The 72089-nt window shown below is 31.8% G+C and overlaps 5 protein-coding genes and 1 long non-coding RNA gene across 7 annotated transcripts; 3 read left to right on the top strand and 3 right to left on the bottom strand.

The window, feature by feature from the left end:
- Positions 1-15415: 15415 nt before the first annotated feature.
- On the bottom strand, positions 15416-20877 carry LOC121228226 (serine carboxypeptidase-like 35). The gene is made up of 8 exons (XM_041111549.1): positions 20134-20877; positions 17304-17411; positions 17030-17218; positions 16855-16943; positions 16481-16768; positions 16271-16407; positions 15855-15947; positions 15416-15777 (listed from the first exon to the last, which is right to left on the bottom strand). Exons 1-8 carry the CDS (start codon positions 20396-20398, stop codon positions 15519-15521), a joined length of 1428 nt encoding a protein of 475 aa, XP_040967483.1. The 5' UTR covers positions 20399-20877; the 3' UTR covers positions 15416-15518.
- A 9370-nt stretch (positions 20878-30247) lies between these two features.
- LOC107898863 (cytochrome P450 86B1) lies at positions 30248-32745 on the top strand. The gene is made up of 2 exons (XM_041111548.1): positions 30248-31795; positions 32100-32745. Exons 1-2 carry the CDS (start codon positions 30557-30559, stop codon positions 32502-32504), a joined length of 1644 nt encoding a protein of 547 aa, XP_040967482.1. The 5' UTR covers positions 30248-30556; the 3' UTR covers positions 32505-32745.
- Positions 32746-33257: 512 nt separating this feature from the next.
- On the top strand, positions 33258-37985 carry LOC121203636 (60S ribosomal protein L44). The gene is made up of 4 exons (XM_041111547.1): positions 33258-33451; positions 33740-33919; positions 37630-37704; positions 37795-37985. The coding sequence occupies exons 1-4, from the start codon at positions 33449-33451 to the stop codon at positions 37852-37854; spliced, it is 318 nt and encodes a 105-aa protein (XP_040967481.1). The 5' UTR covers positions 33258-33448; the 3' UTR covers positions 37855-37985.
- A 3788-nt stretch (positions 37986-41773) lies between these two features.
- On the bottom strand, positions 41774-48631 carry LOC107898860 (uncharacterized). 2 transcript variants are annotated; one of them, XM_016824425.2, is made up of 14 exons: positions 48352-48631; positions 47620-47992; positions 47055-47132; positions 46391-46548; positions 45651-45726; positions 44870-44937; positions 44528-44786; positions 44191-44310; positions 43958-44064; positions 43811-43864; positions 43618-43701; positions 42754-42917; positions 42223-42372; positions 41774-42119 (listed from the first exon to the last, which is right to left on the bottom strand). In XM_016824425.2, the coding sequence occupies exons 2-13, from the start codon at positions 47933-47935 to the stop codon at positions 42225-42227; spliced, it is 1632 nt and encodes a 543-aa protein (XP_016679914.2). In that variant the 5' UTR covers positions 47936-47992; positions 48352-48631; the 3' UTR covers positions 41774-42119; positions 42223-42224. The 2 variants fall into 2 exon arrangements, with proteins under 2 accessions (XP_016679914.2, XP_040967480.1); XM_041111546.1 differs by having other exon boundaries at positions 42754-42911.
- Positions 48632-50380: 1749 nt separating this feature from the next.
- LOC121228225 (uncharacterized) lies at positions 50381-51394 on the bottom strand. Its single transcript, XR_005925776.1, has 2 exons — positions 51089-51394; positions 50381-50765 (listed from the first exon to the last, which is right to left on the bottom strand). It is a non-coding gene; the product is annotated as an uncharacterized lncRNA (long non-coding RNA).
- A 15563-nt stretch (positions 51395-66957) lies between these two features.
- LOC121228224 (glutamine synthetase nodule isozyme) lies at positions 66958-71122 on the top strand. Its single transcript, XM_041111544.1, has 13 exons — positions 66958-67260; positions 67363-67402; positions 67497-67600; positions 67761-67809; positions 67952-68058; positions 69468-69555; positions 69663-69791; positions 69900-69974; positions 70068-70121; positions 70223-70260; positions 70346-70505; positions 70587-70647; positions 70780-71122. Exons 1-13 carry the CDS (start codon positions 67187-67189, stop codon positions 70869-70871), a joined length of 1071 nt encoding a protein of 356 aa, XP_040967478.1. The 5' UTR covers positions 66958-67186; the 3' UTR covers positions 70872-71122.
- The last annotated feature ends 967 nt before the right edge of the window (positions 71123-72089 follow it).

Genomic DNA, 72089 nt, shown 5'->3' with positions numbered 1-72089 from the left:
AAGCACAATGTTTAAATCCGGGCTAAACTGAAATGCCGCGCAAATTCTAAGGAGAAATTTAAAACAAATAAAATGTGAATAAGGACTAATTAAAAAGTCAGTGCGAAAGAAAAGGACTATATGTGCAAATTAACCATCTGAAGCTCCAAAGCGTGGATCCAGCTTATGGCACCGTTTTGAATTCTGCATACAATCAATTCTAAAAAACTAAAATCCAATATGCAGCCATTTAAATGCCAATTAAAATAATAATAAAAAAGAAAAACCGTAAAACCTATTCCCTATTTACTTGGCCGAACCTAAGAGACCTTTCCACTGCTGTTTTGCCTCCATATTCGGCCAACGGCCATGAAGCAAGGGCCAAGTTTAGTCCCGTTCGACCACAAATCTGAAAGCCTTGCTCATAGGCTTCAAAATCTTCGCCTTGATTTCAGTTTCGACGAAGCAAACAAGGAGTTCAACGCCTCCTCCAACAACAAATAAGTCTTCTTTCTTTCTTTTCTTTCTTATAAATTTATTTTCATGCAATAGATAAGGAATGACGAAACAGAAATGAAAATCCAAGAAGAATACAATCTAAAATCACCTTAAAGCTAATTTCGAATGGATTTTTAGTATCTCTGCTATTCTCTTTGTGACTAGAAGAAAAAAGAAAAAAACCCCATTTATATCGTTTTTCTTCGGTTTTATAGCCGAAAAACAAAAATAAATAAATAAAATAAAAAATATAAATTTCATCATTGTCATTTGCTGTCTACTGCTTGTGGTTATTTTCAGTTGCAGGTGTGTATGGCGTGGAGGAGTCGTTCGTGGAGCATGGCACGAGTGGAAGAATCGACTAGAGGCTGCAGTGGCTGAAACTTCTAGGGTTTCTGCCGAAAAAATCCTTAGTGTTTTGGGCTTGGGGTAATGGGTTATTTGGGCTAATTGGGTTATATATTTTTATTGGGTTTGAGGATTTATTTGGGTTAATTGAGTTATTTTATTATTTGTAAAAAAAAAACTTGGACTTTGACTAATTTTGGGCCATTTATTATTTTTGGTTTATAATGGGCCGGGTGAATTGGGTCTATTACAGCTGCCCCTCTTTACTCATTGTCGTGTAACGAAATGAAGCAAAGACCTAAAATAGGGCCAAGTTTGCCCAGTTTTGCTGAAAGTTTGCCCAGTTTTGCTGAATCTTGATTGTAACTCTAGGAAAATAGGACTGGTGACTTAAATCTGCTCCATTGCCATTACATGGAGATAAGATTCACCGTCCTCAATCTGCTCTGCAACTATTTTAGGGAAATAGATCTTCAATCTTCGGTTTGCTTCCTTGCTACTTTAAGAAGATAAGACTATCATCTTTAACCTACTCTCTTGCTACCTCAGAGAAATAAGGCCAGTAGTTAAAATCTGCTCCATTGCTGATACATGGATATAAGATTCGCCATCTTTTGATCTGCTCCATTACTGCTTTGGGAGATAAGATCTTCAATCTTTGTTCTGCTTCCGTGCTACCTTAGGAAGATAAGACAACAATCACCAACCGGCTCTCCTACTACCTCAGAGAGATAAGGCTGGTGGATTAAATCTGCTATATTGCCGATACATGGAGATAAGATTCACAATCTTCGATCTGCTCTGCTACTGCTTTGGGAGATAAGATCTTTAATCTTTAGTCTGCTTCCTTGCTACCTCAGGAAGATAAGACTATCATCTTCAACCTGCTCTTTTGCTACCTCAGAGAGATAAGGTCAGTGACTATAATCTACTCTATTGCCGATACATGGAGATAAAATTCACCATCTTCGATCTGCTCCACTACTGTCTAGGGAGATAAGATCTTAAATCTTCAGTCTACTTTCTTGCTACCTTAGAAAGATAAGACTCAATCATCAGCATGCTCTCTTGTTACTACATAGAGATAAGGCTGATGGTTTAAATCTGCTCCATTGCTGATACATGGAGATAAGATTCACCATCTACAATTTGTTCTGCTTCAACTTCAAGAAAATAAATCTAGGGCTTAAATTTGCTCCATTGCCGATACATGGAGATAAGATTCGCCTCTTTCAATCTACTCCGCTTATATTTAGAGAAATAAGATCTTCAATCTTTAGTCTGCTTCCTTGCTACCTCAGGAAGATAAGACTACAGTCACCAACCTGCTCTCTTGCTACCTCAGAGAGATAAGGTCAATAGCTAAAATCAACCCCATTGCCGATACATGGAGATAATATTCGCCATCCTCGATCTGCTCCACTACTGCTTAGGAAGATAATATCTTCAATCTTCAGTCTGCTTCCTTGCTACCTTAGGAAGATAAGACTATCATCTTCAACCTGCTCTCTTGCTACCTTAGAGAGATAAGGCTTGGGGCTTAAATCCGCTCCATTACCGATACATGGAGATAAGATTTGCCTCTTCCTATCTTCAATCTTCAGTCTGCTCCACTGCAACCTTAGGGAGATAAGACCTGTATATTGAGCCTGCCCCACTGCAACCTCAGGAAGATAAGGCTCGTGGCTTAAATCCGCTCCATTGCCGATACATGGAGATAAGATTCACCATCTGTGGTCTGCTCCACTGTAACTTCAGGGATATAGGACCCGTTACTTCCACCTGCTCCACTGCAACCTCAGGGAGGTAAGGTTTATAGTCTTCGATCTTTTCTGCTGCAACTTCAGGAAGGCAAGATCTGACTTCACCAATGTCGCTACACTATCCTCTAGGGAACATGTCCTGTAGACTTGATGTTATATGCGCGTGTTTGTGCCAAATAATTAGGATGCTATGATTGAAATGAATCCAACGCTCCTAACTAAATGAGATATGTGTGATGTCAAATAATTAGGATGCTACGATCAAAATGAATCGAATGCTCCTAACTAGATGTGATGCTGATGTCAAATAATTAGGATGTTATGATCGAAATGAATCAAATGCTCCTAACTAGATGTGTTATGAATGAATGCAAAAATGAGAATGGTCTTTTTAAATGATTTTTTTTAAAAAGATCATCGCTCGTTATTCACCAGGGTACTATCACTGATTTGTTATGCTGTCATATTGTTCGACTGGTATTCTTGACAGAAAACTCAAAGAAACAAGCACATTCTGCTCAACAAGTTTGCCCCGCTGTAATTTCAAAGTCCCTTACATTGTAACTCCTAGGACATAAGGTTTGAACTTCCCACTACAACCTCAGGGGAATAATCATTTGATTTCCTCAATCTATCCCGTAACAACTCAGAAGTATATGATTTTCAATCAATTTGATCTGTTATACCATTCCCTGGGTATAGTGAACAGATGTATATGCATGATATCTGCATGAATACAGAATACCATTTTTCTTTTCTCAAGAATAACCCCATTACTTGTTCTTTTCCAGGATTATAACACCAATTAATATCTTTGACAGAAAATCCAAAGAGATAATCTCAATTTGGGTTTAAACATTTCAAATCCTTAAGCTTGGTAAGTTTTAAACAATAGTCCTGTTTCAGGTTCCTGTATTATTTAAAAACTTCCCAAAGTAATATGCGAAACCCCCCTTTATGAAAGTATTATTAGCCCAAAAATCATTCTTTTAATCAAAATGCTTGAAAGAGATCATAACCGTGGACAAGAAAGGAATTAATTGAGAACATAGCTCAAAACAAACAAGTAAATGCAACCAAGAAAGAAATCTATTAGGACGTGACCTGAAAATAACAAGGTAATCAAAGATAACAAACAAAAAATGGGTAAAAATGGAAAACTAGGTGCCCCAAATATCGCAGCTTGAGCTTCTCTGTACCAACTTATTGAGGACCATTCTGAGCTCAATCTGTGTTTAGGGGATCCGAAGTACTTTGTCAATGCCCCAAGACGTAACATACTTCTTTCATTGTTAATTCAGGCATGGCAAGACTATTGTACGTCCAACTTTGTTCAAAATTTGAGCTGCCCTTTTCGGGTTTTCAACTCAAATCCCCTTTGGTCTCAAAGCGCCCTTTGTGGGTTTTCGCCCTGGCCTATTCTTTTCTTTCTTATTTTTTTATTTTTATTTATTTTATTTTTATTTTTAAATTTTTATTTTTTTATTTCTGTTTTTTTATTTTTATTTTTTTAAGGTCTCAAGGCGCCCTTTGCGGGTTTTTACCTTGGCCTCTCCCATTTTAGGTAAAATACTCTTTGACTGTATTTTGAATTTTCTGGACTGGGCAAATCCTTCCGGTCAATATCAATGTTCCTCCAGAATAGGCCTTCTTTACTACCTAAGGTCCCTCCTGGTTCGGCATATTTCTTCCTTTGAAGTCCTTTTGTATAAGAAGGATATTCTTCAATTTCAAGCTCCCCTCATGGAATTCGAGGATAGACCTTTCTGTCATAAGCTCGCATCATCTGACTGCGATGGATATCTTTTAAATTTTATTAATCATATCAGGATTTGACCCATTCTGATTCATCCAACTTTAGTTCTGCCAAGACTCGAAGAAAAAGAACAAAACATCTCGTTCCCAAAAACTGTTTCAGTCCTATAAATCAATGTGTTGCCCCGGTGAAGATCCAGGCCCATGTTCGACAAATATAGAGGGTAAATGATAACTTCTTTATGCCAATCCTTACAAGACTCGGTCATTTTTCACTATGACCCTTGTTCTGTTGTTTGTTTTTCCTTTTCTTTTTTCTATTTTTGTACTTTTGTTTTTCTTTTTGAATGCCTTTGCTGCACTGTGATATAGTGTTTGATCTTTGAATAGACTGCAAACTTTTGACATTGTGTAGTTGTATTTGAAAGTGATCCTTTCTAACATTATTTCATCAACCTTTTTTTTCTTTTTTTTTTAGAATTTGATGACTATCGATCTTGTAATATTGACATATGAAGCGACCTTCACCCCCTTCGTGAAGTAATCAATGATTGCTAAGATGAATCGATGAGAATTGCCTGATAACATCCTTATCCCACATGGAGAAAATCTGTAAAGAAATGAATGTGGCTTTAACCAATGCAATCCCCTTCTATGATGGATCAACAATACCCAAACCTCATGATTAGCGTAGCTACCATGAAACCTTTAACATGTGTCCTTCTGGCACTGTATTGGCATTTTGTATCATCCACAGATCTTAATATCTCAAATATATCTCGACATGATCATGTGAAAACATCTTTGAATTTCATGAAGTAACTCAAAGACAATTCATTTTGTTCTTGTAGTGACTCAGGTTTCAATCTTTGCCCCTTGATCACAATGTCCATTGACCCTTCATAAAGTAGGATCTGTTTTTCATCTTGTTCTAACGTCCTTGACAAATCAGGAAATAAGTCACAATCTCTGTCATCTTCAAAGTCCTGAGATCCACTTAAACACCTATCTCACCCCAAAAGGGAGTCAGTTACAGCGTTGCTCATGTCATTGATATCTGGGGACCTATAGTAGGTACAAAGGCAAATTCCAAAGATAGTTATTTGTATGGTATGATCGTGAATGAAGAATGAAAGCATATTTTTTTATAAAAAAAAGTCCAAAGAACAAAAGAATATATAAAGAATGAAAGAATATTTATTCAAAAAGAATGCATTTTATTGAAATAAAAATTTTTGGACACAAGCCTATTTCACAAAAGAATTCTTATTGCCCCTAGGCTTAAGACAACAAGCGTGTTTTGAATATTACTGTAAATCAGCTCTAAAAATACAAGGATTTCTTCCACAATCCCATTGCTTAAAACACCCCAAGTACATAAGGGTTTGGAAACTTTTATTCCCTGGACCTCTCTTTGGATATGTCATTCAAATTCTCTTTGATAATTAGTGGTTATAACCCTTAGCTGGCCTATGTTGACAAATTTGAAAGGCATGCTCACGATGTTCGCTTCATTTGCCTTGTTTCCCGAGGTTGACCTTTTGGCACTTTCTCCCATATCTATTTTCCCATTTTTTATCGCATCTTCAATCATCTCACCAGACATTACTATATCTGAAAAGCTCAGAGTAGCGCTTTCCAACATATGATTAATGAACTGGGCTTTTAGATTATTGATGAAAAGCATCGCAGTCTCCTTCTCTAAAAGAGGCGGTTGGACTTGTGTTGCTACCTCTCTACATCTTTGGGCATATTGCCTGAAGCTCTTATTTTGTTTTTTTCCATACTTTGCAAGGTAATTCTGTCAGATGCCATGTCGTTACATGGCTATACTGCTTCATGAAAGCCTATGCTAAGTCCTTCCACGAATGGATTTTAACACGACTCAATTGATTGTACCATTTAGCTGCTGACCTGATCAGACTGTCCAGAAAGCAATGAATTAATAATTGGTCGTTGTTAACATACCCTATCATCCTTCGACAGGACATTGTGATGTGAGCTTCAAGACAACTAGTCCCATTCTATTTTTCAAATTCTGGAATCTTAAATTTTGGCGGGAGTACTAGATCGGGGTACAAACTTAGATCCTTTGCGTCAATCCCAGAGTAGAAATCAACACTCTCCATATCTTTCAATTTTTCCTTCAACCACCTATACCGATCCTCAAGTTGTCTTGGTAATTCCCTCTTTGCTTTTTCCATTTCATCTAGATCAGGAACTTCAAGATTTGTTGGGTTGCCCCCCGGCTTAGAGCCTGAGCCTGTCGGGTAATCTACCGGTGCAGAGGTACCGGCCTGATATTGCTGAATTCTCACAATAGGTACACCTTGTGGCTGAGCATTTGTTGGGGTGAAACCCGGAGGGTAGAGAGGCTCCTCATTCTCCTTCCAAGTATTGATCATGAAACTTTTCTTTTCTTCAAGCCCCTTTGTCAACAATTGAGACAACTGGTTCAACATATTCCTTTGAGAATCTAGCACCAGATCCCTCATATCTTGCCTAATCTTCGCCAGTTGCTCTTGCATCTATATTTGTAACTGGTCTTGCATCTCTCTTTGAAGTTGTTCAAGTCTTTCCAATCTTTGATCCATATCTTTTGTCTTAACACGGGTACCGTAACGACGTTTAGTTGGTAAGTTTTTATTGGTTCCCAGATTAACTGAAATGATTTCAACTAATTAGGGACCCCTTTTATGAAAATTTAATGCAAATGATGAAATGATGCAATGCAATGCAAATGCATGGGATGAATGCAAAAGAAAGAGAGGTTTTGATTTTGAATTTACTTCCATTAGAACAACTTTTCTAGAAAACAAATTCCTTTACATAAAACGGATTACATATACGGCCTTGCTTTCATATTCCAGGCGAAAACACCAATCCCTTTTCTTCGTGAAATCCAGATCTCGCAAGCCTCCAATAAATGCCTCCACTAGCCCATTCTTTACTTGATCCAAGCCATGACTCATTATCTTCACGACATTAATTAGCTCTGTTAAGAAAATCGAGACGCGACGGTTCTCAAACAATCTTTATCGGCTTAAATCTTCAAGTAAAGACTTGTTTTTCTCCACGAACTGTCAGCCTTCTTCCGTCAATTCAGACAACCGTATTATAATCCACTTCATCAGGAAATTCTTTTTCTTATGACAAACTGTTCTATTTAGTAATCAAATATGAATCAACACCTCCTTTCTATGATGATGTAATGCAATGTAATTATAAACAAAACAAAAACAAAACACGTTAGTACAAGTGAAATAAATATCAAATAAAGTACCTATTCAGGTGACCATTACATTTGGGCAAGGTTCTACGTAAGGTGGCTTCTCAAGATTCACTATATGTGGTTCGGCTCTAAAGAAAGGGTACCTGAACCAACAGATTCATCAATCCTCACCCATTATAGGCTCATATGAATCGAGTTCAGTTCAGGGGAATACGTTTCCCTATGACCATGCGAAGATGAAAATCTCCCGAAAATCATAGGTACAGATGTATCCCGGAAGCAATCCACTAGCCCATACGGAGGTGAAAACCTCACGAAAGCATAGTTTCTTACTCCCACTTAACAGGTATAACCACAGCGGTCATGCAATGCAATGCCATATTATTCTACAATACTCGAACCACAACAATCATGCAAACAAATGCAATTAAAAGAATCATGATTTTCAAAACAAATTTTCAATTCTTTGACAAAATGATAGCAAATAATCAATTTTATGACCTGACTCTCTTTATTCAATCCCCAATGGAGTCGCCAAGCTGTCGAAACCCTTTTTATTTGGAAAACAATGGGGATCGACTTTTGAAAACGAAAATGTGGAGTCGCCACCAATCTATTGATTTAGGTGTGATTGGACCACCTATTAAAACGTTTTTATTCAATGACAAATAAATTTAGTTCTCGTAAAATAAAAAACGGGTTCGGGAGTCAATTACGCATGAGGAAGGATTAGCATCCTCACTACGCCCAAAAATTGGTACCAAATTGATTTGATTCTATCCTTATGTCAAAAGACCTTTTTTAAATAAAAGATTTTTCAAAGTATGACCCTTTTTAAAATGTTTGAATAGTTTAAATTAGTAGTCAAAATTCTCTCGTTTCAAAGATATGCAGTTTCATACCCAGTACGATTGAATATGATCCCTTATACCTTTAAAATGCGATTGATTTTCGACTTTTGAAAACTCGTAAAAAGGTTATCCAAATATTTAGTTCACCGGAAAAATCATACCCAATACGATTGAGCACGATTTTTCGAACTCCCCAAATATTGGATATGGCCTTATTTTAGAATTTTTGAATGATAAAGAAAATTAAGAATTTGCTCAAAACGCTTTTATTCGACTTGAAAATAAAAAACGATTATTATCAATCAAAACATTGAAACTTGAACCACAGTGCGATAATATAAAAAAAAATCAAAGTTACAAACATGAATCAGTATACATATATGAAATATTATACAAGTGGACAAAAAAGAACAAATTAAAATACACACAATAGCAATGAGCTCACATTCAAAAAATAAATTAGAATAAAATATAACAAGTTTTGAACATAGATGAATAGAAATTGAAGTAATAGTACAAAAGACTGATTGACAATATACAATAATAATATATAAAATAACATGAAAAGTAAAACACAACACATAATATACAGAGCAATATGGACACTAAGAGCCAATATAATACACAACAATTTAAAAACTATATGAAAAACTTACAAATAAATAATGCATGCTAGGGTTTGACAATGGTTTACATATATAAAAATAAACTTAAAAATATGTAAATGGGTATTAAAATAAAAAATTGTGAAAGAAGAAATTCGGAGCAAATATCATACAAAAATATTTCAAAAACAATACATATCTATTTAAAGGTGATAATATACATACAATAATAAAAAAAAATCGATGTAAACAATATATAATGAAGATACAATAAAAATAAGGAATGAACAATATACATGAAAGATGAACAGACCAATATATAATAAAATTATATGTACATGAAAAAATCTTAACTAACAGAGAAATATTAATATATATATATTTAAAGACTAAATTATGCATATAATAAATTTGGAAAGAAATACAAGTAGAAATTATATAAAATATCATGGAATTAAAATATAAACTATAAGATTGAATTAACTTTATCATAAGCTATATACGTAATATATTTTAACAACATTATTACATATACAAATGGATTTCCTTTTTTAAAAAATATATATATATTTAAAATAATATGATCAAATATATGCACCAATTATGTGAATAATAATCATTTAAATGATACATAAAATATGTGGATTTTTCCTTGAAATAATAAAAGAAATATATATAACAAAATATAAGGGTAAGTTTAAAAGAAATCACATGTATAAAGTAATATAAAATTAATAATATACATAGCATTCTATCATGAATCATATATATATATAATAATACAAAAAAAATTAAGAAAAAATATTATACAAAATGTTAAGTGATATGATATAAAAATTTTACAATAAAAATTTTAAAAAATAAAATAAAATTATCAAAGTAGCTAAAAAAATAAATAAATAAGAATTAAAAAATGAATACTAAGTGATTTTTTTTAAAAAAAATAATGATGAATTACATAGAAATAAAGAAACTCAATTAAAATAAAGTTAAAATGGAAGGGATAATTAATAAATTAAACTATTGAAATAAAAAAGAACTAAAATGCAATGTGCGAGAATGTGCAAGGATCGAAACTGGAAATATACCGAGTCTCAAAGCACAATGTTTAAATCCGGGCTGAACTGAAATATCGCGCAAATTCTAACGAGAAATTTAAAACAAATAAAATGTGAATAAGGACTAATTAAAAAGTCAGTGCGAAAGAAAAGGACTATATGCGCAAATTAACCATCTGAAGCGCCAAAGCGTGGATCCAGCTTATGGCACCGTTTTGAATTCTGCATACAATCAATTCTAAAAAACTAAAATCCAATATGCAACCATTTAAATGCCAATTAAAAAAAAAGAAAAACCCTAAAACCTATTCCCTATTTACTTGGCCGAACCTAAGAGACCTTTCCATTGTTGCTTTGCCTCCATATTCGGCCAACGGCCATGAAGCAAGGGCCAAGTTTAGTCCCGTTCGACCACAAATCTGAAAGCCTTGCTCATAGGCTTCAAAATCTTCGCCTTGATTTCAGTTTCGACGAAGCAAACAAGGAGTTCAACGCCTCCTCCAACAACAAATAAGTCTTCTTTCTTTCTTTTCTTTCTTATAAATTTATTTTCATGCAATAGATAAGGAATGACGAAACAGAAATGAAAATCCAAGAAGAATACAATCTAAAATCACCTTAAAGCTAATTTCGAATGGATTTTTAGTATCTCTGCTATTCTCTTTGTGACTAGAAGAAAAAAGAAAAAAAACCCCCCATTTATATCGTTTTTCTTCGGTTTTGTAGCCGAAAAACAAAAATAAATAAATAAAATAAAAAATATAAATTTCATCATTGTCATTTGCTGTCTACTGCTTGTGGTTATTTTCAGTTGCAGGTGTGTATGGCGTGGAGGAGTCGTTCGTGGAGCATGGCACGAGTGGAAGAATCGACTAGAGGCTGCAGTGGCTGAAATTTCTAGGGTTTCTGCCGAAAAAATCCTTAGTGTTTTGGGCTTGGGGTAATGGGTTATTTGGGCTAATTGGGTTATATATTTTTATTGGGTTTGAGGATTTATTTGGGTTAATTGAGTTATTTTATTATTTGTAAAAAAAAAAAAACTTGGACTTTGACTAATTTTGGGCCATTTATTATTTTTGGTTTATAATGGGCCGGGCGAATTGGGCCTATTACATTCATTAATAAATTTTTCAACTCTAGGAGTTAGTTTCTTTGTGCAAGATTTCTTTCTTATGATTTTTAGAAGTAGTTTTTTTCTCGATTTTCTTTAAAGAGCCGTGGGAATTTGTTCTTCATCCTTCAATTTGCCAATGATTATTTTTTGGAAGGTTAATTAGAATCATTAATTGATTTTGTTGGGATTTATATCTCAAAGGGTTCATTTGACACTTATCAATCTATTAACCATGTCCATCAGTTTACTCGTTCCATCTTCTCCGTACATATCGTCTCACCCCATGCAATGCAATATGTAATGCTTTGTAATAGAACAATTCAACACTAAAAATAGACATATTTAACATGTACTCAATTCATCACTAGTAATAAACATATTTTACATACACTCAATTCATCACTAGCAATAGACATGTTTAACATGTAATCATTAAATAGTAGTAGTAGGCATGCTGAACATGTAATCAGTAATAAAGTGGTATGAATAACATTATTAGTTTATTATTCACATATCGTGCATATAACAGTAATAAAGCAATCAATTAGATCAAGAATTCCAAAATACTCATATTATCAAGGACCCAATTGAGTGAACTAAAACCCTAAAAATAATTCAGGGAATATACAAGGACTAAATTGCACATAACATAAATTTTAGGGCAAAAATGTAAGACAGGGAACACACAATCATGTGTCCAGGCCGTGTAGAAGGGTTACACGGCCACGTCGCCAAGCCATGTAACAGATTGTGGTCATGTGGCAAATGCAAAAATTAACCTACAGGAGAGATATGGTCGTGTAGAAGGGTTGTGGTCGTGTGGTTCACAAACTAGCCTAAGGCTTTCAAGGCACATGATCGTGTGGAAGGCCATGTGGTCCACTTGTGTGGTCCACATGCCCGTGTGAAAGACTGTGTGGCCCTAATCCTACACATAATCACCACTGATTGCTTAGGAAAGACACACACCTTTCATCGAGGGTCCGATCGATGTTTCTTATGCTCGGTTCTGGTTTGATTCACCTAAATTAGGTCCTTCAAACGATATTTACACACGAGATAATGATTGATTTCAAGATTTATCAAGATTATCTATATATTTGGCAAGAATTGAAAAAGGATTGTTTAATCAAATGTAGGACTAGTGCCAGATAAAAAAATTATAGAAATTTAGGATCTAAACTTTGGAATGAGGTGTACTTACCATTACTTGGAAAAGATCGAGATACTATTTATGGCAATTACGAAATCAATTGTAAAATGATTGATTGAAGGATGTTTTAATCTGGGAAAGCAAAATATTCAACAGCAAAAAGATGTAAAATTTGATACAAAGAAGAAGAAAGAGAAGTAAAAGGGAAGAAATAGAGAGATGAAAGAAAATTTCTAATAAGGATTGAAAATAAAACAAGAAGTCAAGTTTAATTAGGAAAAGTTGGGTTAAATACCTAGGGTTTGAGGAACCCTAGGGGCGGCATAGTAATTTTCGCATTGCTGTCGAAAAAATAAAATGGATGTGGGGATAGAGTGGCTCGAACCTAAGTCACTTAAGGGAATAAAATAACGTTTAACCATTAGGTTATCATCCATTTCTTATTAAGTTTTATCTCTGACTAAGTATATTTTAGAGTGGTTTTTATTTTAGGTTGCTGAAAATAAAATGAAAAGAAATGTGAGAAAGGAAGCTCAAACCTAGGACCTCTAGGATAGCATAGTAGCACTTAACCATCAAGCCTAGCTATTCAAATTTTGGTTTATCCATTACAATTAACCCCCTATATTTTGGGGCATGACAAGCTCTATTAAATCATTCCACTTGCGATAAAGATTCTTTCTTGTTCCACCAAAGACAAGATTCGAGGACGAATTTTTTCAAGGAAATGGGGAATAATACATACACGGATAAGGTAAAACTTATTAAATTGCTTTCATCGAAGCTGCCAATTTTCAAGTTTAGAAAATCAATCAACTTACGACAACATTTTGGATGGGATCTAGGCATTTGAATAGCTATCTCTTAGCTTCGAAACGCACTTTGAATCACTTAATTATGAGTTCAAGAGCTCAAGTTATGATCGCTTTAGTGAAAATTGCATAAGCAGAATTTCTTGACAGGACTATTATAGAAATTATGAGTTTCAGGCTTTTAATTCGAGTTTAAATCATATTGGGTTCGATTTTTATGGCTTAATTTTTATTATATAGGAGCTCAATATTGTATTTATTAGGTTTTCTTATTTATTTATTCTGAATCTTGGATTTTTTTTAAGTATTTAATGTTGTCTAGGAGATTTATGTTTTTTAGTCAAATAAGGAAGTTTAGTTTTAAACTACTTTTTATTTAGATAAATTAGAGTTTCATTTAGATGTACTTAGCTAGCCTATATAAAGGTTTCTTCATTGCTAATTAAGCAAACAACTGTTTTCATTAATAAAGTTTTCAACTTTGGGAGTTAATTTCTTTGTGCAAGATTTCTTTCTTGTGATTTATCTAAATAAGAGTAGTTTTAAACTAAATTTCCTTATTTGACTAAGAAACATAAAAATCCTAACGACTTAAAATACTTTTAAAAAAATGCAAAATTCGAAATAAATAAATAATAAACACAATATTGAGATTATATATAATAAAAATTAAGCCTAAAAATCTAGCCCAATATGATTTAAATTCGAATTAAAAGCTCAAAATTCGTAATTTTCGTAATAATCATCTCCAGAAATCCTGCTCGCGCAATTTTAACTAAAGCGATCATAACTTGAGCTCCTGAACTCGAAATCGAGTGATTCAAAGTACATTTCGAAGCTAAGAGATATGTCTTTGAACCCTATGAGAGATATCAACCTAAAGATCATCATAGATTAACTGATTTTCCAAGCTTCAAAATTAGCAGCTTCGATAATACAATTTAATAAACTATCAGTAAATAATCGGGATACAAAAGAAGAAATTATTTTCTTATTTGATAAAGAAAAAATATATATACAAATAGTTTATTGTTGTTGGACTTTAGTTTCATAAAACTTTTGTCCGTAATAAATGCATAAAAGTTAAAAAAGAAGACAAAAGAACTATTAACTCAACCCTACCCGATGGCCAATAGCTAACGTGGTCGACGGTTGCAGCCGAGTAACGTAACTGTCTTCGGTGATTTTTCCCAATACATATAACATAAGGTATATAAGTGCGTTGCTTTGGAATTGATAACGATTAGAAACAGATTGATGTATGCGCAGGCATAGGAGGCATGATGACAATATTATACATCCATTTGTGTCATAAAAGTTAGGCTTTTGAGGAAGCATTCTCGTTATGTGGTGGATAAGGTTACACATTTCTCAATTTTAATCATTGCTTCACTACTACTTGCTAAACCCATCCTTTATGGCAAATTAAAGTAAATAGTTTATACTTCCAAAAATATTTATTTTTTAATTTTATTGGTCCAATCAAAATGGTCGGGTGAATTAGGTCAGCTCGAATCGTATTTCGATTCTACAAAGAATTTGGATAAATTATATAGTTATTTAATTATTAATATTTTTTATTATTTAATTATAAAAGTTACAAAATAATTATTTAATTATCGAATTTTTTATCATTAATTGTTAAAAGATTATTTAGAAACTTTTAAAATAGATATAATAGTAACTTTAACATTCAATATTTATACATTGTGTTAATTTAGTTTTAATTTTTTTAAAAAAAAATTAACACTCAACATTTACTCATTGTGTAAATTAATTTTTTTTGTGACATTGAGAGTTAATTTTAAAAGAATAAAAAAATATAAAATCTATTATCTTAAATCTTTTGTACATTTTCTATCAAATTTAGTTGATAATTTTTTTTTAGCTTTTTAAATGAAAAATCACAAAGAAATTGCAAAAATGACTAAATTATACAACGTGTAAATGTTGAGTATTAATTTTTTTTTAAAAAGTAAGATTAAATTAATACAATATATAAATGTTGAAAATTAAAGTTACTGTAATACTAATTTTAAAAAGTTAAAAATCTATCCATTGTGAAATTTGAATATAATTGAATTTTATATAAATTTTTAATAAATATATTTTGGAGTATATAACTTCAATAATCAATTATTTCAAAAATCATAAACGAAAAATGATTATAGCAACAATGCAATAATGACAAACACAAGCGTATCAAAATCACGAGGTAAAAAAATTCAATGAGGAACTTGGAGGTGATTGGTAGCTAAAAAGACTAAAATAGCAAAATGTAATGAAGGAAACGTCCAAATTCTAGTTGGTGAAACATAATGGATAGCATTAGCAAGTAGCTAGCTAGCGGCTAGAAACGTGAAGAAGGCAAGGTGTTGGCAGAGAGAAAATGGGTGAAGAGAGAAAGGGACTGGCGAGGAGCAAAGACGGGGACTTGATGGCCAGCACCACGCACGGTGGCAAACGTCAGTCCCCCTTCATACACCTCTACCCATCCACCCACTTGGCCCTGGTGGAACCATGCCCTCCATTCTTCTTTTACTTTTAGTCCCATTTTCTTTATGCTGTACCTCGTTGATGTCACTGGCACCCTCCCATCTGTATCCCCACTGCCATAACAACAACATTCATTCAATTAAATCAAAATGTTTTGTAAATGTATGTATGTATGTATGTATGTATGTACCTGTAAATCCAAATACGTAGGCCAGCATTGAGGAGTTTTTGAATGATGGGCAAAACAGAGTCGGGCGAGTCATTCCAACCTTGGATTTCACCACTGCCAATATTTATGTTGACGAGTAAGTCAATAACATTCAAATCAAGAGATAAACAGAAAGAAAAGCTTGAACGATAGCTTGTTTCTATAGTTGTTGGGTATTTAACAGTTTGGATGCCATAGTGAAGTGAAAAGGAAAGGTCAAATAAAGTGGCACTTCTTGTCTCATTCATTCATTAAATTTTATGTGTTAGTGTAAACAGAAAGAAAGCTCTACTTCGATGATTAAACACATGCTGTCATTAAATACTCGAAAGCTCCAGGATGCCCTCTGCCTACGTACCATAATCATAGCATAGATTAATTAGAAAGCTTTTTTATACCTGCATGTAGTGTAGGGATATGAAAGCTTTGTGAGATTAGCATGCAATGCACTTTGAACATCTTCTCTGTTGAAGTACTTCTCAACATACTCTTCTGTGCATGGATCATAGCCCCTTGGTAGCATATGCCAAATACCCTATTCCAAATCAAGCATTTTAGCAAACCAGTGCATACACATACATACATATAGGGTTTATTTGGGGAATTACATGTTGGGAGAGGAGACGAGGAGCTACAGGGAGTTTGGGAAAGGTTCGTCTTGTTCCAAGAGCTTTAATGCAAACAGGAGTGTAGATGCTGTACATATCGATGTTAGCATAAGCATCCATGAAACCTTTCATATGATCGGCGCATTGAACCGTTAGATTATTAGTTTGTTTAAAGTCACATTCCTTGTTTATTTTGTCGTAGAGTTGGTCCGAAATGATGGCGTGGCTCCATGCATAATCGAACAGCCCCAACGTGTCTGTCGGTTCGTTGATCGCAGCATTTCCGATCTGAATACATTACAAAAACACCCAAACAAGCATAAGTATCTATTGTTTATCTCAACTTTCCAATTCAGCTCCAACTCAACACATACCATGAATCCCTTGAAATTAATGTAGGAATCTGGACTTGACCCTTGGTTTTTGTCATAAATGAGTTGAGCCAGCTGGGGAACATAATGACCTGACGGAGACAAAAGCAAGAAAAGGAAAACATGAATGATGGTTCATATATATTTAATATATAATAATGGATGGGTAACCATATACCAGCATAGCTCTCTCCAGCAATGTAAAAGTCATGGGATTTGAAGTTAGGGAACCTTTTGAACCAATTAATTAAGAAAGTATAAGAGTCGGCTGCTGTAACTTGATCACCCAGTTTATGTAAATCTTGGGAATTGTTGGTGTATGAAAACCCCACTCCAACTGGTGCCTCCAAAAACAGTATATTTGCAACTACATATGTATATATAACAAGTTAGTATTGGAAATCAAGAAAGATATATGTATATATACTTGAATGGAAGTAATGGGGGGGTACCTTTATTCCAAGAGAATTTGTTAAAAGTAAGGCGAGTGCCATTGCTACGAATAAGGAAAGGACCAAGTTCTTGTGCTGCTCCGTAGGCCACTGATGAGCAACCAGGTCCTAAAACATTGCCATTTCAGTCAATGCCATCATAATTCATCTCTTCTTCTTGTTATTCTATCTTAACATAAATTTAATCATTCAAATTGAACCTAATTAATTTAAAATAAAATACAATTTGTATAAAGACAAAGAGAAGCTTCTTACCAACCAAAAAAGGAGAAAGAGATATATGGTTTTGACAAGAAAGGGGAAACTATTCTACTAATTCACTAGAATTGGGGGAGCAGGTGGGTCTCAAACCCAAAATATCGACACATGAGAATTTGTCAGTCACATGTAGCCACAAGCATTCGACCCACAACTATTTCTTTTGTATAATTAAACCAGATTGTATTTTGATTTTTTTATTTAAAAAAAAAGCAAATCAATCCTTTTAAATTAGATTAAAAAAATAAGTTAATTTTTTTTTTAAAAACTTCAAATGGAATAGCCAGATAATAATATGTTATGTGCCACATGTATTTTATTCTAACGTACATAGGTCAATTTTAAACAGTAAAAATAAATAAAATTTCTAATAGAATAATTAAATAACTCTTTAATCTAACGTATATAAATAAATTTATCTATTTTTTAATAGAAGAAATAAAATGTAATTCAACTCCAATCTTTTCTAATATTACTAAAATCCAACGAATTTTATTATTATAGTCAATAATAATTAATTACACCATTCCATAAAAGACAAGAAGTAATATTTTTTTTTTTTAAAAATCAATAAAAGTATATAGTAAAATATAGAACAAGTTGGGCATTGATCGGACGGCTCATGTTTATTGATAGAAAAAAGATATTAATTTTGTAGGAGATGGACACATTGAGTCAAAGTCTCAAAGGTAATGGCCCCCCAACAGGTAGGGTCAAAGTAAGTGATGGATGTGTCCAATGGCCATGCCAATTTTGAAAAATGATTCACACTTTCATATACTAGCATTAATTTAGGAACTCCAAAATATGACTTTCGTGCCGCGACTGATAGGACAATATGATTACTATTAGCTAAGTTATTCATTATCGTAAACAATTAAATAATAAATATAAAAATAAATTAATTTTTAAAACATAAAATATATGAGTTCGAGCGTGTTATAATGCATCATTCTCTTAATTATAAATTTAAAAAAAATTACCAATAATTCTACATATTGTATTAAAAAATATATATACAATCAGAATCATAAAAATTAGAGAAAAAGATAAAAAAATCCAAAAATAGTTGAAAACTTAAAAATTTCAAGTTCATAGGCCGACAAATGAATGAATGATTATTCTTGGAAGAAACACTGCTGCTGCACACTGTACAATTATTGTGTTTTCGAGAGTATTCATTTTTTAATTATGAAAACAGGTTTTTTATAATTAAAAAGTTCAAATATATTATAAATTCATGTATTCATAGTCAATTAGTTTTAAAATTTATGTTAATTTGTTAATTTTGTTAAAATTATTTTTTAAAATTTAGGTTAATTATAACAATAACAATTAAATTTAAATTTTAAAATTTTAAAAATAAATATTAAATTCTTAAATAAAAGTATTGTAACTAAATTTTAAATTTGTGAAAAGGAATAAGAGCTATGAAAACCTAATTAAAAATTTACTTTTTTTTCTTCGTATATCTAAAACTCATTTGGCCAAAACTCAGCTTTTTCCTGGTTAGTTGATGATTTTTGTCTCTTGCGAAGAGCAAAACATTTAGTTTTTGAGATTGAAAATTAACTTTTTCTAAGTTTTAATTTAATTTTAGATTAAAAAATAATTGATGATGGTTAATGTGATAAAAACGAATTTGATTTTGCACATAAAGAAATAAAAAAAATTAAGTTTAATGTATTTACTACATTTAATTTTATACATCATAAAATTACACAGGGTAATTGTATCAAAATATTAACTTAAAAAAAAACCACACAAATAAATTTAAAATAATTTTATGCAATTTTATAATTTATTTTAAAAATTCAGAAAAAGTTATTCCCATAAAAGTTATTTGTCTTGTTTGATTGACCATTGAAAAAATTAAATTAACTAAAAATTAATATTTTTAGTAATTTAATTTTTTATAATATTTGATAATTTAAAATAAAAAAATTCGATAAATTTTTTTATAAAAAAATAGAAAATTATAAGTAGATAAGAGCTATTTATCAGTTAATGAGAAATTTTTAATTTAATTTTATTTATTTTAATATTATATTATCCTACAAAATTTTTAAGATTTAAATTTTGGTTTTTGTTTAGAATAAGATAAAATGTTTAAAAATTAAAGATAGAATGTAGAATATATTTTTATAACTTAAAATATATATTTATGTAATTAATTTTAAGTAATAATTTCATAACTTAACTTTTAAATACTTATTTTTTAAACACTTAATTTTTTAAATTATCAAACTTAAATTTAAATTAAAAATAAATTAAAAATAAATATTAAAAATTAAACTTATAATAGTCAACCTTTAAATTTCCCTAAAGTTGAAAATTTAATTTCTTACAACCTCTAAAATATTTTGTTATGACAACAAATATTCTCCTCTTTTACTGTGGGAAAATAATAATAAATCACAGCACTCATCAGCTGCTCTGCTCCAATCAAAGTCCTTTAGGGACAAATGTTTGAAAACCTGTTTCATCTTTGACTCTTTCTCATTTTAAGTTTTCTTTAAGCATTAAGTATGTAAAGCTATGAAAAGAGAGACTATGTAAAGAAGATGCCAACCTCCATTAAGCCAAAGAACTAGGGGCTTGTTGGAAACTCCATCTTGGGCTTCGAAAAACCAGTAGAACAAGGCTTTGGAGTCTTGAGGTCGGAGCTTGACGTACCCAGCATAGTGCCGGAACTTCACCGGCGGCTGTCCAGGCAAGTTAGTCACCCTGTCGGTCTCTTGCTGTTCGGCGTAGGAGGGTTGTCTGCTTTGAGTGAAGGTGGGGATATGAATGAAGAGAAAACAGCAGAGGAGAAAACAGGGGCTTAACTTTGCCATTGAAACTGGCAACAGCTCCAAGGGGGTAATGAAGAAGTGGGAGAGGCCGTAGAAAACAGAGGGAGTGGGGTTCTGTTTTATATACAATGGGAGTATCCAAAGAGTCCAATTATTTTTTTATTTTTTATTTTTTATTTATCGAGTTTTCTTTAATTAAATTTTATTATAAAATTAGATAAATAGCAATATGATTTCTTAAAAAAATATTTTTAATATTCTACCACTTGAATTAACGTAGACTAAATCTCTATCAATCCATCTATAGCTCTTCGTGGAATTAAGAGAGATAAAAAAAATTTAAAAACTAAGCATACATACCCTCGAGAATAATATCTTTATTGAAAATTCGAAATCCATCCACCCTCAACCAAGCTAATTATCACAATTTCATTGAAATTTTTTGAAAAAAAAAAAACCTTCCCTTTAATCAACCATTAATAAAAGATAAAAACGAAAATTAAAAGCCCATGGCGGTGCCCAAAGTCTCGTGAGACTCGTACTTGCTATTTTATCTTCGGTTTGGTACAATAATACTATACTTTTGTCTTTATTTCTTCTTTTGTCTTTTTAACTTTAATTTTTCTTTTCGATTTCAGTATAAAAATTGAACTTAAAATTAAATAACCATTAAATGGTTCACGAGCATGAGCATGAGCATAGTTAATTTCATCTCTATTAAAACTTTAATTACTATTTAATTTTTATTGGTGAATTATAATAATAGAATAAAACCTAAATAACTAATATGATTAGCTCAACTCAAACATATGCTACATTTAGAAGGGTGAAAATTTTTTACCATAAAATCATTACATAGACTTCAATTAGTATTTCATTAAAGGTTGAAGCTAATATTACTATATTTATATATTTCAACATTGTGACCTTTCTTTTGTGAAAGACATTGGGCTTTTTTTTTTCTATTTTAGATCATTGAGTAACATGCAATTAGCTTTTTTGTTACAATTATTATTACAACTAGGGTAAAAGTTTAATAATTAATGGTAAAATAGATACAATCTAAGATTAAAATGAGAGAATTTGACCTTTTAACTCACTCACTAGTTATTTGTTTGCCTTTATGGTATAATGTACAAATAGGGAGTCATTATGAAACTAATAAATAGTATTTGTCGTAAGTTTACAAGGAGCACTTTGAACACACTTTTAAGCAATGATAATCTTCAAGATGTAAGGAGAGTTAGGTATAGTGAACTAAGGTATGATTCTTGTGACTCTACAAAGTTATTCTCTCAATCTGTAATCACTTTTCTTTTTATTAACTGAACTATTAGAGAGCTTTTCAAAGTACTAATTTATGCGCTCTCGTAATCTTTCTTTTATCTTATAGGCTTAAGACCTTTATCAACCCCATAACTATCTTCAACCCATCTTCCTCAAAAAGACTTAAACACCTTTCATTTCAAAGTTTTAAACATCATCTTAGGGCTAATTTAGAAATGTTTTTGAAAAGTGCCGTGGAAAAATATATTTGAAAAGTTTAGTTTAAGATTTGAATATTTAGTATTGTTGTTAAAAAGTGCTTTTGAAAAATAAAATATCTATTTTAAACATGTTATTATCAAGTAACAAATATGCCCTTAAATAATGTTTAAATTAGTTAATATTATTATATTTTAGTAAGAATATAAAAAGAATATTATAACTTGTTAATATTTTAATATATAAAATATAAATTTTAAATATTTTTAAGCAATAAATATTAACTATTTATAAAATTTAATTAGAATATATAAACTATATTTTAAATATTTAAATATAACCATTAAATATTTGTAATTAGATATTAACACATTTGTATTATTTTAATTTTTTTATTCTTAATTAATGATTTTAACATATTTGCAATTAAGCATTAATACGAAAAAAGAAGGGAAAGTACAATGTTATTTGGAGAGGTGAAAAAGTAATTAAGCATCAAAAGTTCTTTTAGGAGAGGAAAAATTAAAAATTTTAGCTTTTCCTTTTCAGAAATATTTTTTTAAAATTGTTTTTGAAAAATAAAAAATTTCAGCAAAAAGTAACTTGTTTAGCACAACTCTTTTCTTCCAAAAGTGTTTTTGAAACTAAAACTACTTTTTTTAAGCACTACTAAACAATACTTTTTTTTAAGCACTACTAAACAAACTCTTAATATCATTGAGAGTTGGGGTTTTCTTTTAGTTTACCTTTGATTTTCCTTAAGATATTGGTTTTTTATTTTTTTTTCCTTTCAACTATACAAAAGAAAATCATTTTAACCTTTTTCTTTTTTCTTCGTTTCTTAATTTTTGAATTTGTGTTTTTTCTATCAAATTATTCAAATTTGGATGAAAAATTTGTTGCATTCACACTACAACATGTACGCCACCTCAGCAATTAATTAAAATTTGGGTAATCTACAAAAATAGTCACTTTTGTTTGCCTCATGTTACATTTTAGTCACTTATGTTATTTTTTTGTTACGAAGTGATCACTCTACCGTTAAGTTTCGTTATCTCTCTAACGGTAATTCTACGTGGCAGTCCAACTAGATTTTAGGTGCCAACTTGGATTTTAAATGGGATGAAAATAGATTTTTAATTAAAAAATTAATTAATTAAAATTTTTTTGGTGAGTAATTAATTAAAATTTTTAAACCTAAACCTTAACTAAAAGAATTGTTATCTCCTCTTCTTTATTTTTCTTCCGTCTCTTCTTTTGTTCAATGGTTTTTTTTCATTTGACTGGAAAAACTATTATTAAGATCAAAATAGTTGAAATCAAATTGACCACTTCATAAAGATGGATTCAATGGAGGGTTCAGGTATTTCTTTTGGTCAGCTATGATCGAGCATCAAGGTGTTCCTGCAGAAGACAAATGTAAGCTAAGATTAGCGACATTGCAAATTTTGTGCGGAAGAAAATTTGGTCAAGTAGCACCTTCAAATAAATAGCCCAGAGATGGTCATCAGTAATTATCATCTGTTGCTTCTCATCCCAAGTAAATCCATCATGGTCAAGTAGATATTTCATATCATTGAATTGTTTCCTCAAGTTCATAAAATTCATGTTCACAAACAATTTCAAAAAGTAGAATAAAATATCAAAAATTTTAATTTAGGGTTTTCATTAAACAATAAAAAATCTAATCTTTTATTTTTCAGTATTGAATAAAAGAGATAGAGAAATGCAAAGAAGACATATTTGAACCCTCCATTGAATCTTTATGAAGCAGTCAATTTGATTTCAACTATTTTAATTTTAATAATAGTTTTTCCAGTCAAATGGAAAAAAAAACTCATTGAACAAGAGAAGAGACGGAAGAAAAATTAAAAAGAGGAGATGAATAGTTTTTTTAGTTAAGGTTTAAGTTTAAAAATTTTAATTAATTAAATTTTTTAATTAAAAATCTATTTTTATCCCATTTAGTAATTCAAGTTGGCACCTAAAATCTAGTTGGACTACCACGTAGGATTACCGTTAGAGAGATAACAAAACTTAACGGAAAAGTAATCACTTCGTAACAAGATAATAACATAAATGACTAAAATATAACATTTCAAACATAAGTGGACTAAAATGTAACCTGAGGCAAATAAAAGTGACTATTTTTATAGATTACCCTTAAAATTTTGTAAAACTTTAAAAATTTTAAAAAATTAAAAATATATAAAAAAATTCAAATAAATTATAAAGTTTTTTTTTAATTATTCACCGATTAAATTATTTATAAATTATAAGCTTGATTATTAACTTTTGATCAAATTAAGGATTGATTCATTAAAGTAAAAAAAGAAAGAAAAAGAAAATCCAAGCTTCGAACTTGAAGAACTCAAGTGAACTCGATCGACGATCAGTTAAACAAAGAACAAGAAGAGGTGCTGGAAATCAACAAGCTTCACAAGAAGCTTCAAGCTAGAAAAATTTCTCAACACTTTTTCTTCTTTTAGCTTCAAATTTCATGATCTCGGTTGATTTATTTGGTCCCTAAGATTAATGGGTTTATTTTAGATTATAATTGAAATGTGTTTCTTTTGGCTCTCTGGGAATTTATTTTTTCACATAAAAAATTGATTTTTGAAGTGACTTTGTTCTTGCCTCTCTGGGTATTTATTATGAACAAGTCTGACGGCTAGCACCCCTCATCACCATCTACGACTGCAATAACCCTTTACCAATAATCTAACATTTTACCATACCCGAGCCCTTAAATCATGATCCTAACAACTATGGGGCAAAGCCAAGAATTATTTTAGGGGGCCGGTATTAAATTACAATTTTTTTGAAAGATCATAATGTAATTATATAATTTCATTATTTTAGAAGGGATTGAATAGATTTTTTTTCATATTTCAGAGATCAAAGTGAAATTTTACTATAATTAATTTGTTATTTTATTATTTCTAGAGGGATTGAATTGAAAATTTTCATTTTTAGGGAGGCCAATGCCACTGCCAACCACCCTAGCATAGCCTCTGCAACAACCCAAACAGAAATCAGAAGGTAGAAATCGAAAAATAAAAATGGAAGAACAAAGAAGCGGAAATTGAAAAGAAAAGCAGAGTTCCAGGTATCCTTCTGCAAATCTAGACGATGAGAAGGTGGCTGACGACAAGAGGAGACATATAATACGAAACCGAGTACATATGACGACGGATGGCAACAGATTGAGGCTTTGGAGTCGAAATCGTGCTTGGGGTTTCAAAGATTTTGATTTTTCCTAGGAGAAACCTCAATCGCTGGATGTATAGAGGGTGAGGAGAGCTTCATTTTGGTGGTGGTACTAATCGGAGACGGGCAATAGAAGTGAACAGCGACCGCCTGAGGAAAGCTTGACGGAGACTTTTTTGTTTTTGCTCAATTTTTAAACAAAAAAGAAGAAAATGAAAATGATTAATATAAGTTTTTGCCCATTTTAAAATTTTATTTAGTTCGTATATTAATGGAAAAAATGAAAATGATTAGTATAAGTTTTTATTATTTTTAATATATATATTTAAAATTTTTTACAAAATTTTAATTAATTGTTATGAATGTCACATCAATAAAATTAATCAACATTAATTTTCTCATTCAAATTTGAGCAGTTTTAACAAAGAGAGGAGATTGCATAAGATTACAATTTCGCTTTATTCCTATCCTTTTTCAATAGAAAATAATAAATTAGATTTTTCCTACTGGTTTTCAATTTTTTCTTTCCTAAAAAAATTCATCTGATTTGTCATTTTCCTATTAGAAAGGAATATGAATGAGATAAAATCACCAGAACAAACGAACAAATGATATCTTTTTCTATCACCAGAACGTTGAAAAATATGGAGAGGAAAAGAAGAAATTTGAGAGCAAAATCAACTCAGTGTGCGAGAGTATAAGTGTCAAGAATTCTTTAGCCTTTTATAGGCATTCAATATAGAGGAATTTTAGAAATTTTCACAAGATCTACCCTTAAAGGAGCCATTAAATAAGATAAGATAAATGTCCTTTTAAAAATAGATTTTGTATGTCTAGCTGAGGAAAAAATAATTTTCGTGTTGGGCTAAAATATCCACAAGCTTATTTTAAGCACAATATTTTGAGTCACTCACATCATACAAATGCACCCCAACCTTAACAAGTTTGGATCTCATATATATACACATCTCACACTTGGTATTTAATCAATGTGGGATCTAAGCTTTCATTTTCCTCAACAAATATTTCTAAGTAGCTTACTTTGAGTATTAATTTCTCATTCATCACTCAACCATCTTGAGCATATGATATACGTTATAAATGCCTCGTGGAGTAGAATATAAAACAAAAAATTTATGATTTAACTCTCTACATTTACTAATTGAAAATATGTCTCAAAGTTATCAAAAATTACAAATTTTTCAAACAATTAATAACATTTCAATAATTTTTTTCATGTTAATGATATATAATTTTAATAAACCTTTTACCCCATATCCAAATTCAAAATCTTAAACCTTAAATCCAAACTCCAAACAAATCTAAAATCAACCCAAATGAGGTAGAGAAGAAAACAAAGAATTTAAAGTTCAAAGAGAAAGATATTTTTCCTTAGACCCAATCAATGCTCATTGGGGTAGTGGACTAGCTTTGTTGGCGTGCTAGTTTGACCGGTGGCCAATTTGTTTGCCCTATAACCTTTTGTTTAGGGTACTTTATAAACAATAGTTGATTTTTTTTAATGTAGGTAAGAAAATAAAAAAGATTTATAAACACGAAAATCAAGTCTAAAATTTCATACCGATTAACTTGAAATCCATACAAATTTAGCACTGAACCAATAGCATGGCACATCCTTCCTACCAAGTAAATTATTCTTTGTAATGCTTGTGACCTTGTGGGCTTTAGCTTTATTGAGCTATAACCTACCTTGGTATTGGGCCCTATCCTGCTAGTATATAACATAAAGAAAAAGCTAATAAAGTTGGCCTTAAAAAAGGTTAAAACGTAGAAAACATAAAGCATATTAAAGCAGAATGCACCTAAAGAATGATATACATGAAATGGGTTCCATTTTACCATAATTAGGCTTTAGATATGAAGAATCTTCCTTGTGGCTTTCCTTTTCTCTAATTTTGGGCTGAGTTTTTGTTGGAACCCTTTTAAGAAGAAATAAAGTGAACCCAAAATATAACTTATTGACTATATGTAATTTAATGGCAAGTGATCTCATCTGAAACCAGCTGCACGATTATAGACTCTAGTTTTGGGGAATTTACATCTCTTAGAAAGAGTCATTATTAGACTAAAACAATGGGTTAAAGTTTGAGAAAGAATTAGCCAAATCCATTTTAGTTCCTCAAGCAAAAAGCATTGGGGTTTTGAGTTTAGGGATGATCTCCTAATGGGAACACATCAAATGGAGACCAAAGTAAAAAAGGATATTAGGCTTAGTTTGGATGGGCGGTGTGTTTACCTCCGGTGAGGTTAAAAACAGCGGTGGCGGTGAGATTAGTTACTGTAGCAGTGAGATTGGATACTGTAGCGGTGAGATTAGAAACAGCGGTGGAATGTGTGTTTGGATTCAAATGCAGCTGCAACGGTGAGGTAAAAATGAAAAATGACTATTAAGGACATCATATTAGAATTGATATATAATAGAAGTTTTTAAATTATTTTACTTATATAAAATTATTAAAATATGTGAATTTATAAATTCATTTAATAAAATATTAAAATGTATCTTTTAATATTTTATTATAAATATTTTAATAAATTATATAATCAATTTAAATTATTTATTAGATAAAAAAGACCCAAGAATGGAATGGTGCAACAGGCCAGGGTACTCTCCTTCCTTCCAGTGCCTCTTCTTATCGGAAACAGCACCGGCGATAGCAGATGGAACAATGAAGGAGTTTGGGGGATGAGGCTTGGACTTGGGCATGGGTTCTGGGCGTAGCAGAGCAGAGGAGAGCAGAGAAGAAGAGAAGGAAAAGGTCATTTTTGTCTGCTAAAAATACCCACTGCCCCGCTGGAGCAAATTGCTGCTGAAACCTCCAGCCAATTTTCAGCATATCAGCGTGGTTGGAATGCATTTTGACTGAACTGAAATGATGAACCAAACAGCATAGCAGTGAGATTGGCAGCAGTTATCTCCCCCAACTGCACCTCACTGGCAATAAAAGCTGAACCAAAGGAGGCCTTAGAGTTTGTGATTTGAGATGCTCAAATTAATTTAAAAAAATCCATGGAATAGAATGGCAAAAGATGAATTGAAGAGGATTTTAGTTTACCTTATCTTAGGCTGATTGAATCTTAGCTCGATTAGTATGGACATTGTTGCCAATACAGGAGGACGTGAGTTTGAGTGTTTTGAAATGCATTATCCTCCTATTTATGAGTTGGGGAGAGGCTATCAATAGTTTTAAGTGTTGTCTCAAAGAGAATAGATATTATCAAATATTATGAGTTTGTTAGATATTATCAGATCTTATGAGTTTGTTCTTATATTAGTGGTGAAGATAATAAGGGTTGGTATGTTACTAGACCTATTTAAAGGTTAGATTATTTGATTAAGTACAAAAAAGTTTATTTAAAATTTACAATTATATATTAAAAGAGTGTACATGCTATTGCCATATTGACAAAGAGAAATACCTTAAGCATTGGGCAGAAATGAAAAATTGATAATTCTAGATTCAATCCCTCACATTTTGTTGTTTATATGATTAAGTCTTACGTGAAGAATTTAGAATGTACAATTAGGTCCATGCTTCTAATTTATTTATTTATACTAAATTTAGACTAAAATAAGTTACATTTGCTCGGTATAATAAAATGTTACGACCTAAGACCTTCCTTCATGACGACGGTCCTTTCTTTTTTCTTCTTTCCATTGTAAAAATAGTTAATTTCAATTTTAGTCCTTTCATTATACTTCAATTTGAAATTAAATATATATACTTTACTTTTTAACATAATTTGGTCTCTATATTTTTATATCATCATTGATTAGCTCAAATATTTAGTGTTACGTGGTTATACATAATTTGAAAGTAAATTTTTAAATTCAGAAAATAGAAGGGTTAAATTCTTAAAAGTAAAAGTATGTACAAATTATTATTTATAAATGTGATAAATCAGTATGATGCGGAAGTCAATTTCAAATTTAATCCTTTGCAATACTTTTTTTTTATACATTAATAAACATTGCACTTATTAATATTCATATATAGTATTTAAATTTTAATATTTCGTACTTAAATCATCGTTAGGTCAAACCAAGTTTAGTAACAAATAATTTTATTTAACAAAACCCAATTTAAGCCATAAGGTCTCTAACATTTTCTTAATATTAATGGATTATTTTAAAAATATATTTTATAATAAATATATTTCATAACAATTTTAATTTTATTTCAAATCCACATATATGTATTCTTCAATTCTCCCTTACTAATGGTACATTTGGCTTCAACCTCGTTTATACTTTGAGGTTATGAGCAAATTTTAGGCTGCCTGCCTCCATTACCAGCTTTGGAAATTACTTGCCCTCACTTGTCTCGTATGATCAAATTAGTTATGAAAATGTACCATTTCCTTGAATCATTCCAAACTAATTTGAACTTAATTTTGTGTTTGTCCCGTGTATATATGCATTCGCAAATTAAATTTTATCTTTTCTATTTAAAAAATAGGTAAATTATTTCAAGTACATTAAAAAAGAGAGTAAATTAATCATTTTTGTTAAAAACTGGAGTGGTTGACGGAATAGTTAGATTTTGGCATATGACATGTCACGTATACCTCGACGTACAATGACTAATTTTTAACAAAAGAACTAATTTGTTCTTTGATGTAACGTGCAAAAACCGGCTTATTCATTTATTAAATAAAGAGGATAAAATACAATTTAACTCTTAGTACAAAAGAGTTTCATAACATTTTTACCCATGTACTTGATATCATGTGTATTACGTGTGAATGATAATTGTTTATAAACATTCTGAAAACACCCAAAATAATGTAAATTAGGAGTTGAAAAAAATTAGTGAATAAAAAATTGAGATAGAAAAAATGGTTATGAGGTAGGTAGTTTGCCAAGTGGAGTGATATAAAGTTAGGCGTAGGTGGTAAGTAATCATACAAGATTATGGGTGCCACACAAACTAATTTTAATTTAATTTCTATCAGTTAAGCTAATCTTACAATTCTTAAACAAAAAGAATTTAGTCAACCAGCAATAAAGCAACCTTAAAACCAAAAACAAAACAACAAGAAATTGATAAAAGCAAACAGTTGCACTTAGGTTACCCGTCGCCACCCACTTTTTCATCCCACATCGCCAAAAAGACAGTGTAAATGCCTCTATTCCTAGAAACTTAACTTCCACACTCAAAAACAAATGCCCATTTTTCACACATTCTCATCTGTGTTTGCCAAATATTCCTTAAGTGAGTGAAATTTCCCCGACAGCCCACAATTTATATGTCTTGAAACTCTCATTTCTAAGAAATTGGGTTTTAAGGCAGCTAAAGGGTGTAAGCATTTACACATACAAAAAATCAGCTCACCAAATCGAACCAATTGGGCCAAACCATGCACGCCAAGAAACGCCTTGGCTTATGCCTTATAATACTTTGCAACTAACACAGTCTCCAATACAAAATTAGTTCATATTCCATTCCGTTGTGTTTCTTTTTTTTTTCTCATCCCTAAAGCATGAACAACGTTACCACTACTATGAGTTCCGATGAAGGTGTCGTCGGGAACTTTGTTTCCCGGCGGTTGTTTTTCTTACAATATCTCCATGTTTTGGAGTTTGTTGTTGCTGTTTTGGTCTTTGTTGTTATCAATTCGTTGAGGCAAAGACGACGTTATGGACTGCCTGTATGGCCATTTCTCGGCATGGTACCGTCGTTGGTGTCCGGTCTTCGGTCCGATTTGTACGAGTGGATTTCGGACATACTTTGTGAACAAAATGGGACGTTCAGGTTCAAAGGTCCATGGTTTAGTAGTCTCAATTGTGTGGTTACGGCTGATCCTAGGAACCTTGAGCATCTTCTTAAGTCCAAATTCTCTGTTTTCCCTAAAGGGCCTTATTTTCGTGACACCGTTCGAGATCTTCTCGGTGACGGGATATTCAACGCCGACGACGAGACGTGGCAACGTCAAAGGAAAACGGCGAGCATCGAGTTCCATTCGGCGAAGTTTCGGCAATTAACGACCGAGTCATTGTTGGAACTCGTCCATGCAAGGCTATTGCCCGTGTTGGAAAATGCAGTGAACCAATCAATCTCCATTGATCTTCAAGATGTTCTTTTGAGATTAACGTTCGATAACGTTTGCATGACCGCCTTCGGCGTCGACCCCGGGTGTCTCCGTCTCGGATTACCGGAAATACCGTTCGCCAAAGCGTTCGAAGACGCGACCGAGGCGACGTTGCTGCGGTTTGTCACCCCAACATGCGTATGGAAAACCATGAGATGCCTTGATTTAGGCACTGAAAAGAAGCTGAAAAAGTCGATAAAGGGCGTGGATGAATTCGCTGAAGAAGTTATTAGGACAAGGAAAAAGGAACTGTCATTACAAACCGAAGACAAAAAGCAGAGATCAGATTTGTTAACAGTGTTTATGAGATTGAAAGATGAACAAGGGAAGCCATTTTCCGACAAGTTCCTGCGTGATATTTGTGTTAACTTTATACTTGCCGGAAGAGATACGTCTTCAGTGGCGTTGAGCTGGTTTTTCTGGTTGCTTGAAAAGAACCCCGTGGTGGAGCAGAAAATTCTTGCAGAGATATGTAAGATTGTTAATGAAAGAGACGATATGAAAAACGGCGCCGATTTGAAGAGTCCATTGATATTTAGACCAGAGGAGATCAAGAAGATGGATTATTTACAAGCTTCATTATCAGAGGCTCTAAGATTGTACCCTTCTGTCCCTGTGGATCACAAGGAGGTAATTCATTTTCTTTTTGTTCAATTTAGTCCAGGTAAAGGGATTCAATTCCAAAAGTCCGAAAAGTATAGGGACTTGGGGCAAAATTAGACCTTTCATATAAAGGATAGATAATTAGAAAGGGTTTTTGCAAGATTTTGGTTCAACGAACCACACAATATGGTTAAGAAGCACATCCTAGGAGGGTGTTGTTAAAAGTTGATGACCTAAGATTTAGGTGAAGACCCGAAGTTTGAAATTTAATCAATTGGTCAACACTTCACGGACCATTTGCTCATTTTTTATTTTTATTTTTCCTTTTCAGGTTGTTGAAGATGATACATTTCCAGATGGAACATTGCTGAAGAAAGGGACAAAAGTTATTTATGCAATCTATGCAATGGGGAGAATGGAAGCCATATGGGGAAAAGACTGTAGGGAATATAAACCGGAGAGATGGCTACGAGACGGCCGGTACATGAGCGAATCGGCTTACAAATTCACCGCCTTCAACGGCGGTCCACGGCTGTGTTTAGGGAAAGATTTTGCTTATTATCAAATGAAGTTCGTGGCGGCCTCGATCTTGTATCGGTATCGGGTGGAGGTGGTAAAAGGTCATGTGGTTGTACCAAAGCTTGCCTTGACAATGTACATGAAGCATGGGCTCAAAGTGAACTTAATCAAGCGCCATGAATCAGAGCTTCAAGTTTACCTAAAGAACAATGTTTGATGAGATGTCTTGGATTTAAACCTTATGTTAATAGTTATGTTTTCCTTATTTTCATTCACATGGTATTGGACCATATTGATGAAGTAAGAACAAAAGAGAGAAAAGATTTGTATCATTTAGAGTGGCATTTGGATATGTTTAGGATGATAGAATAATGGGTTTTGCTTTCTTTTTTTAATTTGGATGTTTTATCATTTGGTTATTATTGATCTATGTTAATAAAGCTATTGTTTGAATCTTATGCAATGTCTAACCTCTTATTATGTTAGATTTATATTTCATCAAACACCCTTTAACTATCATTATATTTTAATTTGGCTCATAAATTTTAAAATTTTCTAAATTGAGTATTCAAAGTATTAGTATTGTATCAATCAAATCTTTGTTAGTCTAACCGTTAATGTAGATGTTAAATGCCAGTTCGAATCTAATGAGAAGTACACTAAAAATATGTTCACCAAGTTATAGAGGCACATGATGAATAAATTGGATCTAGCGTGTTAAAATAATATCGATAAAATTTGGGTTAACTATTTTTTTAACGCATTAAATTCAAGTTGTTCACAATTTAATCCACACATTTTAAATGTGTTCTATGTCAGATTTGATCTGCCATACCCAAATTAAAGAGTAGACTAACGAAAGTACCTAATTAATCCGATACCGACACTTTAAGAATTCAATTAAAATGTTTTAAATCATAGTTTAACCTTTGTATAAAATAATGGAGAGAGACAAATAAAAAAAAGGAAAATGGGCCGTGGAAGGAGGTTTAGGGTTGGATATGGCGATGATCCATTTTAAGCTTAAAAACCCACCCAACCAAAAACCCAAAAGCCGAGAAAGCCACTAAAAACCCTAGAGTCGATAATTACTGGTTTAGATTGTTGGAGTGGCCGCCTCCTAATTTACAGTTCTCAGGTTCTCTCGATTCAGCCGTAGCCATGGTATCTCTTTCTCTTCTTTGTTTGGTTTCATTCATCCATTTTGGGTCTTTTTTTTCCCCTAAAAATTGTTTGTGAAATGGAAATAATCAATCGAATAAGTTGTTAAGATTGTGGGATTCATTGGACAGTACTGGGATTGTTGATTTGGGGATACTTTTTTTTCTTTTTCCATAAATTTATGGGGAAATTGCTGTGGTTGAATTTTAATCTAGGTATTCATTTGAGGAAATGGTGCTAAATTTTGGTACTTTTGATTATGTTTTGATTGTAATTGTGTTGGTGTTGCAGGTGAACGTACCGAAGACCAAGAAGACTTATTGCAAGAGCAAGGAGTGCAGGAAGCACACATTGCACAAGGTTACACAGTATAAGAAGGGTAAGGATAGTTTGGCTGCTCAAGGGAAACGCCGTTATGATCGCAAACAATCCGGTTACGGTGGTCAGACCAAACCAGTGTTCCACAAGAAGGTGACTTTTTTAACCCTTGGATGAATACGAGTTATATGTCAAAAAAATTAAGAATCCTGTCCTGTATGATACTAGTTTGTAATGGATCTTTCAACCTGGGATGAATATGAGTTATACGTCTAAAACATTAAGAGCACGTTTGGTTCGCTGTATTGGATTAGAGGTGTATTGGATTGGATTAGAGGTGTAATGGAATAGAGGTGTAATAGCAAATCAACTGTTTGGTTGAATGTAATGGAATAGAAGGCGTAATAGTAAAACTGTGTTTGGTTGAATGTAATAGAGGTGTAATAGCATAATGGAGAAAACTAAAATGACCAGAATACCCTTAGCATAAATTTGTTTTGGTAAATGATTATTGTTATTGTTATTTAAATTTTAATAAGATTATTTATTATCAAAAATAAATAATTTAATCATATTTAAACATAATTATTATTTAATATATTTTAATTAAAATATATAATTTAATAAAATGGTTAATAATTAGCAGAAATTTATTTTGGTAAATTATTTTATTTAAATTTTAATAAGATTAATATCAATAATAAATAATTTAATCATATTTAAACATAATTATTATTAAATATATTTTAATTAAAATATATAATTTAATAAAATTCTTAATAATTGATATTCTTATATGAATTTACTCAAACCATAATATATGATATTGTAAAATATAAATTAACATAATTATTATTATTCAAACCATAATATATGATACTGTAAAATATAAACCAGTACGAGAACACACCCTAAAACCATCGGTGTGAGTATATATAAATAACATTAGAAAGCAGCAAATACAGGAACCATCACAAGTGGATGTGCATTGTGCATAGTGCAGAGACTGGAAACAATGACTAACAGTCTAAAACAATCAACTACAATGTTGTCTGTTGTATTGAGACAGTATTGGAGTTATCTAACATAAGACTCGATTATTGCGAAGTAAAATCTTACAAGCTGCTTAAAGAACCAATTTCATGAAGAAATACGGGATTATGAACCCAAAGTACATCAAAGATTTGATATGTGCCCTCAACTATACAAAATTTAACAATTAAGTGCCCACAATAGACATGGATACTTCCTCGAGCTCTTTTAAGTAAGGAACAACGTATTTCTCTCTGAACTTCTTGTCAGGCATCTTATAAATTGTAGTCATGCTAACTTTCCTTCTTAGCGAATTCTTACTTTCCAGAGTCTCAATAACCAGTAACCGAGGCTTCAGCCTACGCTCAAGGCTGCAAATAAGCACCATTGGGTGGCTTATTATAAATGAAATACCTACATTCGTTCTATTAAGCAAAAAGTCAGTGACTTGCTTAATCTTCCTTTCAGATACAGCAAACACCTGTGGTGTCCTCCTAAAAGTAGACATGATATCATCTTCAGAGAAACCCAATTTCCTAAAAAGCTTCAATTTGAGTTCCCAATTCTCTTCACTTATTGAACTCAACATCCTAATAGCAGCAAGAAACATATTTGACTTCCTATCGAACCCCAAGGCATCCGCCCTTTCAACAAACTGCTTAATGCTCTCAGGTTTAAGCAAGAAAAATCTAGGAAAGCTGAACACATATGAAACAATTTGCGATGAACAAATCCCGCAATTTCTCAAGAACTCTATATTAGGCATCATAGTCTTTTGCAAATCAGATTTGAGAAACCAAGCAGAAGTTTTCAATAACTTAACAACATCATCATTCGATCCTAAAACAGTCTTTAAATCGGAAATAGAAGGTGCAATCCTATCATCCACGCTTCTAGTCAAAATCCAGGGATCACTAGCTACAATATCAGCAACATCATGTGTTGAAAATCCTAAATCCTGGAAAATCTTGAACTTGGGTTTAATGGTTTTCTCAAGACTAGAATATAGAAGGTTAGGCTTTCTTTTGACCACTGCTTCAATATGGGATTTAGAGAAACCGCTTTCTTTCAAGAAGGAAATTATAGTATCACACTTACGAGGATCCTTCACATAGGTTAGGGAAGATGCAGTCTTGACGGCAAGTTCAGGGGAAAAGCTGTGTTTCTCAACCAAAAATGGAGTTAGACCTGGGTCAACTCTGGAGTTAGCCGAGGCCCTTGTTGGTACCGGAAACCGGAGGTCACAGACCAGAACAATACTAAACAGCTAAATTTCTGAGCCTTCAAATAATGAAGAACAAGTTCCTTAGAAATAGACCAATGACTCCTTTAAGTACCAATCTAATAAACTTCACCAACTTTCAAGAATTCATGGATCAACAAAATTAAATTAACATCCATATCTACAGTTAGTCAAAAAGTTGGTCGTTAAATTACCAGAACCGCCGGATCCCGCAACGATAGCCTGCATGTAGCGTTCAGGCAATTCCCCAGCCACTCCAATGAGCCCACCTTGAACAAGCGCATCGCCTATACCCGCCAGAGCGAGAAGACCGACCGTGACGTAGAATTTGTCATACAATCCGACCTGACCCTTAATATAAACCGCATCCATAACAGGCACGACGAGCAGGGAAACCACGAAAATGCCCAAACCAACATTGATCCGCATGTAAGCTTTACTCTTGTGAGCATAAAATACAATGACCAAGAGGCAAGCGAGGCCGACGACCATGTAAACGACGGCGAAAACACGGTGGACGGAAGCTTCCGAGTAGAGGTAGGAAAAGTAATCGACGGCAGTGATGAAGCTATTCCATGGGAGGAGAAAGCCAACGCCCAAAGTGAAGTAGATGATGTAGCCCAAATTGAATTTATCTTCTGGTTATAGGAATGTGCGGAGGAGGAGGGCAGATTCAGAGTCGGGTTTCGGGCCTCCGCCGATTGCGGATGCATTGGGGAAACCATTTCTGTTTTTGTTTGGTTTTGTTTTGTTTTTTTCCACCAAAATGCAATTGGGAGGAGAAATTATGAGGATAGAAGAGGAGAGGGTCGGGTAGGGAGGGAGGGTAAAACAGAGAGTTGGGGAGGGAAGCCAGACGTAATACCTATTACTCGATTTGGGAAGGGATTAGAAAAGCAGGGAATTTGGGGATTAGGTCGGGATTGTATTACGCCCGTAATACCTATTACAGCGAACCAAACGCCGGATTAGGGGCGTAATGTAATAGGCGCGTAATCGGTCAGTAATGGATTACCTAATACATTGAACCAAACACAGCGTAAGAGTCATGTCCTGTATGATACTAGTTTGTAATGGATCTTTTAACCCTTGGATGAATACGAGTTATATGTTGAAAAACATTAAGAATCCTGATCTGTATGATACTAGTTCGTAATGGATCTTTTAACCCTCAGATGAATGCTAGTTATATGTCAAAAACATTAAGAATCCTGTCCTGTATTATACTAGTTTGTAATACTTCTTTTAACCCTTGGATGAATATATGTCAAAGAACGTCAAGAATTCTGTCCTGTATGCTACTTGTTTGTAATGGATGTTTAGATAATTATTTTGTCATTTTGATTATTGCTATCCTATGTAACCTGGTCTAAGAGGGGTAAGACTTGAGAGTAGGATTATATCAGTATGTGTCTGATGTGAGTATGTTCATCTTTTTAATTATTTCCATAATTACGAGTTATCATACTCTAGACTTATGTGATAGATAAGTTGCCAGACACGGGTATTTTAAGAAAAATGAAGAGTTCAGTCTAAGCTAACATGGTTGCTATTTCTTGGGACTCAAAACATTGTATTATGTAATTAGGCAAAAACCACCAAGAAGATTGTGCTGAGGCTGCAATGCCAGGGTTGCAAGCATGTGTCGCAGCATCCAATCAAGGTTGGTGCACGAACACTACCGTGTTTTTTTTTTTTTGTGATGCTGTAATTCATGAGCTAAAAAAATATTTTGGTGGGTTGATTTTTGCAGAGGTGCAAGCACTTTGAGATTGGTGGAGACAAGAAAGGGAAGGGAACATCTCTTTTCTAAATGTGGTGTTCTTGTTCTTTTGTTTTTGTTGGTTTTGAGTTCAATGCTAGTATGGAATTTTTGTCCAAGTTTTGATTTTTAATATTCTCATTTTATAAAAACATTATTGTGAAATTCACATTTTATTGTTATGCGTCAAGTGTTCTTATCTTATTATTTTAAATTCACATCCTTAAAATGGATGATATATAAATTTAAATTATAATAAAATTTAGACATATAAATACACCAGATTAAAAGTACTACATGAATGCACATCATTAATATTTTATCGTTTTTATCAGAAGTTTTAGTTGAATGTTAAATTTAACGTCTTATTAATGCAACTAATATAGGATCAAATACCATTATGCATAATTTTTATTGTTTTTGAAATAAAAAGATTTAAATATCTTGAATAATATAATTTATTTTAAATAGGTAATAACATTAAAGTATTTTTTTTAAATGAATTGGTACTTAATTAATTAGTGATCTTAATTTAATCAAAAATTTAAATAATGATATAGATAATGCAAAAATTAATTGGTTTTAGAAAATTAATGTAAGAACTAACATATACACTCAATCAGATTTAAGGTGATGTTTGATAAATTAATGTGATTAAATATTTAGATAATTCGATTAATGTAAATTTTAAATTATGAAAAAAAATATTTTTTGAAAATATTTCATTTTTATTTGAACAAAATTAAATAAATCTTAAGGGTTAATATGTAGTTTGCCCCTTGAATTTATCCAAAAGTACTTACTTGGTACATAGAACTTTTTTGGACCTAGTTGGTATATGAATTTGTATTTTCTTATCTAGGTTGATATCTCCACACTAATACTGTTATTTTATGCTAACGTGGTACTGATAACCAATTCAGTTGTGACATGTAGTAGTCTCTCGGTATGCCAAGTGACAGACATAAATTAAAAAAAAACTTTATAATACATAAATTAATAAAAAAGTAGAATTTTTTTCCATATCAAGAATGAACTTGGACATATGATTGTCCAATTACATTTGATTTTGAACACCCATTTGTCTAGATTAGTTCTAAATGTGCTTTTTAGTAATATTATTATTGTTTTGAAATTATATATAAATTAATAAAAATACAAAAAAAAAAGTTTTTACTTCAAGAATGATAAATTCAAATGCATTTGGAAAACCATTCATCTAGATTCATTATAGATGTACTTTTTAATGTTATATATAGTTACAACTTTATAAAATTTTAGTTCTTTTGTATATTTATATACATGTTTATAAATTTTTAATTTTTTATTAATGTTTATTATACATTATAGATTTATACATAATTTTCAAAACATTATAGGCTCTCACACTATATTGTATATATTTTTATATATTTTTAAAATAATAACAATTAAAATTATTAAAAAATACATCTAAAATGAAGTTGGACAAATAATTATGATTCAGATATATTTGAAAAACTATTTATCCATGTTCATTTTTTTATTAAAAAGAATTATACTTTTTTGACTAATTTATATATATATATATTTTTAAATTAATTTTTTTATTTGTATTTATCTCATGACATACAAATTAGAGACTGTCATATGCCACTATTGAATTAACTATTATACTATATTAATATAAACTAATGATGTTGGTACAAATATACCATTTTAGATAATAAAATATAAATTCAACTAAATAATTAAATCTTTGTTGCATGTTAGTATGGTGACCACCTGCACCATGTGCCTATTCAATTAAAACGTACCAAGTCACCACCGACCTTGTCTATTCATTTAAATTATTTATTAATTACGAAAATATTTTTTTGTGTTTGATTTAAATAGTTAATGTCTTCCGGGAAATTGGATTAAGATTTTTAATAATATTTACAATAATTATGTTAAATAAAAATATAATTATTAAATAATTATATTTAGACCGAACAATTAAAACATTATAATAAATTATATGAAATATTTTATAGATTGAGATATTAACACAAACATAAAATAAATAAATAAAAAAGAAAAAAAGAAAGAAAGATATATTAACATGTTAAAATCAATATAAAATAAATTATTAACATGTAATGTTTTTACATAAATTTATAATATTTTAAACATAAAATATAACATAAAAAGAGACTAAGCGTAACATAGTTATAAATGTTATGTCTAATGTACATAAAATCAATGGAACAAAATAGCTCATATCATAACTTAGTTTAATTTAACATTACGAAAAGTTATTCATATTTCATTAATCAAATAATAATTTTGGATGCAATCAATGTTAGTCGTAAAGGTACATATCAATTACACATGGATTTAAATTTAATTGTAATATGATAGGTGAATTTTGACTTGTTTCAATTGTACACAAATTTTTAATTTTGATTCAATTATAGATATATTAAAAAATAAATAAATTTAATTATTTTAAATAAAATTATTTTTATATACAAAAAAGTAAAACTCATGTTGGGTAAATAAAATTGGTTTTTATACGTACAAAAGTAAAACTAAATTGATGCATAGTATCAATTATTTGTGAAAATATATTCATGCCTCAAATTAAATATTAAACCATAGTCCATATATAATTTTGATATATGAGCCTTAATTATAATGAATGTTGTTTTCAATTTATACAAATAATCTTCCTAATTTACCCAACCTTTTAGTTTAATGACATTGCATTTAGGGGTGTTAATAAGGTTAACCGAACTGAACTAGTATTAACTGAACTAATCGAATTTTTTAATCCTTTAATAGTTAACCGAACCAAAATATTTTGATTAGTTCGGTCGGTTAACCGAAATTTATATATATATATATTTTGTTAAAGCAAGTATAAAAATAATAATTTGATAATGTTCATTTGACTGAATTATCCGAATTAAACTACATATAATTTGTATTATTAATTATTAAGTTCAGTTAATTCAATTAATTCGGTTAATTATTTGATTTCAAACTGAATTAACTGATAACCGAATTTTCAAAAAATTATTAACAGACCTCTGACCGAATTAGATCAATTAATTGACCAATTGACATAATTAAATATATTTAATTAATTCGAATTTAACCAAAATTTAAACACCCCTAATTACATTCGGGGATAACTTTTAAGTATAGATATCAACAAAAGCTTTAAATTGTAAATATTGTTTTTATAATTTTTGGATTTAATTCATTTAAATTCTTCCTTTACTTTTATTTTTGAATGGTTTTTTTTCTTTTATAACTTTTTCTGTGAACTCCATTTGATAATTAAACATGATTATGAATTTAATTCTACTCTTTTTTTTTCTTTAAGTAGTCCTCAACTTTTTTTTTTCAAATTGAACAGTTTTTTTAAAGAACAAATTTTATTGCAATTTGATATAACTATTAGAAATGCCAATGTGACAGTTGGTGTGGTGAGCTCAAGTGTATTTTGTAAAAATACATAAAAATTGACTTCTCTATTCTTCCAATTACTCATTCAATCCTTCATGTAAAATTTTCATTAACTCTAATTAAAACATGATGATGTGATTTTTTAACTATTATGTTGTTGTAGACATTGGCATATTCATTTGATAAAGCCACATAACAGGACAGCAAAACATTGATATGGAAAATAAAAAAATCGCATCATTATTTTAAAAAGGAATTAACAATAAAAATAAGTTACCCAAATCAGACTAATTTTTTACCACTTCAATAATGCACGACATAAAAGGTTTAAAGCAAAAAGAAATAAGCTAAACTGAGAAAAGCTGTAAAGATTTAGGGCTAATTTTTAAACGGAGTTATCCAAAAGTCTGAAAATGAGAAATTCAAAAAGTAGATGAACCAATTTTTGATAAGACAATAGTACAGGGACTAAATCAGTATAAATAGATAAAAGAACACAAGACTAAACTTAGAATTTAACCCAACAAAAACGATATCAAACCACAGTTTTGTTAACCAAATTTATTCCATTAGCAATGCTAAACTTTAGTCTAAATAAAATATTCCTCAAAAAAAAAAGATTTACGTTTTTCTCATCTGCTTCCCAACAATAGAAGACTGAAACAATGCAATTTCCAGTAACAAAAGCTGCATATCAACATGTTATATTACAAATCTGGGATTAAAAATCACAAACTGAGTTTAAAACTTCTAGACAAAATCCCGTATTCAAACAGTTCCACACTGTTGGCCATTATCATGTAAGATTCTTCTTGTTGCAATGGTAAATGGCGCTTGAGACTGCTCGGTAAAAAATAATTCCCCACCCACGATCAACGGTACTAATGAAATAAGGGATTTGAGATATTCGGTTACTATTTCATAGATCCAAGAAACATATCTTACCACAGAAATGAAGTCACTAACAGAGTCGAAACAAGTTACCTTCAACTATGAGTCCACAAGGGCTCTAAGGAGAAAGGTTTATCACTCCGTGTGTGGGCACCTGGAGCTCCGGGTGGAGGTGCATGCACTGTTATAGGAATAACCCACTCACATTTGTCTCTGCCTTCTACGAAAAGAGGATGTTCGTATCTGAACTCAGAATTAAGGAGAAGAATTATATTTGGCAACAGCTAGGGCAGATATATTCTAAATTTCAGTACAACTTCTGAGTCCAAGTGCAAATTCTAACAAATGACGGTCTCAGATTTAGATAACAAATTGTTAGTAGAATTCTATTGTTTCAGCGGTTATGATAAAAATCTCTGTAAAATTGTTATCTAAATCTGATACAAGGCTAATACTTTGTCAGAGTATCATCAATAGATATGAGAAAAATTTGCTGCCACAGTTGAGGGGCATTACCAGCATATGCATATACTTACAAGCATACGACAAATTGATAATCTTTGACCATTAGTGATAAACTCTTTTGATAAGCTAGAACTTTATTGCAGTAACACATGGTCTTACCTTGTCCAGTCTACATTCTTTGGAGTAGTAAAGAATTCAAATCTTAGAACCCACTGCACCGAGACATGAGGAGTGGAAAACGACATGGGACCATCCATGGGGACAGAAAAGAGAAAACCTGTCTGTACCAAATCAGCAACAACCTCATGATGATCACTCTGAACCTACAAGAAAAATCAATAAACATGATTTACCATAGCACTCTAAATATGCAGGAGGAAAAAATAGGTTTCTTATCTTGAGTCATAGGGTTTCAAAAAAGCATCAAAGAAGGAACAGTTTGAAACTTCTAAAAGCCTGATACAGATGGTGTATTCTATGCAATGCTCGTACCTAGACAAAAGCAATGCTTATTGAAATAGAATAATGACTAACAATAAAAGAAGAAAATTCGAAAAATCATTATTTTACTCCCAAATTCATTTTATTGTTTATTTTTACTAAAAAATGGTTTTATTAGAATCATGAAAAGGGTTTAATCAATGTGTTTTTCTTAAGTATAAAAGAGCAAAAACTATAAGGAAAGTGAAAGCTTTTGGGATAATTAACACTATAACACTATCTATGAAAAGAAAAAAAAAACCTACACCAGCAATGAAAAAAAATACCCTACACCAGAAATGAGACAAAAAAGGATTTTAGCAATACAGAACTTCTTAACAAACAAAAAGCATTTGCAAATGTGTCACTTTCCAAGCATACAAGTACATGAATGTGTGAGAAAGAGTAACTTCTTATTACAGGTTTCATTAATATCAAAACAGACCAAGCATTAATTGAGTTCAATAAAAAAAGTTAATATTCTAATTCATGAATCCACCAAAGCAACTCGCTGTGTAGAATTAAAATTTTTGGAAGGCACACCTTGGTAATTGTTGGGGAATTCCTCCTAGAAGGATGAACAAAACGCCGACTTATAGTCTCAGAAGTTTCAAGCGTGACTGAAACCTACAAGATGGAAATTACTCCAGTAAATTACAAGATTAATCATTCAACTGACCATGGTTTCTTCACTTGTTTGGTTCAGTAGTTTCTCAATGGTAATAATTTGCATTACCTCAAGGCATCTTCTAGCTCCTTCTTCATGGAAGAAAGTAAGAGTCCCGCCTATCTGTTATTGAAACAGAAAAATATAAGAATAGGAAAATAAATGGGAGCAAATTCATGCAAGGAGACAGAAGCTACGGTCTAAAACTGATTTTACCATATCACTGAAGTAATAAGTGGACTCAGAGTTCTTAGGAGAGAATCTTAGCAGAACTTGATCATCCATCCTGATATTATAAGACCTTCCTCGAATAAAGCCTTCTGCTGCAGAAAATGTTTGTAGCAAATAAGTTTACCAGGACCCACATATGAGACAGCTCAAGGCTAGATTCATGCTTCATTAGCAACAACCAAAACATGAAAAAGGGAGCAGAAAATCTGGTGCTTTACATGCTAAAGGTTCAGTAGCTCCCGGGCTAGGTGCAGAAGATACTCCTGTTATATCATTTGCAGCTAGTGATTTTGTAGAAGTCTGCTGCTGACTTGGAGATAGAAGTGCAGTTGACACGTCTGCATGAAGAACATCTATTTCAAAATGCATACTAAGCACCAGAAAAAATTACTAATTTGAATCAAATGGTAGAAGAAATTCTGCAGGTCAGTTGAAACTTAAAAGTTACAACAACAATCTAACAGAAGGCAAAAGCATGTAAGTATAATGACAAAAGGAGAGGAAACAAGTTCAGGACAAATAGTGACTCCACATAATCAAGTATAACTTAATTACCAGCACTAGAATCATGCAAGACCTCTGCTACTGATAATCGTGGAAGCCCTACATTTGAAGATAAACTCAAACGGTCTCCATCATAATAAGGACCATCTCTAAATGAAGACCTGGCTGCTGATGATTGCAACGATAGGGAACTTCCAAAGGTTCTATTATGATTTTCCTTTGAAAGATTAAAGGATGAAACAGAAGATATTTCATCCCTTGAGCTCTCATATCCTTCCTCAATACTGTCATACAGGTCATTGACTCTAGCCTGTAACAAATATGAATTTTCTCATTCAACTAAAACAGTAAGTCAAAAGCTTTAGCAGTTGGCAGCATTACTAACAGCCTTACCCATTCTGAATCTCCATCCATCTCTTTCCAGTATATATCTGTTTGAATGGTTGTATCAGGAACAATACCTGAATCATCAATAAAGAAAACATAGTCATCATGCCATATTTTGATATGCAGTATCACAGGCAGTTATTTACACTACGACTCCCATTGCAAACTCAAATTCAAAGAGTAAAAACCATGAAATCTTCAATCATGCTACAAATTTTATGTCATTGTAACTTCAACTTATTCAACTTCTTCCTTAAAACAGTCCAAGCAACGTCAACCAGACTCTTCATTTTCCCAAGGTACTCAAGCCTTGTACCTGTGTCTGATGCATACATTGACATGGGTATGGGGTGTGAACCTCAAAAATAAATAAAACTTGGATAAAAATTGAGCATAACCATTTGGTGCACATACCCATATCCAACACTCACCCAAAGTCCGGGTAACAAAGCATTCAAGAATAAAATGTTTAGCACACTGAAGTCAGCTCTAGGACAGGCGAATAACATAGCATAACTGGATAAAGAATCTAGGCTCTAGCAATGATAAGAAGATATCCACCCTTGCTTAAGATAGAAGTTCTTACATAACTGTGTCTTCCTGTTTTATTGCTCAAGTTATTACATTTATATCCTAAAACTTAGTGAAAATTCTTCACTGCAAAAACATAAATCATCTTATAAAGGGAAAAAGTTACTACTAATTTATTTCACCAAATTTAATAATTAGAAAAGAGATAGAAAGGAAATAGTAAAAAGATGGTAAACCTGAAATAGTAGCAACTTACCATCACTTTCACCATCTTCCATCACCAGACCATTTCCTTTCTGAGTCACCCATACTTGCAAAGGAACACGAGCCTCCTGTTTGGGTTTAAAGTTTATAAATTTCATAAATATCTTAACTCTTTGACAGAATATGCAGTTTGGTGAACTGGACTAGGACACTGACAAGTTCTATCCAAGAATTCACAGGTGTGCATGAGGACAAATGCAAAGAAACACATGCATAGATGTGCCAAAATGTTCATATAAGCATAACTATGGATTTACAAATTCAATGATAAGCCAGATATAACAGGACAAAATGGTAAATTATCTTCTATATTACGGGCAAGTGCACAAATGACGTACCAAACATCATAAGCCTGGGCTATAATAACAACTGGATGACTGAAGAGAATTCAAATTTAGAAAACGTCAAAAACCTTTAGAGGAAAAAGGATTCCAGACAGGACTTTAGCCCTAACTCCTCAAACAGTAACTTTGGACTAGTATCAACATTAACACAAGTGTAAAAATAGCCATTGGCTCCACTGCCCTTCTCACCTATGAACCAATAAAAAACTTATATTGCCATTTTCTAACACACACCACCTAAACCTTCACCTAAAATTTAACACATTTCCTATTTTCAGAAGCACTATCCCTATCAGCAAGTCAAACATGTCTAATTCTGAAAAAAAGAGAACAGAAGATGATTTTGGGATCCTCAATGAAAAAACTATGAAGATTAAGTAAAACCAACCACTTCAGTAAGATCTTTTACTGAATCCTTGCTGGAGTGACCATTTTCCGGTATCAGCCATCGAACAGACAGAGCACTCTTTATATAATATATATAACGAATTGTAGAACCCTTGTAAGATGGAGGTATAACGCTAGGAAGCACAGCCCGTACCACATCTGCAGTTAGCGTCAAAAGTCAGTTACAAAAATGAATCTAGTTGAATCAGACTAATGAAAGATAATATGGTGGAAAGCTGCAACATTTAACAATAGCAAGAGTTAATAAAATACTATTTGCCAAAAAACATAAGTATCAAAACATTGCATGACTGGATGCCCGCAGCCACACAATCAGCTATGGTGACAGTAATCAGTAATATAATTTAGCTTTCATCTTCAAAATCACATGTGTATAATTTGTCTCCTTTGCTGATAATATACTTAGCATTTGTACTTTCTTCCTTCTGCTTTTTTTCTTATGACAAAATTCATCCTCCTAGTTTTTTATTTTCTCTTTAACAAGTTAGGTTTTGACCAAATCATGATGGCATGTGGTCATTAAGACAACATGGCCCGTATGAAGAAACACTCATTAATAGCATAATTACATATTGTGATGAAAAAGCTTTACACAAGCACTTGCATATACATCAAATTTAGACAAAGCCAGGAAATGGACGAACAAGTTTTTGCAGAACCAGAAGGCACAATCTGATTTGAAATCATTGATGGTGTTGAACAGTCCAGAAAAACATGTTCACCTGAAAAAGATTGAGAATAATAATATAAATAATAAATAAATATACAAAAGATAAAAATCAAACTAAAAAGAATAGAGTATAAGGTCATTGCTACAATATGATCTTTTCTTTCTGATATCAATTTCAGTTCTATTCATATCCTGGTAAAAAGAAAGCCAATGGATAATTCAGTTTATCTAAATTTTCTGAGATGGAGATCAAATTGCCCAAAATCAGCAGCTTACATAAATGCTAAAAGTTAAGAAAATGAAATATATTAGAAATCTAGAAAAACTCCTTTATACTTATCTGAATTCATTGTCCTAGTGGAAACATAAGTACTTTGAACTCAATCTATTTAATATGCAATACGATGTAAAACATAAATTTACTTGCATTACTCACTTCATTTTACCATCCAATAAAAATATAACTGAAAATCACGAAATTGATGAACTAAATAAACAATGAATATATATAGTTCAACACATATATGCGGTAAACAAACCTCTCCTTTGTTTTGTTCCAGCCGCTGGTTTTTGAGTGGCATACCATTGAGTGTCCAACTTCTCGATCCCTTTGATTTCGAAGCCAAGCTTTTCAATCAAAAGCGAAGGTACAATGGCACCAGTATTGCCACTAGTAAAGGGATTGCAGATCTCAATTGTAACATAAACAGAATCTCCAGGTCTATACACATCTCTATCTGTCTGCAGTTTTAGCGTCGGATTCAATTCTTTGAATTCCTTTTTATCGCCTTCCACAGAATTGCCAACTTTATTTGATCCCCCACCTCCAAAGAAAGAAAACCTAGATGCCAACATTGCCTCTAAACTGTTTTCATTTATTTTTTTATGAAATTCATTAACAAAGTAATTAGCCTGCAAAATGCATAGAACATAAGAAATTAGAAATTACTTTGCCGAGCAGACGAACTCCGTAACAAAGAGAAACAACAATCTAAGACCCAAAAGCAACTAATTTGCTACTTTGTTTGGTGTACAAATTTTAAGAAAGGCAAATGAAATTGTTTCCCGTTCCATTTCATCGGGAACAGAACAGAAACTAAATAACTCTGCAAATGTAATGAGAAGAATTCCAGAATAAAACAAATTATGACTGATATACAGAGAGGTCCATTTTAAAGATCCGATCAGGAACAAAACTTAGATCGCATTTAAATTGATATCGCTATGAAAAGAAACCGGATGTGGTAAGATAACGAACGGATCAAACATACCTGATAGAATTACGATGAAATGAATTGGAAAAAAAAAGGAGCTCTAAGCTTAATCTCTAATCACCCAGGCCACATTTGAAACCCTAATTCCCTTGCTGTTTGGTTGGTGAAATAAAATGGAAGTAAAAAGCCTTCTTTAATTGAAATCCACTTGACTGATTACTTATCAGAGGCCATAGAAGTAGTAGCACTGCATGAATCTAAACTTGGCTAAAATCTCCAAAGAGCTCTTAGATTTTTTTTTCCTTTTTTCTTTCTAATAAGCCCTTTTTTAAGGGACTAAATAAACTCTATTATCTCTTGTTATCCTTGTTTAATTAATTACTATTTTTATTAAAATTACTAAATTATTAGAAAATTTAAATTTAGATGTTACGCTTTTTTTCTCCAATATATCAATTGAAAAATAAAATTGACAAATAACAATATTTTCTGAATCAGAGAACCGATTTCCTATTAAATCACCGGTCCAACCGGAACATAGATTAAAAAAAGAAAATTTTAAAAAACAATTATTAAAAAAATTTAAAAAAATAAAAAACAAAAATTAAACACATTAAAATAATAACATCATAATCATCAATTGTACATTACAAATTCAATTAAAAATTAAAACATTAGCTGTATTAACATCAAGTCATTAACAAATAACAACAACAATAAAAAAGTGCTACTGTTTAAAAAAATTGCTTTTGTTCAAGAGAGAGAGAGAGAAACAGCTGAATTTGACCTTGAAGGCGATGAATGCGGCTTGAAATGGTGGCCAACGACAACACAATAACGAAGGTCTAAAGCATCAACATGAACAGCCAAATGTATTTTCCAAGTTCAACATTTAAAATAAAATTGGATTTATTTTTTTTATCATAGTAATTTAGCCCAAAATATAAAAACTAGTTCAACTAATTTTTTTATTGATCATCCGATTTTTCATTTCTGGTCCAAAGATAATTCTATTCAGTTGGCCAGTCAACTAATTATTTAACTAATTTCTGATCAATCTATCAATTTGAAAATATTGTTTTATATCAAACTTACTTAGTACCTTTGTGTAGAACTAGTGAAAGGGCAAATAGAACTTATTTTTTCATGTTTATTTTCGACAACCCTTTCAAAAAGTTTAAACCCATTCTTAAACTCTGCCTAAATCTAATTGAGGCATGAGGACCTCAACTTCATACATGAGCATATTGTGAGCAACAACATTAGTTATTGCTTCAACATCTTTTTGCTTAGCGATTTTATAAACCAATAATAAAGAAGAAAAACTCAACAAGAAAGAGACAAGGCAAAAACAACAAAATGTTCTCAAATAAAATCACTTGCAAATAAGAAAATCCAATATTTGTAGAAGAAACTTTGAAGCAAAGAGAAAGTAGAAGTGAAACATTATATTTTCAGATAAGGTAATAGGAAAAGGAAAAGAAAAAAAACTCATCGCTTGCCTTGTAATGGGCAACTATCATTTAATTGTAGTTTTTCGTATATCTTAATCGCAACTATTCATTATTATACTATTTCTTGTCGCATAACTCAATGCAACTCTGAAACACAATTTTTAAGTTTTTTTTTTTGTGTGTGTGTGTGTGTGTGTGTGCTCCATTGTATCCTATAGTTCTAGTAATTAAGAATGTAGGACATTCCCCTTCCCCTACGATAGGTCATTATTATCAACCTTTACTGATTCTTATTTTCCCACTAAAAACAATATCCCTTTATTGCTCAAAATTTATTTGACATTGTAAATCAAAATTATTTTAAATTATCATAAGTTTGCAACTAACCTCATGGTTTCAAAAAGATTTTATCTGAAAGGTGCTATACAAAATTTTCACAAATATTATTTAAGATTGATGTCTAGCCTTACAAGTTTTAAAAATGTCATTTTCATGGAACACAACATGAAATCTCTCAGATGAAGTTATCAAAAGGTTGATGTATGACCTCATATAGATGACCCTTCAACAGAAGGAAATTTATCAAAATACTTTAATGAATTATAGATACACAAGGTCGATAACTCACCTTGTAACTTGAAAATATCCTTATAAGTACATCACAAAATATTATACATAGTTGAAAAACGTATGTAATGGGCCATTTTTTCCCGGGCCCGAAGAAGAACCAAAATACAAAATAAAAACAAAAATAAAAGTCCAAATGTTATTGACAGTCCATTTACACATTAAAAGGGCCCAAATTAAAAATCCAAAACTAATCAGCCCAATTACAAACCCTAACCCAATTAAGCCCACAACATTTTCAACCCAGAAAAAAAAGGAAAACCCTAGGTGCGCCGTACCTAGGTTTGCCCTTGACACGTCCATCGCCACTGGCGCGCCTGCAGCACCACCCATGTACCATCTGACATTCTTCAACCAACCCTGGCCCCGTCCTATCACTTCCGTCTAGGCCTGCAAAACAAAAACAAAAAAAAGAAAGCAAGATAGAGGGCAGAAACACGCAAAGCAAAAGCAATAGCAAAATAGATAATGTATTTGTAACATTCTCGGCTATAAGAGCCACTGAAAATCGATGTAGTGGGGGTTTTTTTTTAATACAAGAAAAATTGTATTACACGAACATATTTTCAGAGAAATCAAAAGCAGAAAACAAGTTTAAAAGGTGTTTGCTTTTATTTTTTTAATTTGGTTTTTTCCTATTTGTTTCTGTTTTTTTTATTTTTACAATTTTTTTTAACAAAAAGCATAATAAAAGGAAGAAAAAGAAATCTCACGGGAATAACCCCACGGTCACGTTGCCAGAAATCTACTCTCCGTCGTCTGAATCGGGCCAAAAGGGGAGGGAGAGAGGCTTTTTCCTTCGTGTTTTCCGAGTTTGGAGAGCTTTTCTTTCGAGACCTCTTAAAAAAGGCCGAAAATTAGATCTTTGCGTGGCTCCGACCACCACCCACGGTGGAGCCACGGCGGCCTGGCGCCGTGCAATGATGGGTCTTATAAACCCTAGCAGAGAAAAATGAGGAAGAGGGGAGCTGCATCCTATTCTTTTAAGAAAGGGAGCAAGAAATGGCAAAAAAAATAAAAACTTGGTTTAAATAACAGTGCAAAACGGTGCTGTTTTGCACCACGGGCACCAGCATTGAAACGGCGCTGTATCGAGCCACCCGTGCGCAACCCGACCCGCTCTAGGGAGGGTCCGCGCGTTTTTAGACCATTGGGTTATTTACAACCCTAGTCCCTCCAAGTTCTGTCCATCTTAATTTCATCCTTTTTGTTTATTTTCTCATTTTTTAAAATTTGTCCGCGGGATTTTGCCTAGTTTTCAATCGGGTCCTTGACCCATTGGCGCCCTGGAATGCCGACACGTGTCCGAATATTGGGCTTTTTGCCCATTAGCCCTCGGACTTGCGTTTTTTAATTTTAGTCCTCACTTGTTTGTTTTATCATAGTTTCATACCTGGAATTTCACTTTTATCTCAATTCAGTCCCAAATATGTTCGATTTCAATTCATTTTGCGAATTTGTTATTTATTTATTTATTTATTCTAAAGCCTTTCTTTTCATACATTATTTCTTTTAAGTTATTTTATTATTATTATTTACTTAAAGTCTTTCATGTATTATGTATTTAAAATCACTTCAAACTATTATCCATCTTAAGTTTATATATATTACTATATTAGTCGTTTTAAACTGTTTTACATTTTAAAAAAAAATATTTTTCATGCGTCATTTATTGTTAAATTATTTTTTATATATTATCTATTTTAAATTTTTATATGTTATTTAGTTATACTATTTTATATGTTAATCGTTTAAAATTCATCATTATTATTTACTTTAAACCTTTCATATATTATTTATTTTAAAATATTTTATATATATTTTATTTTAGATTATTTCATATATTATCTATTCAAAATTTTCATGTATAGTGTTTAATTTAAACTGTTTATATGTTATTAATTTTAAAATTTATATATATTGTTTATTTTAAAAGCTCTTTTATTATTTATTTTAAGTTTTTATACATTGTCCATTTGAAACCCCCTTTTTTATATTCTTTATTTATAATTGTTTCATTTGTTATTTATTTTAAATCGTTTTTGTACGGGCCCAATTTTGCTCGGGCCCGATATAATAAAACTAATTAGCCCGAGCCCAAATCACAAAAAAAAACAACAAAAACAGTCCAATAAATAATAAACCTAATACCCAATTAAAACCTAATTACCAGCCTAAAAAACACACACACACACACACAAAAAAAAAACCCATTACAAATTAACCCAATACCCAAGCCCAATTCAAAACCCTAGCCCAACTATTTTAAAATTTTTCAGCAATCAACCTTCAGCCGCAGCTCAGCCCCCAGGTGTGCTGCCGAACCTCTAGGCCAACCATTGGCCACCTTGCGCACTACCACCGTCGCACGCCCCACGCATGCCCCTCTCCTCCATGCGTCTAACACCCCTCAAAGCCTGCAAACAAGCAAGAAAAGAGGACACAAAAAGACAAAAACCATGTGCAAACAACAAAGGAGATAGCAGAGAAACAATAGCGAAATCGGCTATAAAGCCTTGGGAGGAACCCGATTGAAGAAGGGGGTGTTTAAAAGGGGGTTCTTCTTTTTTGATAGAAAAAAAAGATTTAGTAACACAGATATTAGAGATCGAAACAAACATAAACAAAGGGTAGCAAGAAATCAAAAAAGGTTGATTTTCACTTTCGTTCTAAGATTTGAGTTCATTTATTTTGTTTTTTATTTTTCTTTTTTATATACGAAAATAGACAAAAGTAAAAGAAAAGAAATAAGGAAACCTCACCTGAAACCACGGACGCGTCGCCGGAGAACCTTCTCCATCGTGGCGATTGGGTTCGAAGGAGAGGGCCACGGGTTTCTCTCTTGGCTCCCAAAGGACGTCGAGGTGCTTGGCCTTCGAAGGGCTCCCAAGCGGGGTTTAAATACCCATGGTCGCGCGTCGCCGGGCACCGAAAATAGTGGCGATACGGTGGACGGTGAGATAGCCCGATCGGCTGAAGCAAAGAGAGAGGGAGAGAGGGCAAAAGGCCCTCAGTTTTTTTAAAGAGAAACTGAAATGAAGAAAAGAAACTAACTTAAATACTAGAGGCAAACGGCGCCGTTTGGGAGTGGGGGTCCAGGTGCCAAAACGACACAGTTTTGGACCTCCCACACGCGACCCGCCCTACGCCCACGGAGGATCCGCGCATTTTGACCGAATGGTCTATTTGCGCATGGGATCCCTCTACTTTCTTGGCGCATTTCAATGTGTCCTCCCTTCCTTTTTTATTTCGAATTTGCCCCAAATTTGTGTTCCAAAATTCAATATAGTCCTTTTTTAATTAATCAACCATTTTTTATTAATTAATCAACTTTATTTTTATTATTAATTCTATTATTGCTACTTATTATTATTGCCATTATTCTATTATTTCTTATATTTTATCATTATTGTTGTTACTATTTATATCACTGTTTTACATTATAGTTATAATCATTATTATTCTTTATTTGTTATTGTTGTTATTCTATTATTGTCGTTATTGTTAATATTGGAGCTATTTTTGTCCTTATTATTTTATTGATATCATTGTTTTCTATGTCATTATTATTGTGTTATCATTAGTATCACCACTATGTCATCAAATCAATCAATTTTATATTAAATTTGTCATATTATATTATATTATTTTCTTGTTTCTTATCTACATTATTATTACTATTATTATTGGCATTATTTTGAATATATCATATATTCTAAATCATTATCAATTTTAAAAATTTTGCATATATGTTATTTCTTCTGAATCATCATACGTAATATTCATTTTAAATTTTTATATGTATCTTTGTACTCTAAATTATTATGTATATATATATGCATACTTTTTTAAATGATTTTCATACAATGTTTTGTCTCAAAATTTTCTTTTCATCCCATTTATTCTAAATATCTTATACATTATGTATGATAAACCATCTTGCATATTTTAAGTTTTCTTTTACATGTTCTTTCATTATACTATTTTATATGTAAACAATTTTAAATTCTGTTATTATTTATTACAAACATTTTATCATTATTTACCTTAAGACTTCATATATTACTTATATTAAATTTTTTCACATACTTCTTATACGTTATGTATTTCGGAAGATTATTTTTACATTATTTATTTTAAATTTTTTATATACATGATTTATTTTAAATCTTTATGTATATTCTATTTTAGAGTTTTATATGAATTACTTGGTTTAAATTATTTTTTATGTTATTTACTTTAAAATTCTTTACATTTTTCACCACTTTGAATTATATATATACATGTATATTCCTTTTGTTCCAAATTCCATTGCAAAATCGGTTAAATTATGTTTGGGTTTTAGATGACTGCACTTTCATTATATTTTGTCTTATTTGTTCGTTTATTATACCCTTATATGTTTTATGTTTCAAGTTCAACACTTTACCTGTTATTGTTATTTATTCATTTACCATATTGTTTTATTTGTCTTTTCATTATTTATGTTATTTATATATTATTTCTATTGCGAAATGTGTATGCTCAATACCATGTACGCTTACCCTGTTTACCCATTCATCGAGTGGCCCATATGTTTAAAACATATATTGATTTGTAAAGTCTTGTCATCCCAACGGCGTCCAAACATTTTGATATTATGACTTTTATGGTGTATATTCGTTTCATTATTTGGATTATTCTTCGCGATTTGTTTCTAACGTATACCTCTTAAATATTTCATTAAAATTTTTAGGACCAAATTTAAAACAAAAGAAATTTTGAAAATAAGGCAATGTTTCGCGTTTTGGAACACCGAGGAATTGTGCCCTAACTTACGGGGTTTCGATTCTCTCATTGATTCTAAATAGCCAAATATCCTCTCGAGTTTTAAAACACATGAAATTTCAATTAAAATTAAAGATAAACTTGCGCTCGGAAGTTCAAGGTATCGCGTTCTAACTTACGGGATGTGATTCTCCGATGTCTCGAGACAAGGAAATCTTTAGCAATCGTTTTGATCCAATTCAAGCACTTTTAAACTCAACATTCATAAAAAAGGGATCGTATTTCAAAATTTATTTTAAATCTTTTCAATTTTTGATATTAAGACATTAATTTAATCAATTAGGTACCAATTTTGGGCGTTACGAGGGTGCTAATCCTTCCTCGTACGTAACCGACTCCCGAACCCGTTTTCTCAAATTTCGTAGATCAAAATGTCGTTTTAGTAAACTAAAATGTTTTATTAAAACAAGGGTGATCTGATCACACCCAATAAAAATCGATGGCGACTCCCGTTTTAATTTTCATTTTAAAATAATGTTGATTCCCGTTTTCAAAAAAATGGTTTCGACAGTTTTATTCACTTCAAAATTTTTCATATATTATTTCGTTTTATTCTTTTGTGATTATTAATGTTGATATCTTAAAATAGTGTATTATGTGAACATGTCCATTTTGTGCTCTAGAAATTATTTGTTAATATATTGTTGACATTCATTGACCTAGCATTTAATTCATGTATTATTATTTTGTGCTCTATATTCCCTCTTGTTTCATTTCGTTTAAATCATGTTGCACATTAACCTCAAAAGTATTTATCCAAATATGGATCGTTTTATTCCAAACAAAATAAACGCACATTGCTAAATGTCGCATTCGTTTTTATTCAAAGTAAGGCAATATTTCGCGTTTTGGGAATTCAAGAAATCGTACCCTAACTTATTGGGTTTCGATTTTCTTGTTAAACCTAAAAAGCCAAATATCCTTTTAGATTTCAAAATACACAAATTTTCGATAAAGATTAAAGGCAAACTTGCTATCGAAGATTTGAGCATCGCGTCCTAACTTACGGGATGTGACACCTTACTATCTCAGGACGAGTAAGTCTTTGATGCTCGCTTCAACATAATTCAAGCATTTTAAAATTAGAATTCATAAAAAGAGATCGTATTTTAAAATTTATTTTAAAATCTTTTCAACTTTCGACATTAAGACGTTAATCGATTAGGTACCAATTTTGGGCGTGACGAAGGTGCTAATCCTTCCTCTCACGTAACCGACTCCCGAACCCGTTTTCTCAATTTTCGTAGACCAAAATCAGTTGTTTTAATAAATCAAATATTTTATCAAAACGACCAAATTTCTAGGTGATCCGATCACACTTAAATAAAAAGGATTGGTGGCGACTCCATTTCCGTTTTTTAAAGTCGATCCCTATTTTCAAAAAAATGGTTTCGACAACGTACATATGAAGTTGGGCTCAAAAAATTCTATAGTTACAAATGTTACAAGTCTTTTAATCACAGAAAAATGCATGTTCACTTTTCGATTGCTATTTCTATGGAATATCAACATGCGTACCATTTTTTCTAGCATAGGCTTTCATCAAGCCGCTTTATAACTCAAATTTCACCTAGGAGAACTATTGTTATACTAATTAATAATAAAAAACCAATGTTCATATGTATATAATCCTAATAGCCCAAGATATTAGTTAGGGACAGATGGCAACAAATTAGACACAAAATTATAGCCCTCAACTTTTTAATAATAGGACGAATAAAGCCTAGCTATTTATCCCATATGTTGTATTTGTACTAGACAATTGACAAAAGGATAAGAAAATATGTCAATCATGAGGGCTTTTGGACATAAAGTTAATTATAGAAAAAAGTTTATTTAAGGTAAACTTGAAGTTCAAAAATAACTTTTCCCCTTTAGGTTTTATGTAGATTCGGTGAAGAAAAAGAAAATAAAGATGATAACATGCACTAAGTTACCTTTAGATAATTGGATTAAACTTAATTAATCAAAATTAATTAATTAAACTTTAATTAACCAAAGTTAGTGGAAATTAACATCATTCTCCATTATTTGATGAAGCAAAATGGTTTAATTACCATTTTGAAAACATATTTCTATTTAAAAATATGTAGTGATAAGAATTTTACAATTTAGTAATTGTACCTATATTAAACAATTAAAAGATAAAATTGAAGGATTAAAATTTAATATTCTTTTGTACCAACTTACGGACTTGGTTTACAAAAATGGGATTTTGAAATCGCCTTTTTCGGCACCACTGAAAATCAAGTTGTTACAACATTTATTCAACAAGTTATGATGAATAGATTTGCCTTTTCTTCTTTAAATTGTGTAAGGTGTTGCAAAATTTAATAGGATTAAAGTCAATAAGGAAGACGTATGTAGTTGAGCAAGTAACAATGTTCTTACTTATTATTACTCGTCACCTTAAAAATTGAGTTATCAAACACCATTTTAATAGGTTTGGGAAAACTATTAGGTCATTGAATAATGTATTAAATGCAGTGACATGCTTACAAGGTGTGTTATTTAAAAAGCAGAGTCAATTCTAGTTAATTCTACAAACCTAAGATGAAAATGGTTTAAGGTATAATAATGTTCATATATAATGTTTAGAAAAACTTAATTTAGGTTCAATAGAGTATCCTAGATTTACATTTTGCTTTATTTTTAAAATTGTTTAGGTGCTTTAGATGGAACTTATATCAGGATTAGGGTTTCTTTAGTTAAAAAATCTAGATACTGAACTCAAAAAGGTAACATAGCAACAAATATTTTAGGTGTTTGTACACCTAATATGCAATTTGTTTATGTCCTTCCTGGTTGGGAAGGTTCTTTTGCTAATGGTCAAATTCTTCAATATGCTATCATTAGGAGACACAGACTTAAAGTTTCTCATGGTATATGCATGAAAGAATTTAAATTACTTTTGTAAAATCATTCTAATATCATAACATAAGAGATTGATAAATAAATTTTTTAATATAGGTTGTTATTACCTAGTTGATTCTAAATACGCAAATTATGAGAGATTTATTGCACCTTTTAGAGGTCAAAGGTATCATTTGCATGAATCGTGCCAAGGTTACCAACCAAGTACTTCAGAAAAAATTTTCAATATGAAACTTGTAGCAGCGCATAATGTTATTGAAAAGATGTTTTGGATTATTAAAACTTAGATGGGGTATACTTATAAGTCTATCACTTTATCCTGTGAGGGTACATGATCAAATCATTAATTCTTGTTGCTTGCTTCATAACTTTATTCGAATTGAAATGAGTTGTGATTCTATTGAAGTTGGTTTAAGAGAAGGTTTAACCAGTAACATAATAGAGGATGATGATCCTAATGTAATCAATGCTCAGATAACTAATGCATGGACAAATTAGAGGATAAAACTAAAAAATCAAATGTTCATTGAATGATACACATCTAGAAATTAATTGGACTTGATAGAAATAGCAAATCAAATGTTTAATGAATGATAAACACCTAGAAATTAATTGGACTTAAAGTTTTATTTATACAAACTTATCTTATTGTACTTTGCTTTGATTTATTTTATAGTTTATGAGTTTGGTGTTATACTGCTATCATGTTAGTTCTGCATTGTACTAGACTTGTGTATTACAACTATATTAAACAATTTTGATTATAATTGTAGCAATTATAAAGAGTATTTTCAAAATAAAATCATATTGTTTTATCAAATAGTTATGATTGGTTTTCTTTATTAAATGATATTTGCAATTTTATTTAAAAGTATGTCAAGTTTTTCACAATCGACGATAACTTTTTTTGAAAACTCTAGAGGAACCAAAAGGAAATGGGTTCCGGAAGGAGATGTTGTGTTAATTTCATGTATGGTAGACTTGCACAATGTTAAGACTTTTAATATATATATATACACACAGCATTCAATGCTAGTAACTTAGGTGAATTAGAAAAAATGGTGCCGAAACTTTTACCTCATGCAAAGTTGAATGCTAAACGGAATCTTGAATCAAGGATTAGGACATTGAAAAATGATTGGGAAATCATTTATGATATGCTTAGTGGAAAAGATGGTAGTGCCTCTGGTTGGGATGAGCACAAACAGATGGTTGTTGTTGAAGATGTTATGCTGGATTCATATATAAGTGTAACATTTATTTAGTATTTCTTTCCATGTTTTGACTTATATCTTTATAGCATATATTACTAACGAATCTATGTCATAGTAGTGTTATAAAGAAGTTGAGCAATTCAGAATCTTAAATTTCCTTTATTACGAGCAGCTTACTGCCATATATGCAAATGATCAAGCCACTAGGAAATATGATCAAACAATTTCTGACCTAGTTGAAGAATTACTAGCTAAGAATGATGCTAATGAAAGGATTCATGAAGAAGGAAGCAATGACAATTGATGTGAAGTAGATGTTTCATTAGATAAGATGGATGTCTCAGCTACACAATCACAACTATCTAATTCAAACATAGTTGATTCTACATTTTCTAAGAAGAAAAGAAAGAGTTCTAAGGTAAGTGAACCAATTTCTTCTAATTCACTTATCGATGTTGCCACATTGTTGAAGGATAATATTAGGCAAGTTGGCTTTGAATTAAGTAGGAGCATTGGCTCTAAAATGCTCATACAAGAAAAGGTCCAAAATTTGTATATGGCTTTAGGTGAAAGAGAAGGTTTAATAGAAGATGAACGCAATTTGTGTTAAGCGAAATTCCTGATCATCTAATGCAAATGCTCATTTTCTTAAGTCTACCACCTCCTATGTGATTATATTAGGTAAGAAGATCCATTTCTACCCATTAAAAATTATGTTTGTGGTGGTGGATTAATATAACTTTTTTATCTATATAATCTTAAGATGAGACTATCACATGATAATATGTTATAAACGGTGATCACTTTTTGCATGTGATAATTATGAACCATTGGTTATGGAATAGAAACATGCCATATTACATCGTAACTTTTTTATATTTGCAACTATAACTTTAGATGGCTAGTTATAATTCCTATTTTTATATGTGAAAATTGTATTTTCTTGCATCCATTTTCAAGTATTTGTTTTATTATGTTATATGTGTTATTATGTGGATTTTGGTGCTATATGAATTAACTACTTGTTATTGTGTATCTATCAATTTAGAAATTTAACTATATGAATATGTTATCATGGTGTCAGTTCATTTCACCTTTGCATTTATTGCACTATGATGTTTTATTCATTTTTATGCACCATCGTTGCTAAATTTTTTGGTAATGTTAGACTTTACCAACTTGAGATGGTAGTATAGATTTATATAATAAGAAAATGATGTCAAATTAATTGGATTCCATTATGATAAAAGCACATATCATATTTTTCTTTTGCCATTTTTGTATCACAATTCATATTACAGACGAAAACTTAACTTTTGATATTATTTCTCATACTATTTTCTTTAAGAAAAAATTCATATCATTTTGGTTAATCTAATGTCATGTTTCCTGAAATACAATCTAAACTATTAAGTTTGATAATAAATAAATTAATTAATCTATTAAAACTTTTTTCATTGTTGTTACATTTTTCGATTTTACCAAAAACATATTAGGAAAATATTGATAATTTTAATATTTTATTATTTTAGATATTTTATATTTTATATTTTATAAAAAAAACTACTAAAGGGTATATTGACCATTTGATCATTTTAATATTTTTGGGATATTTTGTATTTTTATAAAATTATAGGTTATGCTGATCATTTTGTCCTTCTAATATTTTTGGGGATTTTATTTATTTTTTTAAAAAAATTGTTAAATAGTATATTGGTCATTTAGTATTTTTTTATGCTATTATCTTATCTATTTCTTTGAACAAAGCATAATAACAGTGCATTTGGCTTACTAGAATGGAATAGAATAAGAATGTAATAGTTATGCGGTTGGAATGGAATAGAGACGTAATAGGTATTACGTTGTTTGGTTGCTTGAATGGAATGCACTTGAAATAGTATTCCATTGTTTGGTTGGTTAGAAACATGATATGGAATAGATCTGAAAAAGACTATTTTACCCTTGTTACAAAGATTAATTTATTATTGTTTTAATTTATTAAATAAAATATTGTTTTAATTTACCGTCCTTGTAACACCCTTAACCCATATCCGTCGCCATAAAAGGGTTTCGGAGCATTACTAGAATTTACAAATCATTTAACAAAAATTTCACTTTATATATTTTTCAACATTGATATACTTATTTTCTCGACATGTCACACTTGAGTTTAATACTCGTCGTAACTTACATAATTTCCTTGTATCAACATATTAAAGATAATCATATATGAACATATCATTCTCTTACCGTTTCTTCATAAACATATATCATTCATTTCATTATATCAATATTTCATGTACCATAATTTCCATGTATTTCATGTATATTTATTTTGCTAATAGTTCATATCGAACTTAACATTAATCAGATTCCATGTACATATACTTTCCACACTGTAATATCCCGAATTAGGGCCTAATCGGAATAGTGGTTTCGTGACCACAAATCCGAGATAGAAATAATTATTTTATAATTATTTTGAGGTTTATGATATGATTGCATGATTGTGTGAAAATTTCGTGATGAAATTCTATGCCTAAAGTGCTTAAATTGAAAGTAGGGACTAAATCGAATAAGTTGCAAAACTTGCATTCTAGAAGTTTTTAGTATGAAATTGTTTTGGAATATTAATGAGGAGGTCTTAAATAGCAATTTGACCAATTTTAAGTTCATGGACAAAATTAGGACATGGAAGGAATTTTTGGAAAGTTTAGTAGTAAGGGTATTTTGGTCATTTAGTTATTAAAATGAATTAAAAACAAAATTAAAAGCCAATTTTTGTCCATCTTCTTCATTAGGCCGAAATTTCAAGGGTTCTCCATAGCTAGGGTTTGTTTCAAGCTTCCAAGCTCCATAGTAAGTGATTCCAAGCCCCGTTTTTAATGATTTTTACGTTTTTGAGATCCCGGTAGCTCGATTAAGCTTATGCTAACAATAATTCAACTTAGGGTTCATATTTGGAAAAATACCCATAGGTGAAATTTGTGTATTTTGATGTTTTATGATAGAATATGGGGTTTTAAATTATGTTAGACAACTTGTGCTACTCGGTTTTGAGTGAAAACGAGTAAAAGAGCTTAATCGGTAAAAAATACCTAATAGTCATAAGTACATGTTGGAGTGAGAATTTGATGTTGCCATAAAAGAGAAAAGTGATCAGCATGTTGTAAAACATAAGAATAAGGAATAAAGTTTAATCCCGAGCCTAAGGGCAAAAATGTAAATATGCAAAAGTTTAGGGGTAAAATTGTAATTTTGCCAAAATTTGAGTTAAGGATTAATTTGATAATGTGAGTATTAAATAAGCTAAATGTGTTATTTTAGATCAAGAAAGACGTGGAATCGACCTCAATCGAGGAAAAGAAAAGATTGTGGACTAAATTGCAAAATCTTTGTATTTTGGTACCAAGGTAAGTTCATGTGTAAATAATGTAGCATAATGGTTATTTTTAAGTTATTGATGTTAATTATATGTTATGCTAAATTTTATTATGAAATGTATGCTTTGTGGTTAATTTCAAATAATATGTAAATTATGTGAACTACTTGTTAAATATAATTGTTACCGAGTATTGATTTCGGCATTCTACGGAAGACGGCAAGGATAAGTGTTCGAGGAAAAAGCCCGTTTGAACCTTAGGAATAGATTAGGATACAAGTGACATGTCACTAGGATGGTTGAGCATCCGAACTCGTTGAGTTGAGTCCGAGTTCACTTATGGATGCGAATGTCCGAACTCGTTGAGTTGAGTCCGAGTTCGTGAGATGTAACTAGGCATCCGAACTTGTTGAGTTGAGCCCGAGTTCACTTATGGATGCGAACGCCCGAGCTCGTTGAGTTGAGTCCGAGTTCGCTTATGGGCGGGTTACATGATTGCTTGATTGAATATGTGGCACTTATATGCAAATTATCCATGTATCCGAATTATATTCCGATGTGTTCAACAGGTAAAGTTCTACTCAATGGAGGAATATTCGAGATGTAAAGAGAAGTATTGGTGAGTGATGTGAAATGGTTATTTTGGACAGGTATGTATTTAACCCTCGGGTTGAGTATTGATACAACCACGATAAGGTAATAAGATGATGAAAAATGATTAAAAATGTGATATGTGTTTTAGTGATACATGCTAATGTTGATTGGTATGACTGTTTGTTATGTTACTTATTATTTGCATTTGAACTTACTAAGCATTTATGCTTACTCTCTCCTTCTTACTCATTGTAGTTTTGGACAAGCCAGCTCAGGAGTCGGGATAGGTCGAAGGCTCAGTCACACTATCCGGAAGACTTTTGGTAAATGGCTTGTAAATTTAAGTATGGCATGTATAGCAATATACCTATTTTGTGTAAATGATCTTATGGTATGGTTGTGGAATGGTTGAGGAAATGCTTGATAATGATAAATTATGAAAATGGTTAGTGTAGATTATGTTTGATGTTAAGGAAAACTATTAAGATACTTAGTGCATAAAAACTCATAAAAAGGATGAAATTTGCCATAAACAGAATACTGCAGCAACATTGATGCGAGTTTGAAAATTTATTAAAAATCATAGCAATTGAATTTGGTGATGGAATACATATCAAATTGAAGCTTATTATGTCTAGTTTCACATGAAACAAATGAAACAGGTAAAGGAATTATATGTTAGAAGATATTTGAATTTTAGTGAAACAGGGTCATAGCAGTTTTTGAATCCCCTGTTCCAACTTTAGAAATTCATTATAAATTATAAAGATATAATTAGATGGTATATTTTATATCCTCAGAATCCTTATTGAGTCTAGTTTTAGTAGAAACAAATCTCATAGTCATATGAATCTTGTACAGAGAGAAATGTGGTTCGTAGTAAACAGAGGTCAGACCAGTCGGGTCCTGAAACAGGGGTAACTTTAACTAATAAACTTTACTAATTGGCCCAACCAAAAATTCTAGAAAAAATTTAGTAGATAGGTATATGAGTCTAGATTCAGGAAAAATTTACGGATCTTGATTTTGAGTTTTGTAACTCAAGATATGATTTTTCTTGTGACTGTGACGCAAGTAGCTTAAAAGCTGTGAATGTAGAAACAATAATCCAAAGTTCTAAATATGTTAAATTAAGCTTAGTAACACCTCATACTCGACTCCGGCGACGGTCTCGGGCTTGGGGGCGTTACACACACCATGTGTCCATATAACATGTACAAATCATTATATATATTTCAGGCATATACGGGTAATAATTCATTTCGTACTCATATTGTTTCATATTAGAATTTTACCCATTAAATCAATTAAAGTATCGATGATTACACGGGTAGTACATTCAAGTCTGAAACCTCAATTTATGCCCACCCATTTCCCCAAATTGCCATTTGCAATCTTTAAACCCCTTTCCACTCAAAGCTTTATCTCCACCTCATCTTTTCATTCTTTTATTAGCTTGTTCTAAAAGCCCATCAAAACCAAAAAAACCCTTCCTTCCACTCTCTTCTCTACAACCTATTTTCCTTCTCTTCAAAAAAAAATGTCGCCATTAATGTCTCTGCAACTTCCTCAGTTGCTTCACCGTTGCGTCTCTTCACTTTCTCCCTTTCAACCCTATGCTTTTTTTCTCTGAAACCTCAATTTATGCCCACCCATTTCCCCAAATTACCATTTGTGATCTTTAAACTCTTTTCCACTCAAAACCATAATCTTTAAACCCTAGATTCGATTGCTTTCTCTCTTTCGGCTGAACTCCTCAAGGACCCTTCTTTAGATCCTCTCGCTATCACCCCTAGATTTTAACTTCACTTTTCTTACATCAAACCAACCCTTCTATTAATCTCTAAAACCTTCAATCTCTCTCTTGAAGCTGGCCAAACTAATTTAGGGTTTAACAATTTAGTTTCAATGTCTATTTCTTCTTGATTTTTCTGCCATGGCTATAATCCATAAATTGAAATTATGGTTAATACAATGTTTTTGGTTTGGGGTATTTTTGGGAAAAAAATTTGGTGGCTAACTGTGAGAGGTCGGAAAGGCTATTCTTTGGTGGTAGCCTTGAATGGCTATTCCGTGAGAGGCTGAACTAAGACCGTAATACCACCCCACTGTTTCACTCATTCAGTCAAAACAAACAATGGAATAGGGCTCTTACACTTAATAAGGCATGAATGGCATGCCAAACGTGTTGTAATACTATTACAACACTAATCCCATTCCACACAACCAAACTATTTTTATACTCATTCAATTCCATTAAAGTTCTATTCCATTCACACATTATAATATTCTATTACAGTGAATCAAACATATTGTGGTACTTAAACTTGACACCTTTTCTTAATTTGATACTTAAACTTCTTTTGTTTAGTTTGGTACATGAACTTGACACTTTTTTTTTTAATTTCACACTTGAGCTTGACACTTTTTTATAATTCGATACCTAATCTTTTTTGGGTCTAATTTAATACTTAAATTTATCAAACGTTATACAAATTACTCAAATATACTAATAGTGCTATTTTTTACGAGGTAGAAATAAACCTTCGTACTACCATTTGTTTGAATTGGATGCTAATTTTTTTTTGGTCAAACTAAGTATTTAAACCATAGTTTCTTAATCATTAGAAGCCCCAACTATTATCTCTCTTAGAAAAAGTCTAGCCAATCAGAAATTGACATATAATAAAGAAATATTTTTTAATTTGAGTTGAAATAAAGAAAAATAGTTAATTTCTAAATTAATAAAAACATGGTAATTAAAAAAAAAAAACCTTTCCTACCTCTCCCTTCTCGTACAAAACCAACCCCCGTTCCCTTTCTCTCGACTCTCTCTTGGCATCACCATCTTCAACGTCACCATTCCCCTCACAAATTCCTCTTTCCTTTCCATCGCAACAACCCTCATCATCCTCCCTAGGCAACCACCATAGATCCAATCATCCTCACAACTTCTCAAATATGTTCAGAATAAACCTTGAATATACAAAAACCATCTCAACTTATATTTCTTTAAGCAAAATTAGAGGTCAACAAATAAACAAAATAGCTAATAAAAATCACCCAAGCAATTAAAAAAATTGAGAAAACTGGTTGGCTGTGGAAAGTTGTAAAATTTCTAAAATATCCAATATTAAGTAATTGAAGTTAATTTTCTGATAAAATATGATTAGTGTTTTTTTTCTTCATGGTATATGTGTTTTTTGTATTATTTTATCGCGTGTTTGGCCCCTGTTTACCATTATTGCTACATAATATTAGTGGAAGTGAAGAAGGAAAGGAGATGATATCAAAAGAGGTCAATTTAGTCATTCTAAAATCGAGAACTAAATAAATAAAAAAACTCAAAATAACTGTTTAATGTATTAAGATTTTAATAATGAAAAGAAATTCCGTATTTATATTTTCCAACCATTTTTTATAAAAAAAATTGATTTGAGAAAATAAAGAAAAAGTTGAAGCCAATAATTGCACAAAAAGCACTAGGTATAAAATATATCATAAAAGAATAAAAAGTAATATATTTGATCACGTTTGTTTACGCAATATATATATTGCCAAATAAAATTTAAATATATTAAACATTAAAAGATAATTTTTTGGAAAATTAAAAGCAATTGTAAAGGAAATCTTAATTTCTCAAAAAAAGGAAAAAGGTGTAAAAATTGTTGGGTAATGGACTTTCGTGGCAGATGGCAGTCTCATTGGTTGTTTCAATTTATATGAAATTATATTTCCTCTTACACATTCCGTTTTCCTATATATTTTCCAGATTATAATTTTCCCACGAATATTTTTCCGACTTTTTTGTTTTCCTTTTGGCTATTTAAAAAGTCCACCAAACAAGTCTTTTCTTCACACCCACCTTCTCTCCCTCCGCTGTATCTTAGTTCTTGATTAATTAGCCAATCACAGCAGCCATGTCTCTCCTCAATGATCTCATCAACCTCAACCTCGGCGACGCCACTGAAAAGATCATAGCCGAATACATATGGTTAGCTGTTTCTCTCATCTTCTCCTTCTTCGTCTTCCTTTCCCGTATTACCGGAATGATTTTATTAATGTCTTTCTGAATGCTTCTTCGATTTTGTTTCAGGATCGGTGGATCTGGAATGGATCTGAGAAGCAAAGCAAGGGTACGATGCTGCGATTCACTTTTCAAACTTTCGTTTATTGAATATAGTACGTTCTATTTTTAAAACAAGAGTTCAATATTTGTTTCCGGTGCAGACTTTGCCTGGACCAGTGGCGGACCCTTCAAAACTCCCGAAGTGGAACTACGATGGTTCCAGTACCAATCAAGCACCTGGAGATGACAGTGAGGTCATTCTTTAGTAAGTTCCTTATTTCTTTTTTTTTTCTTTATTTTGGCTTTCGATCTAGATCACGACTTAGAAGGCAAAAAGAAAGTATACCCCGTGATTGTTTTTTTGATTTAAAGATTCAGTGTTTATGTCGTAATTAACTGTGTAAAATTTTTTTTGACTGAATCAGTCCTCAAGCTATATTCAAGGATCCATTTAGAAAAGGAAACAACATCTTGGTAATTAATTCTTACACGTTACTTCTTTCTCGTTGGTCCCCGTGATTTTAGTTATTTTGCTTTTATCCAATACCGAATGGAAAAGTCAAGGCTTAGCAGGGGGGGTAACTGTGTCTTTTTGTTAATAAATATTATATAATAGGTGATGTGCGATGCTTACACACCAGCCGGCGAACCCATTCCTACCAACAAGAGATTTAATGCGGCCAAGATCTTTAGCCACCCTGATGTTGTTGCTGAGGAGCCTTGGTAAATTTTTCCCCTTAGTTATTATTTTCAGGAGTCCTTTCAAAAAATTAGATATAAAGATGGTAATCCTAAATAAAAATCCAAGTTGGAATCTCTTCTACAGAGTTAGGTGATAATAGTATCGCTTCTATAAAAATATGAAAATGAAATCTTTTCATCTCATGCATTTTCTGAAACAGAGGAAGTGAATACCATATTTATTTGTAGGTATAATTCTCAAGTCTTTAAATTAAAAAACAAAAGCTTTTAAACTTAGTTGAACTGACCTTCTCTTTATTATAATGCCAATAAAACTAGAGCTGAATCTATAAAAAAATTAGTATAATCTCACATAATATCATCTAACATTGAATCCATAAAATATGTTCACTCGCCATTCCCAATCATGACGAGTTTGGTGGTCCTCGTCCTTGTGGGACTATTAAGTACATTGACCCACGAGGATTGGTGGCACTTAACTATACTTCAACGAATGAAATAAGTCACGATTAGAAAATTTTGATACTTTTATTCATACGCATTTATATATTAAATATTTATAAAATTTATGAAACTTAAGTCCATATTCTTTGATATATATGTTTTTTTTTCTATTTTTGTTGTGCACTATTTTAAAAGTTTAATACAAAAACATATTAAAAGGCACATGCTTTGTTATTTTGGCCAGGACAAAGCTAGCGCAGAAATAGCAAAATATAAAGTGGGCCAAAATTTAAATTATCAAATAGTGTCTGCTTCTGAATGTTATGTTATCACATGACACCATTCTTCATGTTGGAAAGGTTCCCCGTTTTGCCGGCTTTTCAGTTATATTTAAAGAATAAATGGAATATTAATAAAATTAAAAAAATCAATGCAAATAAAAGAGAGAGGGTAAGTTCCTTTGAGTTCAGTTATATTTTTTTGTTGAATTCAATAGAAAATAATTTTTATGATATATCAACGTAATCAGTGTAACCAAAATTGTGACAAAAGTGGCTGAAATAATAAATAAAAATATAACTACAAAAAAATTAAAATATTAAAAAATTGATTAGTTTTTAGTAGGTGGATTTGTTAGTTGAGTTGGTGTTCATCGACTGTCTTTCACCTAACTTTGGGTTGGGTTGGGTTAGGCAGTGTTAATGATGAAGTCAATGGTTCGAAGTCAGCTAACTCATTCTCTCTCTACTTTGGGTTGTTGAACAATTAAAAAGGGAAGAACAAAAAACACTAATAATGAAAGTGTTGCTTCTTCCTTTAGACTTGTAAAGAAGAAATATTATTATATGCAAGGAACAAGGACTTTCTTAGCTGTGACTCTGACAAGTTTTAATTGATTAGAATTTATTTATTCTCTATCATTTTCAGTTATTTTTATAATCATATTTTTGTTGGTTTATTGAAACTTGTACGTATTTTGAACTCAGGTATGGTATTGAGCAAGAGTACACTCTTCTTCAAAAGGATACTAAGTGGCCTCTTGGATGGCCTGTTGGAGGATTCCCTGGACCACAGGTTCCGTTACCAAACTGCATTTTCTGATTGATGTCATGTTTAATAACTAAATTTTAGATACTGCTGTAAAGCTATTTGTTTCTAAACCAAGTTTTATATCCATGCAGGGTCCGTACTACTGTGGTGTAGGTGCTGACAAGTCCTTTGGTAGGGACATCGTGGACTCCCACTACAAGGCTTGCCTTTATGCTGGCGTTAACATCAGTGGAATCAACGGTGAAGTTATGCCTGGTCAAGTGCGTTACAACGTTCATTGTTAAAAGGGTGTTTTTATTATTATTTTGATTCAGTTTTTTTTCCATGAAAAATCCATGGTTTATCTTGTATTGTGCTTGTCTGAACAGTGGGAATTCCAAGTTGGTCCATCTGTTGGAATATCTGCAGGTGATCAAATATGGATTGCACGATACATACTCGAGGTATGATTCATATACTTGAAGTGTATTTAATTAATGAGTTTACCTCTTAAGGATTGAAGTTGATCCATAACTTCTCTTTTCTTGTTTAAACAGCGAATCACTGAAATCGCAGGAGTTGTTCTTTCTTTTGATCCCAAACCCATTCCGGTTTGTTTTTACGCTACGTTTCCCATAAATTCGACATTACTTTATCTTTTACCCGTTTTTTCTTTAAACTTTTAATCTTTGCGTTTCATTTCCTTAACCAGGGTGACTGGAATGGTGCTGGTGCTCATACTAATTACAGGTAACATACTTAAATTATTCAGCATTGCACTTTTATTAAACGTATGTACGAAGAGCTAATTAGTTGAAATGAAACTTTCTCTCAGCACAAAGTCAATGAGAAATGATGGTGGCATCGATGTTATCAAGAAGGCGATTGAGAAGTTGGGTCTGCGCCACAAGGAGCATATTGCCGCCTACGGAGAGGGTAACGAGAGACGTCTAACTGGTCGTCATGAGACTGCAGATATCAACTCATTCTCATGGGTAAGTTAGCACTATTAGAACGGCATTGAATTCAATGTCCAACATATTGTGACTTTCTCGCTTGCAATGTCCAAACTCCAGGGTGTTGCAAACAGGGGAGCCTCCATCCGTGTTGGTCGTGACACTGAGAAGGATGGAAAAGGTAATCACTTTGCACTATTTTCACTAAGATACTGATTGATGCTTTAGTTTTAGAACAAAATTTGTTCATATAACAACAGGACTTTTCTTGTATTCTTTGAATGTAACATTGATGTTCCATGTAAATTGGCAGGCTACTTCGAAGACAGAAGGCCAGCATCAAACATGGATCCTTACGTTGTTACATCAATGATTGCCGAGACCACCATTCTCTGGAAGCCTTAAGAGGGGGTGGAAATTGAAGGTTGTGAAAGACGAGAAGGAAAAACCTATTCAGATTAATAACCCCCTCTCTCATCTTTCTTTGTTGGGCCAGTGGTTGAACTTGTATTTTATTGCTTTGGTTTGCTGGTTTGCAATTTAAATTGTGTGACTTCTTTTTAATCATTTTAGTTTAAAGTCTTATGCTGCTGCTGATATGTTCACATGAACGAATTTATCGTGTCTTAAATAAAATGGTTAGTTGATTGTTCGCACACGAACGAATTATGACAATGAGTGATATCGGTATCAATTATTCAAGGTTAAGAAAATGGGATAAAAAAGTTGGCTCAGTGAAGTCATCATGTTAAGAAAATGGAATGTTAAATAAAATCATATTTTGCTTGGGAAGGGTGAGGCAATTCCCAAGTTTATTAGGGGTCAAATTATGATGATGTTTGCGGTCTTACTATGTTTCTCTCGAGTTGTATAATCCAAATTTCGTTTGAGTTGATTTGAAAAGTTTGATGTGTAATTCATTTGTTAAAACTCCGCATAGCTGAAAATATGGTATTATTATTTTTCAATCCCGTAGTTTTTCTTAATAAGAGTTTTGCACGTAAAATTTGCAATTTTTTTTCCTTATTCCTCTGTGATCATTTCTACTATGATTCCAACAATCTCCTCTCTTGGTTTTTTGACAAAACATGAGCAAATGACCATGCCACAAACACTCATGAGATACCAAATATAAACTGAATAAGTAACTCGTGAAAGATGTTGAATACATCATTAAGATATTGCTCACACAGGAGCACAAAAATTAACTTCCTAATAATAACTTCCTAAGCATAAAAGCAACATAGCAGCAGAATCATAAAACCAATAAGCTCCACCTAAACTTCAGCAAGAAACAAAAGATAGCAGCAAGAACCAACATCACAAACTCCCCGTAGCAGCAACCATTAGCACCGTTCTCCCCCTTTTTGTTAAAAAGCTTAGAACTGTTCTCCCTACCATGGTGTTTTTTCAATGTCACAAATTAGTTCAGACAACTTGGCTTTTTTGGCAACAAGTTTCTGAATATCAACAGTGAGAGAGTTAACTTCTCCCCTCAAAAAAACTCTAGAAGCTAACACTTTTGGGCAGATTTCATTGAGGGGTCTGTCGCTTGTTCTGTCTAAACATCTGCAATGAACAGAGGCTACATCGGAAAGATTATTGACACGATTGGTGGAGAAT

This window comes from Gossypium hirsutum, chromosome A04 (genome assembly GCF_007990345.1).
Source record: "Gossypium hirsutum isolate 1008001.06 chromosome A04, Gossypium_hirsutum_v2.1, whole genome shotgun sequence".
NCBI classification, from domain to species: Eukaryota; Viridiplantae; Streptophyta; class Magnoliopsida; order Malvales; family Malvaceae; genus Gossypium; species Gossypium hirsutum.
This window is presented reverse-complemented; position numbering and strand designations above follow the sequence as displayed.

Bases quoted from the DNA above. Each gene is read 5' to 3' on its own strand.
- LOC107898863 (XM_041111548.1), top strand. From the start codon at position 30,557: ATGAACAACGTTACCACTACTATGAGTTCCGATGAAGGTGTCGTCGGG. The intron at 31,796-32,099 runs GTAATTCATTTT...TTTCCTTTTCAG, and splicing joins TCCCTGTGGATCACAAGGAG to GTTGTTGAAGATGATACATT.
- LOC107898860 (XM_016824425.2), bottom strand. From the start codon at position 47,935: ATGTTGGCATCTAGGTTTTCTTTCTTTGGAGGTGGGGGATCAAATAAA. The intron at 47,133-47,619 runs GTTTGTTTACCG...AATCTTTTTCAG, and splicing joins TGGAACAAAACAAAGGAGAG to GTGAACATGTTTTTCTGGAC. The intron at 43,702-43,810 runs GTAATGCAAATT...TCCATCTTGTAG, and splicing joins GAGCTAGAAGATGCCTTGAG to GTTTCAGTCACGCTTGAAAC.
- LOC121228226 (XM_041111549.1), bottom strand. From the start codon at position 20,398: ATGGCAAAGTTAAGCCCCTGTTTTCTCCTCTGCTGTTTTCTCTTCATT. The intron at 16,769-16,854 runs GTATGTGTTGAG...TAATGTATTCAG, and splicing joins TTAATTTCAAGGGATTCATG to ATCGGAAATGCTGCGATCAA. The intron at 15,948-16,270 runs GTATAAAAAAGC...AAATATTGGCAG, and splicing joins TATCCCTACACTACATGCAG to TGGTGAAATCCAAGGTTGGA.
- LOC121228224 (XM_041111544.1), top strand. From the start codon at position 67,187: ATGTCTCTCCTCAATGATCTCATCAACCTCAACCTCGGCGACGCCACT. The intron at 67,810-67,951 runs GTAATTAATTCT...ATTATATAATAG, and splicing joins GAAAAGGAAACAACATCTTG to GTGATGTGCGATGCTTACAC. The intron at 68,059-69,467 runs GTAAATTTTTCC...TTTTGAACTCAG, and splicing joins GTTGTTGCTGAGGAGCCTTG to GTATGGTATTGAGCAAGAGT.
- LOC121203636 (XM_041111547.1), top strand. The intron at 33,920-37,629 runs GTGACTTTTTTA...TTATGTAATTAG, and splicing joins AACCAGTGTTCCACAAGAAG to GCAAAAACCACCAAGAAGAT. The intron at 37,705-37,794 runs GTTGGTGCACGA...TGATTTTTGCAG, and splicing joins TGTCGCAGCATCCAATCAAG to AGGTGCAAGCACTTTGAGAT.